The following is a 72089-nucleotide window of genomic DNA, read 5'->3' on the forward strand; positions in this document are numbered from 1 at the left end:
TAGAATTTGGTTAGGATTTGTCTAGAGTTTGATTAGGACTTATTTAGGATTTGTCTAGGATTTGAGTAGGATTTTATTAGAGTCTATTTAAAGTTTCATTAGAATTTGCCTAGAATTTGATTAAGATTTGTCTAGGATTTGATTAGGACTTATTAGGATTTGATTAAGGTTTCTTTAGGATTTGATTAGGATTTGATTAGGATTTAAGTAAGATTAGATTAGGATTTAACTAAGATTTGATTAGGACTTATTTAGGATTTGTCTTGGATTTGACTAGAAATTATTTAAGATTTGACTATGATTAGACCAAGATTTGACTAGGATTTGTTTAGGATTTGGTTAAGGCTTATTGAAAGATTGACTAGGATTTGACAAGGATTTTATTAAGGTTTGATTAAGATTTGATTAGATTTTGATTGAAGTTTAATTAATATTTTTATTTTAATATTTTATTAAGATTTCTATTTTAGTATATATTTTTTGAATTTTCATTTTATTTCTTTATGATTTCTTTAAAGGATTTTTAAAAATTCTTTATATTTCTTGTATAATTCCATTGAAATTTTAATTGAATTTGATTGATATTTGATTATATTTGTTAATCTTTAATTATAATTTATTTAAAAATCTATTAGAGTTGTTAGGACTTATTATTACAATTTTTCTTTCATCTTCTATAGCTAGGTGTCTTATGCATTTTGAAGCCAAACGCCACGTAATACGACATATAAAAGGCTTGAGGTAGAAGGTATTTGGTTATCTTGGATTATTTAAACTATAGAGAAGGAAGGTAAGAAAGTTGAAAGAGGAGCTATGGGTGGTGCATCAATTGGACCTACAAGTGGTGGAATCAATAGAAGAAAAGATATATATTTTGATCCTAACTCTACAAGCATGTTTGAGGCTTTTGCCTTATTTATGCAATAGCAATAGATTAAAGATCGCAAAGAGAAAATAGCAAACAAAGCATTACAAGTGGTTGTCGACAAGATCAATCAATTTGAAGGAAAGGATATTACAAAGTATCTAAGATATTATAAAAAGGAAATAGAATTGAATTGTGTTTCAGAAAGGGAGATGGTTTAATTATTTGAACTAGTTACTGTACCGAAAATAAGAAGTCATGGGAAGTCCATTACAGGACAATCTGGAGGTTCATGGAAAAATTTATCTCAAGCATTAAAAGATGAGCAGTTTTTAGAAGATAGTGACAAGGTTACAAAGAAGTTATTTTTTGAGTGGATTGGAAGATCTAAGAAGGATCTCCAAGCAACAAAATTATTGAAGGAGTTTGAAAAGCAATATTCTTATTTATCAAAAAATGAAAGATAATTATTAGATCCAAGCAAAGTGGAGTTATTTCTTCAAGCAATTGATGGAGAGTTACAAGAGAAGTTAGAAATTTTGCTTGAAGATAAAGAAGAAGAAGAAGGATTGATAATAAATTGGAAGAAAGTAGAAGAAGTAATAGGATTACTTGCAAAATGAGAAAGAAGAAAGGAGAAGGTGGATATTCAAAAACCATTGCAAGCATCAAAGGTAAAAATACCTTCTATTCATCTTGCATCTATGACTCAACCCTCAATGTCTATATCAAAGAAAGAAGAAATAAGCATAGATGAAATCATATGTAGAATGAGAGATTTACAAGTTAAATTTGTAAAACTTGAAGAGAAAGATCAAACATCAAGAATGTCAACAAGACAAAAATTGGGACCAATAGAAAGTGTTGTATATAGATGCATGTAATGTAATAGCATAGATCATTCAAAAAGGAAATAAGAGGATTTATAGAGGTGCTACATAAAGGAGTTTTTTTTTTTAGATAGTATGATACATTTAAAGGAAAGTGGAGAAAAATTAGAGATAAATTTTGGTAAAGGATGAATGAAGGTATTTATAGGAGATGCTTTTAAAGTGCATACAATTTTAAGCAATGAAGCATCTACATTTTAGGTAGGAACAAATCCAAGAAAATATTTAAGTATAAATCTTGAGTATCAAAGAAAATCTAATTCTTTGTGGTGGAATGTAATTAATTATGCTAAAAAGAGAAAATTTAATAGAAATAATTTAAAAAATATTGGCAATAATATTCGAAAAATTATTAAGTGGAATGATCTAGTAGATAGATTATTAGTTCATACTCATATTACAAGGAGTCAACATAAAGCATTAATAGAAGAAAAACAAAGAAGAGATGAAAATCACGAAGGGCCATCAAAAAAAATCACAAGATAGAGAAAACATGACAACAAAAGAATCCTATACATGAAGAGACAACAAAGAATATTTCTACAAAAGAAAAGGGGATTGTGAAAGAAAAAGCAAAGGTTCCCACTTATAAATTATAATCAGATATAAAAGCTGCTACATATTTGAAGAAGATATTGGAAGAACAGATTTTAAGTGAAAAGGTTGAAATCATAATTGGTGAAATTCTAAGAATTGCAAAATGAGATTTTTATGAAGTTATTATTGATACAATAAAAAGAAAATGGCAATCTATTGGTGATACTATGATATCAAATGCACAACGTACAAAGGCAATAAGAAGCAATAAAGATGAGGAAGTTGAAATACAAGTTGTTAGAGATGTTTCACGAGTCAAATTTACGAAGAAAGAAGATATGATTCAAGCTTCTAGTTGTTATTCTTGAAGTCATTAGACAAGGACTACTACAATTTTTTTAATAAAATTAGAAAAATTAGAAGAATCTATTGTAGCATTGATTGATCATGGTTCTAAAAATCAATTTAATGTAAAAAAAATTATATAAAAGAAGAAATTGATCTATTGATATTGATCATGGATAGATGATAAGAGCAACAAATAATTCAAAGGGAGATTTGTATAGAGCTTGTCCAAAAATCAAGGTAAAAATAAGAGATGTTATTCATGAATAAAATTTCTTTGTGCAAGATATATCTACATATCCTATTATATTGAAACAACCATATATTACTGCCACACAAATGGAAACAAAGGTTATGGATGATGGATCAGCTTATGCAAGGATAAGAAGTTAAGATGGAAAGAGGGCACTGCAATTTTTAACAATTTGTGCAAATCATGGAAGAAATCGGAACAGTTTGAGAAAGCATCCTTTGCCAAAGATATACAAAGAATTTAAAGATCTTGAAGATTTAAAGGATTTTTACTAGACACTATTGTAAAGTGGGATTGTGATGGTAAAAAGAGTGAAGGCTTCTATAATATCCTCATCTAGTAGAAAAGATGAGGATATTATAGGATTATCACGAAATAGATATATCTTATTTAAAAACATAAATAATTTTAGAATGATAGATAAGAAAAATGTCAAAAATATAAAACATGAGTTAAAAAAATATAGAGTAATTGATGAAGATGAATACATATTAGGAGTATTTGAAGAATTTTATTTTATTATACTATAGATGATTTGCAAAAAATATTGAATGAAGATTTTGAAGGAGATGATAAGGTAATAAATATAGATTTTAAGCAATTTTATGATGGAATAAAAGAATATATGAATGAATATGAAGTAAAAATAAATACAAAATACAAGACCATTGCAAAGAAGATTAAATTACTAGCATTGCCACTACTATCAAATTTTGAAGAAAAGATTAAAGGGGCTTCTATGCAATCAAACTTAAGAGATTCAAAGAAAATAGGTCATGAATTCAAGGATGATTTGAAATTAGATGGTTTAAAAATTGGATGTGATAAATTTTTGACAAAAAATGAAGAGAGATGTTTTAAAGAAATTCTTTCACAACATGGTAAGGCATTTGCATTTGAATTACATAAAATAAGGTGTATTAGTTCAAGTATTATAGCACCTATGGTTATTTTCACAATTCCACATGAACCATGGAATTTGAGGCCAATTCCAATTCTAAAGGCCTAAATGCCAAAGCTAGTTGAATTACTCAATGAAAAGATTAAGATAGGAATTTTAGAACCATCTATTGTACCATAATTTAATCGATGGTTCATGGTACCTAAGAAAAATGAGACATTGATGTTAATTTAAGATATGCAATTGATAAATAAGATAACTATTAGAAATATGGACTCAAGTTCAATTGTGGATGAGTTTGCAAAGGCATTTGTAGGGAGAAAAATTTATTCTATATGAGATCTTTATTTGGGGTACAATCAATTTCAATTAGAAATGCAAAGTAGAAATTTGATAACTATGAAGACACCATTAGGATTGATCAGAATGTGTACATTATCACAAGAAGCTACAAATTCTATAACACATATGATGAATAGAATGCATAAGATATTAAGAAATTTTATTCCAAGTATAGAAATACCTTTTTTTTAGATGATATACCAATTAAGGGATGTAAAGAAGAAAGAAAAGATAAGACTTTGGATTTGAAGGTGTGTAAAAAGTTTGTGGCAGATCATATTAATGATTGTAAAAAGATTTTGATAAGATTAGAAGGTATTTATTTAACCTTATCAGGGGCAAAATCAATGTTTGGAGTAAAGAAAGTTTTGGTGGTTGGACATATATGTAGATTATATAGACACAAGGCAAATATTGAAAGAATAGATGTTATAAAAAGGATGAAAGAATGTGTAAACACAATGGAAGTAAGAAGGTTTTTAGGAGTATGTATTTTCTATCATATATACATATAACATTTTGCACATGTAGCAAATCTATTATATGAGTTGTTAAGAAAGAATAAAAAATTTTAATTAATAAAAGAACAAAAAAAAACTATGGAAAAATTTAAAAAACCTTCTTTTTTCACCTCCAACTTTGAAGAAAATAAATTATGAGTGTAAAAGGCCAATGGTATCAATAGTGGATGCAAGTTCAATTGGAATAGGTTGGACAATTAGACGAGATGATGAACAAGGGAATAGATATGTTGTAAGATTTGGAGCAAAGGTTTTGAATGCTAGGCAAAGGGCATATTCACAAATCAAAAGAGAATTATGGGATGTAGTAATAGCTATGAAAAATGAAAGGGAGTATTTGATTGATACATTGGTAGTTATAGAAACAGATTATCTATCTTTATTGGATATAATTACAAGCTGTTCAATACTAAATATTACAATATTAAGGTGGATTGGATATATAAAATCTATGAATTATGAATTCAAGCACATTTTGAAAAAAAATAATATGATTGCAAATATGTTGTCGCAAGTATGATATAATGATGAAGATGATATGATTGATGATGAAAATATGGGCACCAACTTTTATTCAACTTTGTGTGCAAGAAGCAATAGATTGTGTTTGGCTATACCATTTAAATTATTCTCAGAAGAATTATATGATGGTAAATGGTTGTATATAAGAAAATACTTAAGTACATTTATATAGCAAGAAGGTTGGACGAACAAAGAATTTAAGAAGATTTGAAGGAAAGCATATGGATATTTTCTTCAAAATAGGTTTTTATAGAAGCATCTAAAGAAAAGGGGCGGAATACCATAATAAGTTGTAAGTAGTATTGAGATTCAACAAAAGATCTTAAAGAATTTCATGAGAGTCAATAAATTGGGCATCAGAATATTTGGACAATATTTACTAAGTTGAAAGAAAAATATTGGTAGAAGGGCATGCATAAAGATATAGCAAATTTTATAGGATCTTGTGAAATTTGTTAAGTATATTCAAACATTCGACATTGAGATGGATTACATCCAACATAACTTTTAGCTTTACATTATAAATGGATAGTGGATTTAGTAGCAATATCAATAGAACTTAGACAAATGAAGTATTTTGTACTTGCATGAGAAGATTTATCAAATATGGTTGAAGGATGAACATTAAGAACAAAGGGTACAAAAAGGTATATTTATTGCTGATTTTTATTGGAAGATGTTATTTGTTGCTACAATTATATTGGAAAAATTACAACACATAGAAGTGAATTGGATGTAAGAAAAGCATAAGAATTCTTTAGTAGAATAGGAATTAAACTTTCATTAACAACAACATACAATCAAGAAGATAATGGAAAGAATGAGCATAGGCATTCACCTATTGTTAAGGCATTAGTAAAGGCATGCAATGGCAAAATACATGAATGGCCTACACTATTACCATTTGTATTATGGACAGATTATACAACTCATAGTTCAATAACAAGTTACATGCCTTTTGAATTAATATATGGGCAAAAATCAATAATGCCAAGAGAAGACATTACAGATTCAAGAATTAGAAGCATCAATTTCTTGAGCTCCCTTTAATTGCGCCTTCATTATTATATGTAGCTCTGACAAATGATTTGTCAAATCTTCTATTGCAAGATTATCAACTTTTGAAAAGTCAAAAGTATCAAGTCATAGATGATAACCATAATTGGCAAAGAAATGTGTATGTTGAATAGAAGAATGTACTAAATTATTATATGCAAACTCTACCAATGGTAAAAGAATTGCTCAATCATCTTCATGATAATTAATGATACATCTCAAGTATTGCTCCAAAACTTGATTCATTTTTTCTGTTTGTCCATTAGTTTAAAGATGAAAAGCCAAAAAGAGCTTTATATCTACTTTTAAAATATTCAAAATGGTTCTCCAAAATCTTGATATAAATTGATTCTTCCTATCCTATATAATATCTTTAGGTAATTTGTGATAGCAATAGATGTTATTTAAAAACAAATATTGATTTCTTCACTTATGATAGATTTTGTATATGGTATTAAATATGCCATCTTAATAAAATAATCTACTACCAAAAATATAGAATCATATGAATCTGAGATTGAAAGATCCATGATAAAATCCATAGAAACAAAAGACAGTGGTTGTTTTGGAATAGGTAGTAGCTAAAGAAGTCTATAAGATTAATAGTAAGGAATTTTAGATCTTAAAAAAATATCATATGATTATACAAATTCTTTGACTACCTTCTATATTTGAAGCCACCAAAAATATCTCAATATTAGTTTCAAATTCTTGTTGTATCCAAAATATTTGGCTACAAGAAAGATATGACAAGCTTGAAGAATATATAATCGTGCCCCACATTTTGAGATATATTATTATTTTTTTTAAATAGAATAGGTTGTTTTTGAACTCAAACTTAGAAGTATCATGAGACTTAGAAGAATTATTCTTAATATCAGAGACAAAAAGATCAAAAGATATACTTGATTGAATTTGCTTGACAAATATTGAATCAACAGCTAATGTTGATTTTGTTGCTTAAAGGTGAAAATATTCCGACTTTGAGGAAATTATTCTTTATTGATCAAAAAATACATCTCTTTTTTTGTGCAAGATAACAACATCTAGAAAGGATGTCAAACAAATCTTATTTTTCAAATCAATAAGTAATCTTAAAATCAAATCTTGATAAAGACATTTTGTAATGAGCTTTGTGACAATTCAAAACACATGCTCACATAAAATACTTAAAGTTCTTATGATATGTATACATGGTGACTAGACTCAAGGCACCTTCTAAATAATGAAGCCATTCTTAAAATTAATCCATGATTGTAAAGAAATCTTTGTCATAGATGTCATAATTAATCTTGGTTGCTGAAATATTTTTGGAATAGAAAGCTACTGGATAGACTTTGTCATTTGCTCCCATTTTGAATAATATTTCATACAATTTATATTTTGATGCATCTACTTTCATAAAAAAAATACCTTAGAGAAGTCAATACAATCTAAGTTTTACAAATAAATTCCTTTTTTAAAAGATCAAATAATACTTTGGCTTCTTTATTCCACTCAAGTTTGTCTTTACAAGTCAAATGTATAAGTGGAGCTGCAACTTGAAAAAAATTCTTAATGAAGATTTGATAGTAATTAGCAAAGTCCAAAAAGCATTGCACGTTCTTTATTGTTTTTAGAATCTTCCAATTTATGATAGTTTGGACATTCTTTGGATCCATCATTAGCTCTTTATTAGAAATGATGTATTTTAAGAAGTCAACTTGAATAATGTAGAATACACACTTTTCTAATTTTTCATATAATCTTACATCTTTGTATTTTTATAATATACAATAAATATGAACTTCATACTCATCTATATTTTTAGAATAGATTAAAATGTCGTTCAAATAATAGATAATAAAATCATCAAGAAACTCACAAAAGACATCATTTATTAGATGTTGAAAAGTAGTTGGTGCATTTGTAAGTCTAAAAGGCATGACATTATATTCAAAATGCCCATACTTGATTCAAAATGCAGCTTTCCATTCATCTCTTTCTTCAATGCATACCAAATTATATACTCTTTGTAGATCTATTTTTGTATAAATCTTTGTTTGATTTAGTTGATAAAAAAGTCTTGAAATCAAAAGTAGAGGATACCTATTCTTGATGGCAATCTTCTTAAATCTTCAATAGTCCACATATATCCATAGATATCCATCTTTTTTTTTCACAAATAAAATAAGAGCTTTCACTGAAGATTTAGAATGATGTATGAAATTTTTAGTTAAGTTTTCATTAATATATTCCTTAAGTACAATCAACTTTTTTTTATAATAGGCTATATATTGGTCCAGATGGTGGTTGAATATTTTCTTGAAGATTGATGGAATAATCATAAGGATGATGCTTTTAAAGAATATTTATATTTTTTTCTTCAAAAAATCTAAAAAATCTTAATACTAGCTAAGAATACCGCTTAATGTCTTTTTGCCATCAAAAATGAGCATGGCATATAAAGCAAAAGATAATCCCTCTTTTTTGGCATGCATAAAAGCTCTTGCATTGATCAATAAAGGTTTGGATGTACTAGACTTATGTATTTTTACTTGATTAATCAGATTTTGGATTAAACTATTAAAAAAATTAAGATTATAAGAAATCCAATCTATTTAGAATTTATACTTTTTTAATCAAGATAATCCTAAAATAATCAAATTAAATGGAGATCTTATTACATTAAATATTACTATGCTATTGTGAACTTTAATTGCTACATCGAAAGGAACAATCTTATGGATAATATCTCCAAAAGATAGTAAGTGACCATCTATGACTTTTACATGTATAGATTTAGTTTTTTTGACTAATAATATCTCTTATTTTTTGACAATATCTTCATCTATAAAATATGTTGAGACTCTTGAATCTAACAAAGGTAAGACTTTGTGATTTTTTAGTCTTAAATAAACTTCTATTATAAAATAAGATGAGAGATTTAAAGAGAGAATAGAACCTTTTTTAGGAGTTACACAAGATTCCAGCCACATAGTCCGTATTGTAACTAGAGAAACTTATTTTTCAACATATCATCTTCTTTGGCAACCATGATTCTCATTTTGTGGTTGCATTGTTTCTTTGGACAATATTGGGCAGTGTATTTAGCTTCTCCACAATATAAGTATAAGCCGTCTTAACATCATTTAATCTTTTCTTACTCCGTGAAGGATTTAAAATGTATCATATTAATTTACATTAATTTAGGCCTTAATGAATATATTTTTGAAAACTTGAGCGCTGCTATTATTATCTGATTTGTTCCTTTGTATTCAAGTCTTTATTCTTGACATCTTTCAAATAATTGATTGTCACATGCAATAGCTTGAGTAATAAATTGTTCTAAAGATTCTGCCTTTGACATTCTCAATAATAAATCTTTGACATTATCCTTCAACCCATATTGAAATTGATTAATAAGGGCTTTATCATTCTAGTCTATATTCCAAGTTAGGTTTTGGAATTCAGCATCATATATGGTGGCTGATTGTAATCCTTGTTGCAAAGATAAGAACTTAGTCTCTGCTACTCTTTTTTAATTAATTTCTCCAAATGTAGCTATAAACATTTCTTTGAATGAATTCAAATCATAAAAGATCTATAAATCTTTTTCTATTAAAAATATAAATTAAAAAAAAGTACTTTCTAATAGAAATATACTTATGAATCCGACTTGAATAAATCCATTGGGGTATTAAAAGAGATGCAACTTTAGATAGAACTTGACTTATTGCAAAAGTCATCAAAATTTTGATCTTATTCCATCAAACTTCTCAAGCATACTAATTCTTGTTTCCATTATACTTGTAGAAGAAAAACTCCTTGGATTTGGTTTTGAAATGGAGCTAGTTACTTTCTTTAATTGCATGAGTTCTTGCCATAGACTCTGGACTTTTTCTATAGGCATAGGAATAGTACCTCCATGATTCATATTGAAAATACGTGAAATTTTTACTTTTAAAGTGTTTACAAGCTCACAAAGATCTACAATAATTATAAATCTATTCTCACTTTTACTAAGAATAGTATCCATAATCTTTACTTCTATAAATAATCCAAATAAATTTAAAAAATTCAATTAGAAAAGTATAATCTAGAACCTTTAACATCAAATGAAAATTTTTATAAAGAAAGATAATCCACTCTCTTTAAAAAAAAGATCAATATTAGAAAACAAGATTGTTTGTTTAAAGTTAGGTAGTCCGCAACCTTCAAAATATAACAATAGAAGTAGGATAATCTATTCACTTCTAAAAATAAGATAGAAATAGTAAATTAATATTCTTATCAAAATTATCAAAGATATGAATCTTAAAGAAAGAAAATCCTCAATAAACTCTTGCGTCACTGAAAAGAAGTAGAAAGTTACTTAAAGATGATATAATATTAAATTAGAATAGCTATTGCTAAAAATAAGAAGACTAAAAGTCTTGTAATAAGACCAAGGAATAGAAAGGCATTAATAAGAGTGAAAAAGACTTCACTCTTGCTTCCATATATACTCTTAATTAGGAGCTATATGGCATTATCATATAAAACATCTAAAACATATTGACTTTATAAGACACATATCTTAACATGTAAGGCAAGTTTCTTATATGTGCGCCAAATAGTTAGCTTGTTCCATAAGCTACCAATACATGGTTAACTTGTTGACCAAGTTTCTAATCTACAAATAAATTAAAAAATACATATAAAGTCAAAAAAACATCTATGAAGCTTTTAAGAAGCTTTTCTAAGAGGTATTACGAAAGTAATCTATTTTTATCTATTTTACCTATTTCTATCTAATCATATAGGTATTTACTAGTATATATTGTTATAATATAATTTTTTATAATATATAAAAATTAACTAAAATAGATAATATAATTATAAGTATTGATGTACTTTAGAGTGGTTAGTAGGTTAATTTAAAGAGAGTTGATATAAGAAAATTTATTTTGAGATTTATCTATGTTGATTATAATATTTAAAATATATAGGATTTAAATATTTAGTATAAAATTTGAGGAAAAGATTAGGATTCAAAGTTGAAGATCCAAATCTCTAAGAAGCTTATTTGGAGGAATGAAAGTATGGATGAAGGTTAAAAGTAAAGATCTTTATTCCTATTGATTGAAGGCCATGTCCAATACAAATTTAGAAAGCTATCTACGACCATAACAAGGATTTTGGCAACTTCACAAGAAAAATTTGAAAATTAAAAATAAGGATTATAAGGTTTAGGGTTTGGACTACAATTTGTATACAAATTTTAAAAGATTTAGAGTTAAGATGATGAAGTTATAGTCATTTAAAGTTAAGGTGTCTTTTAAAGATATATTGTTGCTATTTTGAAAATACGAAGATTTTTATGATAGATGTTGGAGATTACAAGAAGCAATTGCAAGGATGATTTCAAGATCTACATTTCTTATGAAAGAATTTTTGTATTTGGAATTTGTATAAAGAAGTTATAGAGCATTGACGATAACATATGTAATTCAAAGGCAATAAGTGAATCATTTTGTTGATAGTAATGGTTGGAGCCATATCTTGAGTTTTCGAGTAAATTTTTGGCTCAAAATTTCTAAAAGTGTATGTTACTAGGTTAAAAAGCTATATATTAAAATTTTATGGTGTTTGAATAATTATTTTGTGAGATATGAAGAAATTTTCTCATAGATGTATATAAGCAAGGATTTGAAGCTATTAAGGTTTTGGTGATATCTTGAGATCCATAATAAATTTGTAGTTGAAATTTGTTATGGTAGTTGTTAAAAGTACATCAGTACTTTTTGTAAAATTTTGATTTGTTTGGACAATCTAATCGTGAGATATGAACTGTTGAAGTTTGAAAAAAAATCACCTTAAGGATATACAAGGTTTTATAATATTTTTATGACATTTTTGGTGATCTTTGGTATTTAGAGCTTATATATTGATGTAATTGCCTCTATAGTGAAAATTTCATATATAAACTTGATATTTTCTTTTATCTTGAGGCTTGGTTGAGCAATTAGTGATAACTAAAAGCCCAGTGCTTTCTTAAGGCAAATTCTCCCTACCCCAACAATGTATATATATTTGTGATAGTACGCCATATAGTTAGCTTGTTCTATGAGCTACCAACATTTGGTTAACTTGTTGACCAAGTTTTTATCCTACCAATTAACTACAAATACATGTAAAGTCAAAAAAACATCTATGAAGCTTCTAAGATGCTTTTTAATAAAATATTATGAATTAAATATACTTTTATCTACTTCTACTTAATCATATAGATAAATATTAGAGTAAATATGTATGTCGATGATTAGTGCAAAGTTTGAGAAAAAAAATCTAAAAACATTTGCAATTCAATAGAAAAGAAAGGATAGAAAAGAATGAAGGAGATATTTGAATCAACTCAAAAACAAGACCTACTCCAATATTATGAAGAAATAAGAGGGTTAAGAAGTGACACTCAGAAGCTGTGACACTATATATGTAAACAAGTTACCAAAAATGTCAATGTATACACTACTTGATTTACTTATTGAAACAATACTATTTATATCCTTTTACAGCCACAGTTATGTTAACCTAATTTGGTGATTAGGTTTAGGTCTTTACTTAACCCTACAAAAATAGAGTTTGTAGTAGTTGTTCATCCAACATAGCATGTCTAATTGTTTCCGTAGTTGAATAAAGTCTATTTCATCCTCAAATTGTGTCCAAAACTGTTCGTTAAGTAGGCATGCTTTGCTACTGAGAGCCTCGTTTGAACATTTCTCTTCAGCATACTGGGCAATTGATCTGCAAACTCCCCCACACGAACTGAAGATGCCACATAATGTGCTAAGGCGGCTCACGAATTACATCCATCCAAGCACGACGTCCATCAGAGCTGTAAACTTTAATTGAACTCGCACTTCCCTGTAAAGTGGGGTTCTAGTTCAATTGGAACTCTCGACCTTAAGCCAGAATCACAAAATCTAGACCGGGGGCGGGGAGGGGTGGAGCGATCTCGGCCCCATTGGAGGCCCGTGGTCGCCTTATCCACATCCAATTGGCCGCGCGCCCGGTGATCCAAGCCTGCGAGCCCCGCGACGCACCTCTTCATGTGCCCCGGCTCTCCTGCAGCTCTCGCACATACACATACATCGCATTCGTCTCTCACACCCAGCTTGAGATTCCGCTTGAGCCCCAGATTTGGTAGCAATCTGGTGTGGTGCGATGGCAGCCATGGCAGCAGCGAAGGCTGAGTTCCTGGGCCAATCCGTGGTGGCCAGCAAGAGCGAGGTGGTGAGTGAGAGGAAGGGTGCTCTGCGCGTGGTGTCGCTGCTCGGGAAGGCGAAGAAGGCTGCCGCGCCGGCGAAGAAGGCCGCGGGGAAGGCCGCGGGCGCCGTGAAGAAAGCGAGCGTGAAGGTGAATGTCCCCAGCAATGAGGAGCTGGCCAAGTGGTACGGTAAGTAATTTCAGACGAAGAGGAGAGTGGCGGTGTTGAGACGTGAGGGAGTGTGCGGGGGAGGGGGGAGTCGGACAGCGGGAGTTTGGGTGTGAGGTGCATTTTGGGGTAATTGGTTGTGGCCCCAATCTGGACGATTTTTCGAGTGCAGCGCGTAATGAGTGATGGGTATGGTAGTGGGGCATGATGCAGAGGGTTAGGATACGGGATTGTTGGTGTGGCATTGCGGGATTGCTAGGTGATGCAAGTGGCAGTGTATGATACACCGGTGTTGGGGTAATGCAGGTCCGGATAGGAGGATCTACCTGCCCGAGGGCCTTTTGGCGAAGGACGAGATCCCCGAGTACCTGACCGGAGAGGTCCCCGGAGAGTAAGTGGCCCCGACTGTGAGCATCTGTGGTAGCATGGCGTTGTGGGTTGGAGGCGCATTGCGTGGAGGTGGAGGGGTGGTAGGAGGCGAGTGAGTGAGATTTGAGGACGAGACTGACAATGCGGCGATGATGTTGTTTTGCAGCTATGGGTACGACCCTTTCGGTTTGTCGAAGAAGCCCGAGGACTTCGACAGGTGAGGAGTGAGCGAAGTTGTTGGTGAGGATGAGAGTTGAAGCTTGCGTGGTGGTGGGGCGGCACGGATGTGTAGTGTTCTGATGGGGAGGTGGGTGCAGGTACCAAGCGTACGAGTTGATCCACGCGAGGTGGGCCATGTTGGGTGCCGCTGGGTTCGTTCTTCCCGAGGCATTCAACAAGTTCGGCGCTGTGTGCGGGCCCGAGGCAGTGTGGTGGAAGGTGAGGCAGGGGTCCGGAGGGCGTGGTTTAGCACGGAGAAGATTTTGTATGGTAGAGCGTAGTGATTCATTTTGGTATTCGGGAATGAATGCAGTCTTGATGCGGGTGCGGATGAGTGCATGTGGTGCGCCCGGTGGCGAACGAGAATGTCTGACGAGTTGGTGTGGTTGTCAGACCGGAGCTTTGCTGCTGGAGGGTGACTCCATCAAGTACTTCGGAGCCACCGTCCCCCTCAATCTGGCAGCGGCCGTGATCGCCGAGGTGATTCTGGTAGGAGGCGCCGAGTACTACAGGTCGACCAACAAGTCTCCTTTGGGATCGGTATGTGACGGAACATCGCATGTGTGGGTTGGTGCTGTGAAGGTGGGATAAATTGATGTGAGTGTGGAGCTGTGGCTGTATGGCACGAATTGCGGTGGAGACTAGCGGAGTAGAATGTGAGGATTGAAGAGAGGAGAGGTTGTACATGTGCAGGACTTGGACCGACTCCACCCAGGAGGCGCGTTCGACCCATTGGGACTGGCGAAGGACCCCGACCAGTTCGCGTTGTTGAAGGTGAAGGAGATCAAGAACGGAAGGCTGGCAATGTTCTCGATGCTGGGATTCTTCGTCCAGGCATACGTGACCGGAGAGGGACCAGTGGAGAACTTGTCCGCTCACTTGAGCGACCCATTCGGGAACAACTTGTTGACAGTTATCCAGGGAACCGCAGAGCGCGCTCCAAGCCTGTAACTAGATCAGCCGACATCATGTAGTTTGGGAGTTTCAACTATTGCAGTAAGAGTGACAGTCAGTCCCTTTGTATGAAGTTTAAGGTGTCTGCCTTGAGCACTGTAGGTATGCAAGTGTGTATTCTCTTTTGAATTAATGTAGTATTCCTTAATGATCTTCTTTCCAACGTTCATCTTTCGCCAAAGAGGCTGTTTTTTTTTTCAAATGGTTTAGAAAATTGATTATCGGATCTGTTGCGGGTATCAACATATTAATATCGGTGTGATAATTAAGTTTAGTAAGGGTCGAGTTCAACAACGAATTGCTTCTTTATGTGATCATCAAAGAAACTAATGAGGTCTGATACCTTCAACTAAATTCTGAAAATAAAAATTTCCCAATTTATCCCTTGAATTGGAGTGCTACTTCATCTCAACTGGTAAATTGTTCAATTATACTTAAATACCAAACTCAATTCTCACGTCTGCCTGTGCCTACAATATAAAGCAGCAAATATCTTACATTCAACTTGAAAACGAAAAAGTGTTATTTATTGCATCCTCATCACACCCAGAACCGAATATTATCGTCGATAATGAAAAATAGTTGTTTTACAACTACAGCAGCCTGGTGTGCACTGAAAAGTAGTTTCACAATTTTCTACATCTCCAGTTGCAACTTAAGAGAAGAAAATGCAACAGTATCACAAATATTGGCAGATTAATCATTCAAACCTTAAGCAATTTGTGGAGGTAACAATTTGTAGAGTATTTCGCAAAACGGAAAATTTGAATCGTATGGTTAAACGAAGAGCAAACCTTTGATTCTTTTTCTTGTCATATGGATTACATTTTATGAAAGATTGTGGATGCATCGATTTTTTTGATGCTGTTAGTAGAGAAAGCAACAAATTAAGTACACAAAAAGAAATACATTTTAACTGCTGATAAGTATTGAAGTAAACATGATCTTCTAATGAAGCTTTACAACCAATGAATATCATGAAGAAATAATTATTTATTTTTACTCGTAAATTTATTTGAATTAAAACATAATATTCGTATATTACATGTATGTTTTTATCTCCATCCATGTGAAAATTGCTTAAATTAGTTTAAATTTGTCTTAAACATTAATGTTGAAAAATAAATTATGCTTAAGTGTGTATATATATACATATATCTATATTTAGAATTTTCTATAAATTATTAATATGGTCATCAATTATTATGAAAATTAAAAATCTATAACAACTTGCAATTGATAACTAAAAGGATTTGTAATTTTGATTGAAATCATGCACATATGTTGTATTACAAAATAATTTAACATAGTAAAAGTAAACTTTGTCTTGGTTAGTTGAAAAAATTAAAGATTACTTATAAATTATGAGATTCAAAACTAAAAGAGAGTAGGTTACAATTGTTAATCTTTTTTTACTGAAAAATAATTTCTTATGAATATGTATATATATATATATATATATATATATATATCTTTGTTTAAGATTTTTTTAAATTTAGACTAAGCTATTAAATAGTCTTTAATGCAAATTGGTTTAGTATAGCCATGAAAATTTTATTTTTTATATTGATATTTTTATTATTTTCTAAAAAAAGTTTTAAAAAATCATAGTAGTCTTAAATGAAAATGAAGATTATTGTTTGGCTTGATAAATTTTCAAATATAAAATTAATTACCAATTTATTAAATTGTTCTTTTTTATTTCTTCAAAAAAGATTTTTTTTTGTTTTCTTAATATATTATTCTAGATATAATTATTTCTAAAGATTAAATAATCATTCCAGGGTATTCTATCCCAATATTGTTAAAAAATGTTTTAAAACATTCCTTTCCTATTCATGTTGAGGCTATGGCTTTTTTTTAATGATAGTATATTCGACACTTACTCTAGTTTCTACAAAATTTATAGTTTGGTGAATTCAGAATATATGTGTTTTGTGACATTAATTTAAACCATCTTAAACACAGTTTGTGAAACATTACCAATCTCTAAAAATCTTTAGAATTTTTTTTAAAAAAAGAAGTTATAACAAATCATCTTCATTGTTGCTTAATCATTGACAATCAACTTTGAGATACTTTTAGTATATAAAGACCTGTATCTTATTATAGAATTTTATAAAGATCTTGAGCTCTCTACCTTCAAAGTTTGTATTCTCAAATCATTCAAAAATCACAATAATGCCTTTTAATATTCACGTTAATATATAATTAAAAATAAATAAATGTATTCACTTAATTGGTATGTAGAATTCGGTTTAATTAAGTACAAGTATTGTTTACAAAGATTGATAAGTTATTCAAATCATTAATTGCTCTAAATATTTTTTTTTGTGATGCTAAATATTTGTTTTGTCTTATAGTACAATGTAGCAAATATTCATCTCAACTATAACTTGGAGCTCTACAAAATTTTAGTATAAATTTAACAAGATGTAGTTGGTAAATACACCACCCACATATAAGTCACAAGGCTCTAATGCTTAATGGTGGTATTTTTCTACGCATGCAATTGACATATGGTAATTTGCTTTAAAACAATTGTTCTATTTAGAATTATTAGGTATAGTATATTGTTCTTTACTTTCTTCTTTTTAATATTTTTTCTTTTATTTTAGTTTGCATATAATTAGTTTTTGAGGTGATTGTATCTTTTTAAATCTAAGGCTAAAAAATATTATATTATTTATATATTCCACCATGATAATAAAAAAAATTAGTTCTTTAATAAGAATAATGTTACATTGTAGTTTATACACCATATTGTTTCCACATGGTTGCACATAGTAAAATTGGGGTCTTTTGTATCATATAAAGAAGTAATTCATGAATTTTTCTTCTTTCTCCTCTCTTCTCTCCTCTCACTCTTTCTCTCTCTTCTTAAGTACTTCAGTAAGATTTAATATCTACAAAATTTATCTAAAGTAGCCAAACATTATTTTTTATTTTATTTTATTTTTTCTCTTGTTGCCAAAATGTTGCATTTAGACTGCTGAGTTTGACATTATTAGCTCAAACAATGGTTGAGCTATATATAACTTAGGATTACCCACAACTAGTATTTTGGTTTGTACTGAAATGAAGCTAAGAAATATCAAAGATTGCAAAATATAGTTTAAAACAATAAAATTTATCTATTTTGACCTACTTTGTGAATTGTGTCCACAAATTTGTTATCATTGTCTATTATAGAATAATATGTGATGCCTTTGTTGGATCTTATGATTTCTTTTCCTTTCCATGTATTCTTTTATTATTAGTTATTAAGAGAATGCATCTAATTTACATTCTATTTAGGATATAAATATCTCATTATTGTAATTTAGTAGAATGTTTAAATCATTATCACTATTGACTATTAAACTTTATTTATTTGCAATACTTGTTAATTCATGAAATATTGGTCTTTCCTCTTGTTGACAAATTAAAAACAACAAGCTATTAATGATAGTGAGCATGGAAGGATTCTACAAGCTGAATGTTTCCTATTTCTTATCTACCCATATATCCTTTAATAGCTTCTAGCTCTATCTATTAACCAATAAAAAAACCCTCCATTGCATCCGATAATTTTCCTTTCTTTTCTATATAGAATGTATTTTTATTAAGATAGTACTTATATCTATTCTCTAGAGTTGAGGTTTAAAAAAGAAACAAAACAGAAAAAAAAAAAAAAAAAAAAAAAAAAAAGCAATTGCACTTCTGGCATTTTAGGATTTTTTTCATTTCCTAAAAATCCTCTATTCTTTAGTTTATCATGAAGTAGGAGAAAAATTTAATAATGTACAATCAGTGCTTATTTCTTTGTGAGTAGATGAGTAACCAAGATCTGTATTTTATAGCCTTCACCAAATATCAAAATAGTGTTAAATCTCAATTTGTGAATTAGTTTGAATGTGAAGGAATTCATAAATATTTCTTTACTAAATGTAAGTAAGAGAACAAGTTTTGGATATAATCAATATACAAAGTTTTGTTGCGTCAGTTGCATCTTTTAACTTCAGATGTCGAACAACTTCAGGATTATAATGTCTTATTTTCATTTCGTGTACCAAATCTAACATTGTTGTATGTAAAGATCGTTCACAGATTGATGTTAGCCAGTTCTCGTCTACGAAGTTTTCGCATTCCGAACTATTTTCGACAGCGATATATGTTACTGCAGAAAGAGGAGAAATGGTGGTGTCACCAAAATAGGTGTATATAGAAGGGGACAATTCACAGAAAAGACCGGAAACTGTCTGTGACGTAGTTTTTTACGAGTATTTGGATAATGGGCTTCCCTAAAAGAAGATTATCGACAGCTTCTGGTATGGTATTATATTCGCACAGCTGTGCCTATTCCACGCCATTTCAGCATGTGCCAAAAATAGCATAAAAACATATACTCAGTGTCACCCAATTTAATTTCACGGGAATGTACGGACGACTGTAATTCTTGTATAGAATGCAGGAACCTTCATGTTACTTAAAGAAAAATGAAAGTATATGTAGCTAAGGAGCGTTTAAACTGAGAGCTCTACTATGCTCATTTGGTGAACTGAGGTACACATACGTTGCAAAAAGCCCTTCACGTAAATACAAGGACGAAAATTCGGGCACAGATATCAATATCCAATGGTTTCACCCATATATACCCATTGTTCGATAATCGAAACAGGGAAGTTGTCGGCTGATCTAGTTACAGGCTTGGAGCGCGCTCTGCGGTTCCCTGGATAACTGTCAACAAGTTGTTCCCGAATGGGTCGCTCAAGTGAGCGGACAAGTTCTCCACTGGTCCCTCTCCGGTCACGTATGCCTGGACGAAGAATCCCAGCATCGAGAACATTGCCAGCCTTCCGTTCTTGATCTCCTTCACCTTCAACAACGCGAACTGGTCGGGGTCCTTCGCCAGTCCCAATGGGTCGAACGCGCCTCCTGGGTGGAGTCGGTCCAAGTCCTGCACATGTACAACCTCTCCTCTCTTCAATCCTCACATTCTACTCCGCTAGTCTCCACCGCAATTCGTGCCATACAGCCACAGCTCCACACTCACATCAATTTATCCCACCTTCACAGCACCAACCCACACATGCGATGTTCCGTCACATACCGATCCCAAAGGAGACTTGTTGGTCGACCTGTAGTACTCGGCGCCTCCTACCAGAATCACCTCGGCGATCACGGCCGCTGCCAGATTGAGGGGGACGGTGGCTCCGAAGTACTTGATGGAGTCACCCTCCAGCAGCAAAGCTCCGGTCTGACAACCACACCAACTCGTCAGACATTCTCGTTCGCCACCGGGCGCACCACATGCACTCATCCGCACCCGCATCAAGACTGCATTCATTCCCGAATACCAAAATGAATCACTACGCTCTACCATACAAAATCTTCTCCGTGCTAAACCACGCCCTCCGGACCCCTGCCTCACCTTCCACCACACTGCCTCGGGCCCGCACACAGCGCCGAACTTGTTGAATGCCTCGGGAAGAACGAACCCAGCGGCACCCAACATGGCCCACCTCGCGTGGATCAACTCGTACGCTTGGTACCTGCACCCACCTCCCCATCAGAACACTACACATCCGTGCCGCCCCACCACCACGCAAGCTTCAACTCTCATCCTCACCAACAACTTCGCTCACTCCTCACCTGTCGAAGTCCTCGGGCTTCTTCGACAAACCGAAAGGGTCGTACCCATAGCTGCAAAACAACATCATCGCCGCATTGTCAGTCTCGTCCTCAAATCTCACTCACTCGCCTCCTACCACCCCTCCACCTCCACGCAATGCGCCTCCAACCCACAACGCCATGCTACCACAGATGCTCACAGTCGGGGCCACTTACTCTCCGGGGACCTCTCCGGTCAGGTACTCGGGGATCTCGTCCTTCGCCAAAAGGCCCTCGGGCAGGTAGATCCTCCTATCCGGACCTGCATTACCCCAACACCGGTGTATCATACACTGCCACTTGCATCACCTAGCAATCCCGCAATGCCACACCAACAATCCCGTATCCTAACCCTCTGCATCATGCCCCACTACCATACCCATCACTCATTACGCGCTGCACTCGAAAAATCGTCCAGATTGGGGCCACAACCAATTACCCCAAAATGCACCTCACACCCAAACTCCCGCTGTCCGACTCCCCCCTCCCCCGCACACTCCCTCACGTCTCAACACCGCCACTCTCCTCTTCGTCTGAAATTACTTACCGTACCACTTGGCCAGCTCCTCATTGCTGGGGACATTCACCTTCACGCTCGCTTTCTTCACGGCGCCCGCGGCCTTCCCCGCGGCCTTCTTCGCCGGCGCGGCAGCCTTCTTCGCCTTCCCGAGCAGCGACACCACGCGCAGAGCACCCTTCCTCTCACTCACCACCTCGCTCTTGCTGGCCACCACGGATTGGCCCAGGAACTCAGCCTTCGCTGCTGCCATGGCTGCCATCGCACCACACCAGATTGCTACCAAATCTGGGGCTCAAGCGGAATCTCAAGCTGGGTGTGAGAGACGAATGCGATGTATGTGTATGTGCGAGAGCTGCAGGAGAGCCGGGGCACATGAAGAGGTGCGTCGCGGGGCTCGCAGGCTTGGATCACCGGGCGCGCGGCCAATTGGATGTGGATAAGGCGACCACGGGCCTCCAATGGGGTCCAGATTCGGGGGACCCTATGACCACTCCTACCACACCTCCATTCTATCCTTTTGTCCGCTCATTATCACGCATTAATCTATCTGTCGAAGTCTTCAACTTCTTTGAAATTTATCAAATCTATGTTTTCTAAATACCCCTCTACGCATTCCAAAATTTATCAAATAATATTGCTATGTAATGTCAATAGTATGAAATTTTTAGGGTATTTGTGAAGTATTTAAATCTTGAAGTATTTATGGTATGTTTTTAAAAGCGTGCACCATGTAGTGTCCATATTTATGTTTTGAGTTTTATGAGGTATTTTTTTTTTTTTTTTTTTTTTTTTCTGTTTAGGGCTGTGAATGGTGTTACTTGGTAGTGAGTTTATTCTCAGCAGTTAAATGTTTATAGTTTTATGTTTACGTGTGAGTGGAGAAGTTTGTCCTTGTTATGTACTGTTGTTAAAGTTTTTTTTTTTTGTTTTTAGACAAGATGAATTTATTTAATTTTTTGTTTTCTCAGATGTTAAAATATTCTACGTTCACACAAATATATTGGCACATTTAATTGGGTTTTCTTGTGCAAGGTTGTGAATTGCATTGGATGTTGGAACAACCAAATGTTGTGCATTACATCAAATTAATATTTAAATAAGAAGATCTCATTTGTTTTGAAGGTATTAAGTCTACAATCGAACTTAAGTAATTTGCATAGATTAGTTATGTGAAAGTTTTTCAAGGTGACTTTAAATTTATTAGGTAGTATGTAAAAACATTAAATAAATTTATTCAAAACATATAAGGTAGTAAATAAAAATATCAAATTTTTAATATTTGAAAAAAATTATGGTTTTTAAAGAAATTATTTGAACTCACACATGTCATTTGGAATCAGAAACAAATTGGAAATTGCATGAAAAGTAATGTGTTTATTTATTTATTTATTGTTTGTGTGTATTTGTTTGCAAGAGTGGAGATTAATTGTTGACAAAATGTTCAATTTTGAAATACCTTTAAAATGAAGTTAATGTAATTGAAATAAACAAAATTTTATTATGAGTTGCAATGTAGTATAGTTATACTTTGAATTTAGTTAGGTACTGCACTAATTATATTTTTTATTCAATTATAAAAATTTATAATGTGTATAAATGTATGTATTAAATTACAATAAATTCACATGATAGGATTTTTGTTAATAATATTTATTTATACGATTAAATTTCAACTTAAGAATTATTTTAGAAATTTTTTTATCAAGAAACTTCAAAGAAATTGTTTTGATAATATATATATATATATATATATATATATATATATATACATATATATATATATTTCTTTAGAATCTCCATTTAGCTACAATAACTTCTCCTTTTAAGTTTTATTATATCTACAAAGTTACTATAGATTTTCCCTACAATTTAGATACCTAAATTAAAAGTTGTGTGGTTTGTAAAATAATTCTCTATTGTCTTTTTGTTAGCTAATAAGTATAGATGCAAAATAAATATTTTCATTAGTTTAATATAATAGATGTATTTTAGTCTTTTTATATTTAACATATCCATTCTATTACTTTATTTTCTAATAAGATTATCTCTTGATTTTATTTTATTTTATTTTAGATTGTTTCATTTGAATTGAATATATTATTATTATTATTATTATTTTTTAATTATCAAATTAAATCTGTACTAGTTAGAAAAATAAATAATGTATAAGATCAGTTTTTAATTTTTCTTTATAAATATAAATTACTTCTTTGTCTAAAAATTAATGAAATAATTAAAAATTTACATGTTATATTTCTAAATAGTAATATTTTTATTTCTTACTTTTTTAGTATACCATAGTTTTGATAAAGAAAAAATAGGTAAAAATAAGAATTCTATGATATAAATACAAAAATAAATAAGAGAATGTGTATATAAAATATGATAAGTTTATTTACTACCATAATTAATATCATGTGTAATTAATTAAAACCATAAAAATTAGTAAGAATTTATTTATTATGTTTATTAATTAAAATATTAAAAATTATGATAGAAATATAATCTTATATATTAAAAAATCAAAAAATATTTCTAAAATATATTTTTGTAGTATCTAATTTAAAATTTAAAATTAAATCAATTATTTATAAATTAATCTTAAATTCTAACTATAATTTTTTTAAAAATAAAATAGATAATTGTTGTTCTTGTTGTGTTCAAGCTTCAATATACCAAAGCAATTGAACTAATAGAGGTGGATTCGAACACAAGGAAAGACTGGTTATATGAATTGGACCTGTTAGTGTCACAATTGACTGTACTCTAGCTATCTGAAATCAATTATCAAACTATAAAACACCAAGGCTTACTACTTCTGTTTTAATTCAATCCATAATCCATTCTACGACTATCAATTCAACAATAATTCAATATTCTTATCTGTTCATCTCCAATTTACTTTCTTTGTAGTTTATATATATTCAAATATTAATCTCCAGCTTACCTATTGTATTCAGTTTCTCAATTCATCACACAGAATTCAATATCTCGGCTTACGACTATCACAGTCTCGCACTCCAGACTAACTTCTCAGTATTTAGAAACTATCCATTACTCGTCAACAACAAAGAAACAAAAAGAAGTAGCACCAAGCTTGCCTTGGCTTACGACTATCACAATCTAGCCCCGATCTCCCTTTCCTCAACCTCTTTATCCTACCAAAAGATAGATTGTCGGCTAGCAGATTCCAAAGGTTATGACCCTTTGAATTCTTAACCATTTATTCCACTAACAACCTACTATTACCAACTAAACTGCCTAACCATCACTCTAATTCTCAAGATTATCAATAATCAACCAGTAACTTGCCACAAAGTTTATTTACCTATTCTACATAGCCCCACTCTTAATTATGCAGCATCTTCGCAAATATTATTTAGCGTCAACTTATAAAGACGTTGCAGCATTGGCTTCTTCAGTCAATGGCATTGCCTTACCACCCTTTGAATTGGTGACCTTCTTCTCTTTACATCTTCATCATTTGCCTTAGTATTCGATGGTTCTCCATCCAAACGTGCTGTCAGATCTTCATTCAACAAACTCAATTCCCGTACTTGAGACTCAGGTCGGCAATTTGGTTGTCGCACTCCTCCAACATCTTTTGTCATTCTTCTGTCGGTTTCAAAAGTATCTCCGAAGGTGTTGTCACTGAAACAGACATATTGATTTGCACTAAATTATTGGACTCCTTTGCTAATGCGGCTAGTTTAGTCTGCAACATCGCAACCTCTAGTTGCAGTCGTTCTTACCATTCCTTCCAATCGGTCTCCATCCTTGCTTTCTTAACACTATGTTTGCCATCTTCTCCTTAACCACAAAAGAAAACATGATGCTTGTCAAGAGCCCCCCTCTTACTTCTTACTATGGTCCAATCAATTGGGTCGACTCTCCCTTTTGTAATAGAAAATCCGTCCTCGGTTTATGTATAGTAAAGTTTAAGTTGATTGCCATTGATCCGTGTTGTAAATTTAGAACCCATAAAATCTTCCAATTATATTGAATCATTTGAAAATCCATCAATAACTTGATATTGCCCATGCCATCGAACTTGAAATTTTCTTAGAAAATTTTTAAATTGACTATCATAAAGAAGTATCAAATCATTTGGCATAAAAGCCTTTGGTCTAAGCTTACTATCATAATAAGTCTTTCTTCATTTTTGTGTACTTTCCATTATCATTAATGCATTGGCTCTAGTTTCATCTAATTTTTCCAATTCTTCTAAACAATACTGTAATGAATCATAATCTCCCAATCTATTATCTATAGCAATTCGTAAACTTTGGACTTCCAATTCAATAGGTAATATTGCTTCTTGGCCATAAATCAATTGAAAAGAAGTAGCATTGGTAGTAACTTTATATGCAGTACAGTATATCCATGAAGCTGTGAACAACTTAGTATCCCAATCTGTTCCCGCTCCTGAAATTGTTTTTGTTAAGATTTTACATAAAATTCCATTAGTCTTTTTCGTTTGTCCATTGGCTCTAAGGTGAGACAGTGTAATCTTCCGATGTTTTATCTCGTATTTAGCCGTGAGTGCTTTGATTGTACTATTTATAAAATGAATTCTTCGATCACTAATCAATTCTCATGGACAACCAAATTGTGTAATAATATTTTCATATAAAAAGGTTGCTATTGTTCTTACACTATCGATTTTCGTAGCTACGGCTTCAGCCCATTTTGTTACGTAATCCGTTGCTACTAGTATATACCATTTTTGTCCATTTCTCGAGGCTGGTGCAATTGGTCCCACAAAATCAATTCCCTATTTTTCAAAAGGCGCTTCAGCCAGAATTGGTATCAATGGCATTGCTGAAGTTCCAATAGGTCAACCCATTCTCTGACATGGGATACAATGACGGATAAATTGGTGGGCATATGCAAACATTGTTGGCCACCAATAACTAACCTATAAAGCTTTATGAGCCATGATGTCCCCCGCAAAATGTCCACCACAACTGTCCAAGTGGCAACCTTCTAATATAGTACATCCTTCAGTCTGATAAATACAGCGTCGCAAAACTCCATCCTTGCCTTATTTATATAAAGCTTCACCAATCATCGTATAATATGCACATTTTAATATTAAGCGTCATTTAAGCTTTTTATTAAAATTAAGTAGGAATATTTGAAATGTCAAGTATTGAATTATTTCACTATACTCCGGAGTAATTACATCTACCGCAAACAGTTCCACATTGGGTAGTGCATCGTTAATAGGTTCATTACTCAATATATTGGATAACTGAGATAAATGGTCCGCATTGGAATGTGATTTTTTTGGTCTTATCTGAATAGTAAAGTCAAATTCCTGCAATAGTAAAATCCATCGTGCAATACGACCACTCAATTGAGGCTTATTAATCATATATTTTAAAGCATCATGGTCGGCATGGAAAACAAATTTATAACCAAGAAGATAATGTTAAAACTTTTGTACGGAATAAATCATCCGTAATGCTTCTCTTTCGGTTGTTGTATGATTTCTTTCAGTTGCTACTAATTGAAAACTTACATAATAAATAGGATGATCAAAACCTCGGTCATCTTTTTGGCTTAGCACAGAACCAATCGCGACATTACATGCATCCACATAAACTTAGAATGGTTTTGTCCAACAAGGTGCCACCAATATTGGTGCTGAAACCAATTTTTGTTTCAATGTTTCGAATGCAATTGTACATTCCTTTGTCCAAAATGGACTAGTTCCATTGGTTGGTGGTTTCTTCAAGAGATTTGTTAAGGGAAGGCATATAACTGCAAATAGATAGATAAATTGCCGATAATAACTGACATGGCTAACAAATGCTCAAATACCCATAACACTGTCTGGTTGCTTTAATTCTACTATAATCTTTATTTTATCCAGATCTGTAGCAATGCCTGCCATCGAAACTATATGACCCAATAGTTTACCAGAAGGCACACCAAATTGATATTTTTTTGAATTTAAAGAAATTCCATATTTGGCACATTGATACAAACATTGACCTAGACATTCTAAATACCTAGGTCTCATACTAAATGTACAGAAATCATCTAGAAATATTTCCATTGAAATTCGTAGATAATTTTTAAATGCTTGCATCATTATCCTCTGAAATATAGCTGGAGTATTACAAAGTCCAAATGGCATAACCTTATAGGCAAAGGTCCCCCAATCCGTAGTAAAAGTAGTTTTTAACTGATCTTCTTTTGTAATTTTAACTTGATTATTTCCAGAGAATCCATCAAAAAATGAATAACATTCATGTGCAGCAACAGCATCCAATATACTATCCGTGAATAGTAAAGGAAAATAATCCTTCTTGGTAGGCATATTTAATTTGTGGAAATCTCGAGAGATATAAACTTTTCCATTCTTTTTTGGTACCATAACAATTGGTGAAATCTATTCACTGAAAGGAACTGGATAGATAAATCCAACCTCCAAGAGTTTATCTAGTTCTTCTTTTACCATAAGTGAGTATTTTAGATTAAGTCGATGTTATCTTTGGCATACTAGTGTAGCGTTCTTCTCCAATATAATTTGATGCTCACAAACTTCAGTTGGAATTCCTTTCAAATCCGCATATGACCATGCAAAAGTAGTTTTATGCATTAAAAAATAATCCACTCAAATTTCTTTCTCGTTGCATTTTATACAGTCATAAATCTAAATGATTTGGGAAGCCTCATATGTACCTAAATTAATTGGTTGACATTGTGGAATTTCAAGTGTCTCTGAAATAATGTTCTGCTGAATTCCAGAATCTTTCATAAAATTTGACACATTAGAACTTTCCAACTTTAGTTCCATAGGAGTAACATGATTAATATCCTGTCTATTCATCCAGTATACAATCATATGATGAGAATCGTCAATAACATCTGGAAGAACTAAGTACTCTCCCGATCCCCTGCATTGGTATTTCATTCTAGTGTGCTTGACAATTTGCCTAGTATCAGCATAAATTGGGTCAAGTGTACCAATTTTTTCTTCTGTAGATTCATCTTCACAATCCGATGTGAATTCTAAACTGGTAACTTGAGTTTCTCCGTGATATTGGACAGGGTATATTTGAAGCACAATTTTATCATTATCTTTTCCAATTGTCAATGTACCATGGTTCCAGTCATTTCGAGCTTTAGCTTGATACAACCACGGTTGCCTCAATAAAATTGGGTATGACAATATAGAGCTTCGCAATCAGAAAATAATATAATCAATTTTGTAGGTAATCTCCGTAATTACTATATCAATACTTTGTAAAATATCCATAGGTTTAACTTGACTAAAGTCAACTATTCTCAAAACTACTGTAGTAGGCAATAGGTAATCCAAATCCTACTCTTCCATTGTAGCGACATTCGTAAGATTTACACTAGATCCTTCGTCTACTTGCACTCTCGATAGTAACACTCCACCATTTGAGACATCAATCATTGGTGGACCCGGATCGAAATTCAAACTTACTTCTTGGATTTCTTTATTTTGAGACCTGCAACGAATTAATGAAGAATTCAAGATAGTAGACACTTAGGTGTTACTGCCAATAGTTGCTTCATAGAGATTGTGGGCTGTATGATGCCCAAATCTTTTAGAATATCATATGGTTCTGTATTAATAATAATTTCCAATGTCAGTTTCTTCTTCCTAGTCCTAGACACTGACACAGATAAATTGGTTTTCTCTATATGGAAAATTGGTAAAGCTAGTGGAATTAAATTTGATAGAGCTTGTAAAATTGGTTCTTTCAACGGATAAGATTATTCTCCCAATTGGGCTGATATTGATTCCTTGGAATTCATGCCTTTAAGAGAATCTTTCAACGGAAAGGACGTATTCCGAAACTTAATAGAGAACAGAACAGCTCGACGCAAAACCGAAGCCTCCGTAATTGGTACCTCATTGGGGTGTACAACCGATTCAGGTCTTATACTGAATAAAGGGCCCATATCAGGACCTAGATTGGATGGCCTTGTAATTGGGTCCAATTGGCCCTTCACTTCAAAATCACTCAAATGTTGAATTGGTCCTTTCTTCTTTTGTTGACTTCTTGTAAGGATAGCTTGGACTACTTCTACCCGATAGACTGGTGATTCTTGTGTCCCGTTATTTTTTTCTTCTACAATTTGCATAGTCGATTGTATCTTTTAATCATGATTATTAGGGTTAAATGGAACATTGCATTAATAATGAACATGACCCGATTGCTTGTAATTTCCACATACTGGAGCATATTCATCTATAAACCTTGGATTAGGACATTCATTGGCATAATAATCAATTTATTGGCACCGATAGCAATGTAGTTGTTTTCGACCCATACCGTTAGATACACTTGGAGTCTCCAATGGAATATATCTACTAAACCAATTCTAGATAGTCATAGATAATGATCCTAGCTGACTAGTTACTACTGGTCGAGAATTGGACTGCTTAATTGGTATAGTTTGGAGATTATCCCATTGATTATTTCCATCGTTCTGCATCTTTGTTCCATAAACCAAATTATAATTAGTATTTTGAAAATTTCCAAAGCCATAATTAGGTTGATTTGAATGATTACTATTCTAACCATCCATATTTCCAGTCTGTACTTGATTAATATCCCATTGAGTTGGCTGTATCATCTGGTTATTGAACTGTTGTTGTCTTTGTAAATGTCAGCAGTTTTGGATAGGGTACTTTCCTCCAGAAAATGTACATTGAATACCCATTTGTTTGAATGATGGACGTTCCATATCAAAATGACCTTGTCCCTTACAATTATTACATCATATATTAGGTCTCATATTAGAAGGCTTATATCATTTTTCCTTGTCTTTAACCAAATTCACGGCCAATTCTTCCATCTTCTTTGTTAGATTTAATAACAAGGCTTCATTTGTATCTTTAACAGTTACATTTGTGAGCTACTCCGGTTGTTGATAGGTTGGAGATGTAAAATAAGGTGTCATTGTTATTGGCACTATTGCTTGGAGTGAGGTAGCATTAATTTGTTTTTGTAACATAACATTCTTTTCATTGGATGCAGCCATTTGTAGATAATTATCCATCGACACATTTCCGGTTGTATTTGTTGGCTTTCTGAACTTAGAATCATCATGGCCCCTACTGTTAATAATTGGTCATAATGACATTCTTCCCACACCTTTGCTCGTGCCAACGATGCCTCTACCGTAGCTAGTCAAGCCTCTTTTATAAACATTTTCAATTCTCCTGGATGCAAACCATTGATTAATATCGACAATATAAATGCCTTTGGCATTTGATTATTTGACCATTTACGAAGTATATCCAGGACTCGGCCATAATAAGACTCTACGGATTCTTTCGCAAATATCTTGCTATTTATAAAACTTTCTCTAAGCCAATCTTCAAATCCAATTGATCTAAAATGGGATAGGAAGGCATTCTTCAAGGCCTTCCAATTGGAAAATCTACCCATTGGTTGCCGATTATATCATTCAAAAGTTATATCTTTTAAAGTTGTTAGCAACCATCTCAACCAAATGTCTTCAGCTCTACCATTATTAGCCACACATGCTATGAAGAATTGAGATATATGGTGATTGAGATCAGAGCCTAACCAACCACCAAAAGTAGGTAATGGTGCCACACTTGTAGTTCGGTCTCCTACTACTCCCATTTGTACTCCAATTGGTACTTCTGGCACTCCCACGGCCATTGGTGTTATCACTAGTATCTTTGCTATTTGAATTTGAATTTTTCTTCTTTTGGTTTTACTTGGACGTACAATTTCTTTTTGTTGTTCCCGTAGGAGATTTCTTATGCGTAATCGCTCTTGACTTTCTTTTGCTTGTTGATTAATTCTTTGATAATCCTCCCCTTCATAATTATCATTCATAATCTTCCATTCTTCTTTACAAAATCAATACTACCTTGAATTGTAATTCACATATTTGTAATCCTAAAACTGGTTCTTCTCACGTTCTCATTCAACATATAATTCCATCTCTAATACAATCAATTTCTAACATTTCATGTTGTTATTATTTCCCTAGCAGCGGCGCCAAAATATTGTTCTCATTGTATTCAAGCTTCAATATACCAAAGCAATTGAACTAATAGAGGTGGATTCGAACACGGAAAAAAACTGGTCATATGAATTGGGTCTATTAGTATTACAATTGACTGTACTCTAGCTATCTGAAATCAATTATCAAACTACAAAACACCAACGCTTACTACTTCTATCTTAATTCAATCCATAATCCATTCTATGACTATCAATTCAATAATAATTCCATATTCTTATCCGTTCATCTCCCACTTACTCTCTTTGTGGTTTATATATATTCAATTACTGATCTCCAACTTACCTATTGTATTCAGTTTCTCAATTCATCACACAGAATTCAATATCTTGACTTACGACTATCACAGTGTGGCACTCCAAACTAACTTCTCAATATTCAGAAACTATCCATTACTTATCAACAACAAAGAAACAAAAAGAGGTAGCACCAAGCTTACCCCGGCTTACGACTATCACAGTCTAGCCCCGATCTCCCTTTCCTCAACCTCTTTATCCTACCAAAAGATAGACCGTCGGCCAGCGGATTCCAAAGGTTATGACCCTTTGAATTCTTAACCATTTATTCCACTAACAACCTACTGTTACCAACTAAACTGCCTAACCATCAGTCTAATTCTCAAGGTTATCAATAACCAACCAGTAACTTACTGCAAAGTTTATTTACCTATTCTACAGTAATATTTACCAAAATTCTGATATATAGATTATTATTAAAAAAATATATTATTTTTATAGCAATAAGATTCTAAAATAAGAAATTTTAATATATATCTAGAATTTTTAGATTGATATATAAAAAATATAATGTAATTTATAAAATAACTTAAATGATTTGAATCTTATAAAATATTTATTATTTTATATTGATATATGATTTTTAAATCAAAAAATTAAAAAATAAGGTAAAATGATTTAATTTTTATTAATTAAATATTTTTATAAAATTTATATCATAATATAAAAGAATTTCTTTCAAATTTTTCAAAAAATTATACATTATATATGTAAAAATAAGTTTTACTACCTTGAGAGCCATTATGAAAAATGGAGTAAGATTTGAAGGCCATACAAGCCTTATGGACTAATTGAGTGTTTTAAATCACTATAGAGAAGTCAAAAATATAAAAATATCAGTTTTACAAGTAAAAAATAGAACAACCATCAACTTATTTAATATTTATAGGAAAAGATGTTCACAAGTGTTATGGACATATATTTATTGTAAATATTACTTAGATAATATAAATAGATAGAAGTAGGTAAAAATAAATTAATTTCATAATATCTACTAGGGTAGCTTCCTAAAAGCTTCATAGATATTGCTTTGACTTTACATGTATTTGCGATTGATTGGTAGATTAGAAACTTGATGAACAAATTAACCATATGCCACACATTTTGATAGCTTGTGGAATAAGCTAATTATACAGCATCTATATAGAATACTTACTTTGTAAGTTAAAATATGTGTCACGGCAATATATATATATATAGCCGTGACACATAGATACATTATACAAAAGATCAAATAAGAAGTTGAACAAAAGAATTTTAATAAGAAAGCTAATAATAACTTGATTAAATAAAATGAATACATGATCAATATCAAAAGAGATAAGCTAGAGCTCCAACAGATATATTGTCAAGACTAAAGATCCTTTTAATATTGATTCCAATATGTACTTGGTCTTGAGAAGTTTCTATTTTGCTTGAAGACAAAGCAATTATAAAAACTTCTTGAGAAGTTTCTATGTTGCTTAGAATTGAAGCAATTCCAAAAAACTTCTTGAGAAGTTTCTATGTTGCTTAGAATTGAAGCAATTCCAAAAAACTTCTTAGATAACTTTCTTAATCCTCTTAGAACTTTTTAGAATCTATTGGAATATATTTAAAATCTTTTAAAATTTTATTAGGATTTTTTTAAAAATCTTCTAAAACCTCCTATTAGAATATTCTAAAAATCTTTTTAAATCTTCTAAAACTTAATCAAATATTCTAAAAATATTTTCATAATCTTCTTGTTGAATGTCTGTAATATATAACATACAATTATTGCTTCCTACCAAGTACATTATTCCAAAATTTTAGTCACTTACTCTATATAAATATGTATCATATAAGATATTGGTAGACTAGTTGATAAATATCTACCACATTCATGAAGTACAAAACATGGTACAACAAACTATCACAAATAACTAAATAAAAATGGTTGAATATTATTAGTCCAATAAACCATGATGCATGTATAAAAAATATGATTTACTTTTACGGTGGCTCCAAGATTCCAAAATTTAAACAAAAAAATTTGATCCAATATGACACTATCCATATTGTAATCATTTTTTGCTATCTAATAATATAATCGTCTTCATTAATCAAGATCATTATTATTTATATGTAATTAATATGAATATGGCTAAATTAAAATATTATTATTTTAAAAACTAGTTATTATTGCTATGCCACTAATATTATAATAAATATTTAAACATATAGATAATTAGCAAAGAATAGATAATCAAGACCATAATTTTTAAACTCAAGCCGCAGTCAATATCTGCTCTTCTTTGACAACATCTATCATCTTTTACTAAATTTGTATTGATATTACTATACACATACATATGTAAAAGTCACATTTATATGATTTACAATGACTCTATTTGCAATTTAATTTAGATATGTATCACGAACATACATATTTATTCTAATATTTACTTATACAATTAAGTAAAAATATATAAAAATAAATTAATTTCATACTGATTTTTAAAAAAACTTCTTAGAAGCTACATAGATGCTGCTTTGACTTTACAAGTATTTGTAGTTGATTGGAAGATTAGAAACTTGATTAATAAATTAATTATATATTAATAGCTTATATTATAATCTAATTATATGACACTTAGATAAAAAAAACTTGCTTTGTAAGTTAAGATATGTGTCTTGCAAAGTCAACACGTTTTGGAGGTCCTATATGATATTGTTACATAGTTCCTAGTTAAGAAATATATATATATATATATATATATATATATATATATATATATATTGAAGTAAGAGTGAAGCCTTCTTCACTCTTGTCTATACCTTTATTCTTATTTCAAGACTTTCTAATCTTCTTGTCTTCAAAAATAGCCATTCTAATATAATACTATATCATCTTTGAGTGATTTTTTAGTCTTTTTGAATAATGCAAGAGTATATTGACATTTTAGTTCTTTGAGATTTATATCTTTGATAGTTTGATAAGAATTCTAAGTCATTATTCTTATCTTATTTTAAAAATAAATAGATTAATCTACTTCTATTGTTGTATTTTGAAGAATGTGGATTATTCACCTTTAAATAATTTTTTTGATTTTCTAACTTTAATTTTTTTTTAAAGTGAGCGGATTATCTCTCTTTGTAGAAATTTTCATTTAACATTAGAAGTTGCAGATTACCTTCTTTTAATTTGACTTGTGGATTTGTCAAATTATTTGAAATGGAAGGAAACATCATAGATGTTATATTTGGTGGAAGTGAAAATAGATTTGAAACTATCGCAGATCTTTACAAACTTGTCAACACTCTTAGGATGGAAATTTTATGCATCACTAGTGCCAATTAAAGCAATACTAATCCTACGCCTATAAAAGAAGTTCAAAGTCTGCATCAAGAAGTTGTGTAGTTCAAAGAAGCAAGTAGATTAATCACACAATCAAATTCAAGAAGTTTTGCTTCCACAAGTACAATAGAGACAAAGATTAATATGATTAGGAAGTTTGATTGAACAAGATTAAAATTTTAAAATTTTTTGCAATAAGTCAAGCTTTTTCTAAAGTTGCATCTCTTCTAATACCTTCATGGATTTATTCAAGTTGGATTTATAGGCATACTCTATCTGGAAGTGCTCTTTCTTAGTTTATACCTTTGATGAAAAATTATTCACTATTCTTTTATAATTTGAATTCATTCTTAGAAGTGTTTATAGCTACATTTAGAGAAAGTGATTGAGAAAGAGTAGCAAAGACCAAGTTCTTATCTTTATAACAAGGATCATGATTAATTACCATATATGTTGTTGAATTCTAAAACCTTGCTTGCAATATGAAATGACAAAGATATTATCAATTAATTTTGATATAGGTTAAAAAACAACATCAAAGATTTATTATTGATAATGTTGAAAGTAAAATCTTTGGAATAATTTATTGATAAAGCCATCATATGCAACAATTGATTATTTGAATAATATCAAGAATAAATATTTGAATAGAAATGAATAAATCAAGTAATGATGGCAATTCCTAAGTTTTTAAAAACTTATTCATCAAGGCCAAAACCAATGCAAATTGATATGGTATATTTTAAATCTCTTATTAAGCAAAAAAAGACTCATTTTTGTCAAAAAGAGATTTGTGCCTATATTGTAGAAAATCCAAGCATATTATTCAACATTGTTCAAAAAATCAATTACAAAAAGAAGAATATGGTTGCCAAAAAGGATGGTGTATTGAAAAACAAGTCTCTTTAGCTACAATAGAAACCATGCATCTAAAATTTTATACAACTCTTAGTAAAGGTCTTATTCTCCTCTCAAATCCTACACCTTATTTTACAATAGATGTGTGTTTAAAAACTAAAAAATCACAGTGTCTTCACTTTATTGGATTCAAGAGCCTCAACCTATTTTATAAATGAAGACTTTATCAAAAAAACAAGATATATCCTTAATTAAGAAAATCAAACCTATGCATGTAGAAGTAATAGATAATCATTTATTGTCTTTTAAAGATGATATATGTAAAATCATTTGTATAAAGTAGCAAATAGTGGTTATAATAGTTTAGTAGTATTTAATGAGATTAGATCTCTTTCTAATTCAATTATTTTAGGATTATTGTGGTTAAAAAGATATAACCTTCAAATAGATTAGATTTCTTACAATCTTGATTTTTTTCATAATTTAGTCTAAGTTTTTTCTAAGTAAGTAGAAATCCATAAGATTGATACATCCAAACCATTATTAATAGGTGCGAGAACTTTCATACATGCTGCAACGGAAGTATCAACTTTTGTTATATACACTATATCTATTATTGATGAAAAAAGATTTCAATTAGCATTCTAAGCTATTACTAAGATTATTAAGAAGTTTTTGAAAAATATATTTATTCTTTTATAGCATTGTCCTTATGATTGTTCTATCAATCTTTAAGAAAATATGCAACTACTATTTGGACCAATCTATAGCCTATTACAGAATGAGTTGGTTGCACTTTAAGAATATATTAATGAGAATGTGGCTAAGAACTTCATATGCCATTTTAAATCTCCAATCAAGGCTCCTATCTAATTTATGAAGAAAAAAGATGGATCTTTATAAATGTGTGTTGACTATTCAAGACTTAACAAGATCACCATAAAAAATAAGTACTCTCTATTCTTAATTTTAAGATTTTTTGATTAACTAAATCAAGTAAAAATATATATATAAATAGATCTATAAAGAGCTTATAAATTGGTATACATTAAAAAAAAGAGACAAATAAAAAGTTACATTTTAAACTAGGTATGGATATTTTGAATATAATATCATATCTTTTATACTTACAAATATACTAATTATTTTTTAACATCTAATAAATGATATCTTTCATTAATTTCTTAATGGTTTTGTCATCTATTATTTAAATGACATTTTGATGTATTCTAAGAACATAAAAGAGTATGAACTTCATATTTGTCATGTATTACAAAAAGTAAAAAATACAAGATTATATGTCAAGATAAAAAAGTTTATATTTCATATTACTCAAGATGACTTTGTAGGATACATCATTTCAAACAATGGTCTTATGATAGATCCTAAGAAGGTCCAAAATATCATAAATTAGAAAATTTTAAAAATAGTCAAAGTTGTACAAAGTTTTTGAGATTTTCCAATTATTCTAAGATCTTTATTGAGAACTTCTCTTGGATTGTGGCTCTTCTTATATACATGACATATAAAAATAAACTTAAGTAGAGTAAAGAAGCTAAAGCATCTTTTGAAGCTTTCAAGATAATATTTATTTCTATACCAATCTTGTATTTTGTTGAATTTTTGAAGGTATTCTTCATAAAAATAGATGCATTAGACTTTCCTATGGATGTTGTTTTGTCACAAATAGAAGTATATGATAAGCTCCACTTGGTAACTTTTCATACTAAGAAATTTTTGGTAGTTGAAATTAACTATGAGATCCATGACAAAGAGCTTTTTATAATTGTAGATTCATTTCAAAAATGGCATGATTATCTAAAAGACACTTTTAAACCAATCATTATATATATATAGATTATAAGAACCTCAAGTACTTCATATTAGCATATGTTTTGAATCATTGTAAGGCTTGTTAAAACATGTCTTTATTAAGATTTGATTTCAAGATTACTTATTGACTTGAAAAACAAAAAGATTTATTAGATGTCTTTTTTAGAAGTTCTTATCTTGTACCAAAAAAAGGAGATGCATCTTTTGATCAATAAAGAATGATTCTTTTAAAGTTAAAATATTTTCATCTTTAAGCAATGTAATCAACATTGATTGTTGATTTGACCTTTGTCAAGCAAATTCAATCAAATATATCTTCTAATCTTCTTGTTTATGATATCGAGAATAATTCTTTTAAGTCTCATAATACTTTCAAGTTTTAGTTTAAGAATAATTTACTCTATTTTGAGGGACAATTATATATTCTCAAAGATAATTATGTATTTTTTGAACTCATCATGATTTTCCAACAGTTGGATATTTTGGATATACCAAGACTTTGGACCAAATATCAAGAGATTTTTGGTAGCCTCAAATGTAGAAGGCAATTAAAGACTTTGTACAATCATATAATATTTGTTCAATATTAAAAATTTCTCGTCATTGACCTTATGAACTTCTCTAGCTATTATCTATTTCAAAACAACCATAGTCTTTTATTTCTATAGATTTTATTATAGATCTTTTAATCTTTGATTTCAATGATTTTATATTTATGATAGTAGATTATTTTACTAAGTTGGCATATTTTATACCATGTACAAAATCTATTATATGTGAAGAAATGGCTAAATTTTTTTTTAATAATATCTATTACTAATATGAATTATTCAAAGATATTATATAGGATAGAGGAATTTAATTTATATCAAGATTTTGAAGAATCTTTTTTAAGATTTTTAAGATAGATATAAAGGTCTTTTTGGCTTTTCATCTTCAAACTGATGGAAAACAAAATGAATGAATCAAATTCTAAAGCAATATTTGAGGTGTACCATCAACTATCATCAAGATTATTGAACAACTTTTTTGCCATTGGCAGAGTTTACATACAATAATTTGATATATTCTTCTATTCAAAAAATACCCTTCTTTATCAATTATAGTTATCATCTATAATTTGATACTTTTGACTTTTCAAAAGTTGATAATCCTACGATAGAAGATTTGGAAAATAATTTGTTAGAGCTACATACAAAAATCAAGGTGCAGTTAAAGGAAGCTCAAGAACAAAAAAAGATTAATATGGATGCTTATTAGAAAGAATAACTACAATTCAGCATAGGTAATAAGATATAATTATGTTGTTGTAATATCAAAACTACTTGTCTTTATAATAAGTTGGAATATCGTAGACTTGAACCTTTTCTTATTTATAAATAAATCAATTCTATTGCTTATTGATTATATCTATTGGAGTCTATGAAGATCCATCTTATATTCTAAGTGTCCCTTCTTAAGGTATATAAGATAATAAATAACTTGGAAAGAAGACAAATATCATCTCCTCCTATAAAAGTGGATAATAATCAAGAATTTGAGGTTGAAGAAGTCTTAGATTTAAAGTAGTATAAAAAAATAGATTAAAATATCTTGTTCATTGATGCAAATATGATATTAGCCAATGCATATGGGAATTAGCAAAGAATCTTGGAAATGCAACAAAAAAAGTTGAGGTTTTTATCAATAAGATCTATTAAAAGTAAGATGAAAAATAATAAATCTTTGTTATAAAAAAAACAAGATCTAAGAAAGATAAAATTCTACCTTCAACTCTTATTTGTAACTTTTTTATATTTATGATGTTAACAAGATAGATAATCAACAACCAAGAGATTAAACTTAAGAGCTATTATTTTCTAACTTATTGGATGAAACATTATAATTGTTATAACCTTCAAGATAATGTAATAGAAATGAAGATTCCTAAGAATAATATGTTGTTTTTCAAATAGATGACAAGATACAACATGTTTGGTATTACAATCTTGGAAGAGATTCTTGATGTTTGGTGATTTTATTAGAGATAGGAGCAACTTTTGATGGTGTTCTAAATATTTTATTTGAAAAAAGTTACAAAGGCCTCAATAACAATCAAATAATAGGGTTGTCTTTCCACCCTAGTAAGAGACACTATCAATGGCTAAGAGGACCTATCAACTATCTTTGAAAATAACAAAGATCAAAGTATGTGGCAAATACAATTTGCTACATTTTAGATTTCATCAACATATGATGGATGTTCCTTATAGAATTTGTGTCTAGAAGAAGAAATAATGTCTTGAACATACATATTTATTCTAATATTTACCTATGTGATTAAGTAGAAGTATATAAAAATAAATTTATTAAATAATATTTTTTAAAGAAGCTTCTTAGAAACTATATAGATGTTGCTTTGACTTTATATGTATTTATAGTTGATTAATAGATTAAAAACTTTATCAATACGTCAGTTATGTATTCATAGCTTAAGAAATAAGCTAATTATATGGTTTACATATAAAAAACTTGCCTTACAAGTTAAGATATATGTCTTATAAAAACAACATGTTTTGGAGGTCCTATAGGACATTGCCACGTAGCTCCTAATTAAGAGTATATATGGAGGCAAGAGTAAAGCCATTTTTACTCTTATCAATGCTTTTCTAGTCCTTACTCTTATTTCAAGACTTTATAATCTTCTTATCTTTGGCAATATCCATTCTAATTTAATACTATATCATCTTTTAGTGATTTTCTAATCTTTTTGAGTGACAGAAGAGTATATTGATATTTTAGTTTTTTGAAGTTTATGTCCTTGAAAGAGTGTCCAAATTTATTTTTTTATACTTCTAATCTTAGTATTAAAATTATTGTGGAAAATGTTGCATCCATCTAGCCACAGTCTAAAAAATAGTTTTATTAATACTCCATATTATCTTTATAACCTAAACCTCTCAAAATCTACTCACAATTATTCTAGCTCTCTTTTTCTTATTGTCCACACAATTGATTTGTTCTATTTTTTTGATATTCAGTCCATCAATGATGCAATTTTTTTTTAAGTCTTCTTATTTTATTTTATTTATTACTTCTTCTATGACGAGTGATTTTACAAAAATGGCTCCATTGATATCTAAGATATAATTGTGATTTTATATCCATAAGATGTCAATTCAATAGAAGTATGACTTTAATATTACTTGGAAAAGAATGACAAATCTATTGAAGAATTAAAACCACCTTTGAAACAATATGTGCATCAATTAGTGCAATGACTTTATTCAATCAATGACCTTCAATGAAAAATATTCTATTGATATTATCAAAAGAATTGAGGTGAAATATATACCACAATACTTATATTTATAATTAGAAATTTAAATTTGTAGTTACATGAAAAAACAAAGTTGCATATAAGCATCTTTGCCTAGACATTAAATACTTTATAGAAAAAATTCAATAGAACAATTACAAGGATGATATCTAACAAATTGAAAAAAAGTATACAAAGTCAACATTGACATGACTCCATAACATGTTGAATACTATTTTCTTTTATAATAATTGAAATTATGTTAAAGATTTTTACTTATAATTAAATTAAATAATATATAGCAACAAAAATATCAATTAAGACATGATTATTGATGAACACCTTTGCATTAAATTTTGCCACATTTATTATAATTCAAATGCCAATAGCTCTTTTGATCCGTTTCTAAACTTATATATCTATTATTTCTTGACATACCATTAAAAATATAATATATCATTTTAATTATGTTTCATAAATAAGGTATGCAAAAAATTATGCCAGACTCTTAAACAATACAAGCAAGGTGCACAAACATCTTATTAATATAAAGAAAATAAACTAAAGATTGTATAAGTCTTTACAATCTATACCAAGCTATTGTCCAAACAATCACCAAAATAGCTTACCTTTTTTAAGAATATATTAATGAATATCTAACAAAGCTATTTGAAACAACAATCAATTTGATATTTTTTGTTGAGTATGACAAAGATTTCATAGGATGGCTACCAAAAGCAAATGAGGCCAAGGAATAATATTTACTAGGTATATTGGATTGTGCTTCAAAATTTCCTATGCTCCACACTTGGATCAAGGAGCAACAATGTACCATAAACAAGCACAAAGACACTACTTATGACCTTCAAAAATCTTTATTTAATATCAAAACTACAATTGAAATTATTGAAGCTACAATTTTTGTCCAAAAAGCTATCTTCTACATTACATACCAATAAGTTGTAATATTAGAAAAAAAACAACAAAATAGCTATGCAGTGCTATAAAAAATTTCTTGCCATGAATACCTAATTTAGATAAATATATATATATAGGGCCAAAGAATAATGAAGGATAGTTGCCACAAAATTAGAACAAAAAACTCAATAGATGAAATAAGAATATCTTGCTACAAAAGTGATTGAATAAAATTTTAAAAAAAATTACATTATTATTATTGTATTATGTAAAGTTTGCTTAAGAATGTATTGAATACTTGGTTGTAGAAGATAAAATGCAACTTGCAACAAGATGATCCAAATAATTCTAATAGAATTCTAATCAAACTTTAATTAAATATTAATAATATTAATAATTCTTTAATTAAATTCAAAAGAAATCCAAAAACTTATAAAAGAAACATAAAGAAATTATAAATTAATCTTAATAAAATATATATAATAAAAAAATCTTTAAAAATATTTTTAAATATAAACCTTAATTGAATCATAATAAAATCCTCATATAACCCTTAATAAATCTTAATAAAATCCTAAACCAATTCCAATCAAACCTTAATAAAATCCTAAATCATTAAAAATCAATTAGTAAATATTGTTAGTTCTTAGAATCACTCACTTATGCTAAATCTCAAATTTTTAAAACCATAATCTATAGAAACACTCATATATTTCAATCTAACTCCTCAATTGATTTCAAATTTTTTACACATTTATACTAAGCACAACAAAAAATTTATTAATTTTTATTTGTACACATGCTACAAAATCTAAATCTATCAAATACATTACTAACTTTGAATATTTTTTGAAATCTCAATATTAATCCAAATGACATGAAATCAATACTTAAAAATCTTTTTTTAAGTTTGCTCTCAAATTCTACTCTTTGATTTATAAAAAAACCTTAGAGTTGCCATAGGTGCATGTTTTTAAGTCTCAAGGTCTAATTTCAACCCTTGTTGGCAACCAATCCTCTCTAGGTATCAATTCTTGTTTTTTTGAGGTATTTTTTGCTAAAATCAATTGCCAATTCTTTCCAACATATGCTTATATTTTTATTTTTGTAATCTATCTTATTTTTTCTTATTTATGGCCATATAAAATAAATAGAATCCATTTTTATAAAAGACAATTCTAACACTATAAAATTTTACTACCTTCTTATCTTTAATATATATTTTTTTACTATATCTTTTAATTAGTCTCTTTTATAATAAAATCTTTTTTTTCTTTTTTCATCTAATAACCATGTTACTATACAATATTGTATTGTAATTGTACATAACATATAAAAATTAACTAAAGACTATAAAATACATTAGTTCTTAATTATGTTTTTTTAATTAAATAAAATATTTAGAAAAAAATAAATAATATAAATAATTAATTACTTAAATTATAGATTAAAATAAAGATTAATAGTAACATATTTAGAATATAAAAAAATAAATATGAAAATCCTATTAATAAAAAATATCATAGTTTGTTAAAAAAAACTTAATTTATGGAAGGAAAATAAAATTTATGATAACTAATTATCAACATGTCTATTTAATGTGAAATTTGGTGGACACATTTTTATTACGTCTATAAATAATTGTACAAATTTTTGTAGAAAGAAGAATATTAGTTTGTGAGAAATAGAGATTTAATAAATAAAAAGAGGTCATATAATAAGATTATTAGCAAAAGAATTGAGATATTAGATATCAAGTGGTGGCTTAGAGTTTATGAAGATGGATGGATGATAAGGTGCTAAGATAGTATAAATGAGGTCTTAAGTTTAAATCTCTATAGTAGCACATGAAAGAAAAAATAGAGTATATTTTTAAAAAATATTTAATTATTTTATTAAGAATATTCAAAAGATTGGCATTACAATACTTGTATTAGGAGATTATATTGAGTGATAAGAGCACTTATCATCCATAGGTGGAAGGAAAGAATTTTTTTTTAATAGTAGCATGATATATAATGTCCATGCCTTTTATATATTCATCTTTCTAATAGATTGGTATATAGCTTCTCCTAAAAAATTAGAAGACACAAGTTGGTCAGATAATGTGTGATAGTATCAATCTTCAATTCAATTTTTTTTTTAAAATAAACTTTTAATAAAATAAAATTCATGATTTAGAGTTTAGAAGTAAGATTTAGGATTTAGGATTTAGGATTTGAGCTAGAATTTAGGATTTAGGATTTAGAAATAGAATAAGATTTTGGAATTTAAAAAAGGATAGCAACCTTCTTTAGAGAGGAATATAAAGGCTCTTAAAAAAGATTTTTTTTTCTCTTCTGTTTGTTTTGCAAATGTTGAGTATATAGATTTATTGATAGCATGAAGAAAAAAGGATATTTATGAAGAATTTGAGTTTTATTAATTGTTTTGTATATTTTTGAAAGTTTTTATAAGAAAGTAGATCAATTAGTAGCATCCAAAAGTCTTGTAGTTTCTTAAAACAAATTTTCTTTTTATGACAATATTGGTTGGATTTAAAAGGCAATATGCATCATTATCCTTAATACAATCTAATAAATAAAAAAAAGTTTTAATATTCAATAAAAAAAGAAAAAAGCATTCATATAATAATATATTATAGATATAATAAATATGTTAAGATTACTAGATGAAGACAAATGATGAAAATCACACAACATAGGTATGGAAGAATAAAGCTTTGAGTGTACCATGGAATTAATCAAAGTACATGATACATCCATGCCAAAAATCATAGAACCTCTAAAGCACAACTTAGAATCCATGGTCTTAATCCACCAACTATAAATTCTAATATTGAAAACTCAAACAAATACATGTGATGTAAAATGGACATCATCTCTATAATCTTATCTCTTGATTTTAAGGTGCGTAGAGGCAACTATCACAAAAAAGAGCTGCAGATATTAAGCAACAAATTTTATGGACACAAAAATGAAAAAAAAAAAAAAAAAAAAAAAAAAAAATCAAATCAAATCAAATCAAATCAAAAAATAAAAAATTATGCAATATTAGCATAATTTCAAAAAAAATCAAACTACACTTATTTATATGAAGATCAAGATGCAAATAAAAAAATATCAAATATACAAGCAATTGTTGAAAGAAAAATAATTTTTGATATATAAAAATATGTATTAAAAATTACCACATACATCATGTTTTTGCTAAAGCCACTACTAATTTGTATAAAGGACGACCGTTCTTTCAATGCTTAGTAAAATTGAACATCTAGATTTTTACACCTTGAAGATCATAAGATATTCTATTTATGTTTTTATATAGGAATTATTCTTGTACTTGTCTCAAGTTCTTTGAGTTCTTTTTTTTGTTTAAATTGAAGTCAAATAATTTAATTTTAAACTATCAATATATTTGTCAATTTTATTTTATCTTCTTCAACATAATCTTCAAAGCTCTCATATTAAGAAATATCAATATCTTCATGAATTTCATCTTGTCTTTATCTTCTTCAACCTAGTCTTCAAAGCTCTTGTGTTGAAAAACATCTATATCTTCATGAACTTTAATTTGTCTTTGTCTTTTTCAACCTAGTTTACAAAGCTCTTGTATTGAGATTCATCTATATTGTCGTAAACTTCATCTTGCAACCCTTATAACTTAATAATAGATCAAAAGTATATGATGAAATGACATATAAGTATGTCAAATATAATATTTTTATTATGATTTTTTTGATAATTATAACACAATTTTATAGCTGTTTATAAATTTTATAGTAATTTTTTCTTAATACAATTTAAACATAACTATCAAAAGTGGCTTCAACCATCTTGCCTTTTAAATATATAGGCAACTAATTCCTTTGTCTTTTCACACTCTCTTAACTTGTTCTAACCTTCTTTATAATTACTTCTATAATTTATTTTTATACTAAGTCTTTTTATTTTTATTTTATAATAGTTTATTTTCTCTTTACTCTTTTTTAATCTAAAAACCTTCTATAATATATTTTTTTAATAAAATAGTATCTTTATTCTATTCATTAAATAATAAATATAATTTCTAAAATTATCAAAAATATTCTAATAAATTTTTAAAATTCTATTTTTAAAATTAAAAAATACATCTAAAAATAAAAATAAAAAAACAACGCATTAATGCATCTAAGGAAAGAATGAAAGCTTCCTATAAGAATAAAATATCAAGACCATACATGACATTACTAATTTAAAGCAAAAACCATGATATTAAAAGTTATCAATATAATAAGAAACTTGGATAAAGATACAATAGTAAAAACTACTAATAATTAATTATAGAACCATTACAAATTTAGGATAGAAGTGATGATTAAAAAACTTTTAAGCAATATAAACACCTTAAGAGGGTCACACACTCTCTCTCTCTCTCTCTTTCTCTCTTGAAATTTAAATATTGAGCAGTTAATATTGTAAATACAACATTGTTATGTTGCAACATGATTATATAGTGAAAAATAAAAGTATGGAAGTTATTATAGATGAACCTAATAAAAAGATTTAGTAGAAAAATAAGGATAAAAGGTAGAAAGGTAGTAAAAAAATTTAGTCTTAATGCTGCATTTTTATAGAAGAGACTTCTATTTACTTTGTAGAAGTAGAAATGAGCCAAATCAAATTAAATGACATAAGAAATTAATATAATCATATTTAGAATAGAATTAATAATAGAATAAATTAAAATTTACCTCAAATTACCAAAACTTGATATCTAAAGAGGACCAGTTGTCAACCTAGGTCAAAATCAAACCCTAAGGCATAAAACTACATCTATATGGCGACTTTGGAGTTCTTTGATAGATCAAAGAATAAATTTTGAGAGCAAACTTGAAGAAAAACTTTTGGGCATTGGTTTTACATCAATAGAATCAATATTGAGTTTTTGAGGGATTTTCAAAGTTACTAATGTTCTCAATTGGTTTAGATTTTGAGAAATAAAAATATATTTATAAATTTGAAGATTTCTTGAGTTTTATGATAGGTATATTACTAAATTTTAAATAGAGTGTTGGTATACTATTTATAAACGTGTGTGCAAATTTCGAGATCAATCAAATAATTAGATCAAAGTGTGTAAAGATTTTTGTACATTAAAAACTCAAAAATTAGACTTTGAAGGTTAGTGAGTATTTCTAAGATCTTTAGCTATTTATCAATTGGATTGAAGTAAAAAACTTTTATGTGGATACTAGACTTGATTTTCAACCTTTAGATGAAATTTGAAAGCAACTCAATGATTCAAAAAAGAAGTATTGGTACTGGAAGTTTAGAATTTAGACTGGAGTAGGAGGCTACTTAATACTTAATTGGATTATCTTGCATTTCTCTCAATTAGTAAGTGCGATCAATTTCATCTTTCTTATGCTTTTTTCTAAGTAAGATGTTAAGAAGTGTGTAAATTTTGAGCTGATATCAATGATATAATTTTTAATTGTTGAGGTTCTATTTTGCTATAGGATTTGATTTAGGATTGTCTACGATTTGGTTAGGACTTAGGATTTGGTCTAAGATTTTTTTAGGATTAGAGTTTGCTTAAGATTTGGTTTAAAACTTGACTAGAAATTAATTAGGGTTTATCAAGGATTTATCTAAGATTTAGGATTTTATTAGGATTTCATTAGAATTCGACTTAAAATTTGATTAAGGTTCAATAAAGATTTTAATTAGGATTTGATCTAAAAGTTGATTAAGATTCAATCAAGATCTTTATTTTTAGTATTTTTTAGGATTCTTTATTTTTTTAAAAGCTTATATTTTTATTATTTCTTTAATATAATTTTTATTTCTTTAAAAGTTTATTTTTATAATTTTTTAAGATTTCTTATTATTTTCTTTTTATGATTAGGTTAGGAATTCTTTGTGTCTTTTTTATAACTTCTTTTAAATTTATTTTGGATTGATCAAAGTTTAATTAGGTTTGTTAAGATTTATTTAAATTTTATTTAAGATTCTATAAGACTTAATAGGATTGTTGTTGCATTTCTACTTACTTTCCACACCTAGGTGCATAATGCATTCTCAAGCAAAAACATACATAATACAACAATGAGTTCGTTTGTTAAGTTTTGCAAGCATTTTAACTATGTAGAACTATATATTGTTTTGTACTTGAATAAATAAAAGAGATACCAATGGTTCAATGATTCTAGAGTACTCATAAACTTGGTAGTGTTTGAATCTTCAGCACATCAATATATCATTATTATTGTTCTATATTGTATATTTAACTATCACAAGCCACGGACAAACAATTAACTAAATTAAAATATTAATATGCTAAAACTATTAGAATAATATTTTTATTCAAATTTTATGTATTTATTGTTAAAGCAAATCTTTAATTTTACCAAGCCAAGGCTTTGTTGAATTAAAGATTCCATTATCAAGAATTAGAACAAGATTGGAAGGTTTTTAGATTATTTAATTTATTATATATTTAAATATATTTAAATAAAGTTTTAAAATCATCAAAAACTGTGATTTTTTATTTTAAAATATTTTGACAAGATTTAGGGTTTAGATTAAAGAGTTTATAAATCCTAAAACTTAAGACCTGAAAATTATTTAGAAATATGTTTAAATTATATAAACATATATTTATTTTAAAAATAAATAATTAAATAAATAAACTCAAAAAACTCAAAATTCAATTATTTTATATTTTTAGATGTGAAATTTCAAGGACATGAATCTAGACATAATTCAATAGACAATGTACTCATATATTAATAAAGAGAGAAGAAAGTAAAGAAAAAATAAATAGATAAAAAAAATTTAAAATTGAAAAATTAAAAAAAAAAAAAAAAAAAAAAAAAAAAAACTACAATAGCTATTGCCAAATACAAAGAAAATGAAGAATCTAAAAAGTAATGCTCAAGTACGAAAAAAAAGTATTGATAAGATTGAGAATGGCCACATACTTGCCTCTTTAAATATTAGCTACTAAGAAGGCCTTGTAGAAGTTTTTTAAAAACTATTATTATTAGGATTTTATATTTAATTTAAATAAATTTTATAAAATAATAAATATTAATTTTACAAATAAAGTCTAATAATTATTTATATACTATGCTTTAAAGTTAAAAGATATACCTTTAAATAGAAGAAAATTTAAAGATTAAGGTTTGATTTAAAAGAAAAAAATAATAATTTAAAGTTCAATATACAATACATTTATATTTAAATTTTGTGAAAAGACCAAAAACTTTTGAAAGAAAGAATGCACAAAAGCAATAAAATAAAAACATACTTAAACTTGAAATTATTATGTTTTTTATATTTTTATTTGTTAAAATAATTATTAAATATTTAATACAAGAATATATTGCAAATTTTGAAAAGACTAGACCAAACTATATAAATAATTTTGGATATGTATTAAAAAATACAACCTTTACAAAAAAAAAAAGCCATAATTTGGCACAAATTTCAGAAAACATGTACATGATTATATTAAAAGCTGATTATGCTAAAATATTTTAAAATATCACATTAGTGTTTTTTCCCCTAAAGATTAGACAATTGCCAATAGAACCAATTTGATAATTTTTTATATAAAATTACTTTAGAACTAATTGCAATAAATATTTTGTTTATCTTTTAGTTTTTAACTTTTTATAATATATGTAATTTTCTTCTAAGGTTTTACTATGTGGCTATATATATAGATATAACCAAAAATCCATATTATAAAATTAAAATTTAATTTTAATTTCAATTAGCATGAAGATATACATAAAGTCATATTTTTTAAAAAAACATGTTTTTTTTACAACCTATATATATCTTACATACTAGATAATAAAAAACTCGTGTTGATGATTTTTGAAGACCATAAATGGTTGAATAAGTTTTGAAGTTGCCAAATGTATTTATGATAGTATTTTTAAGTCTAGTAAAATGTCATAAGATACTTGTAAATCCAACTTATATTTTTTTAAAAAAAATTGTTTCTTAACAATAATGTTATTTATCTTACATATTCCTTTTAGCTTTTATCTACTTTTAATTACTTTTATTTACTTTATTAGTGTAAATGTCTACAACAATTAGACCAAACATTACTTGAAAAGAAGATGTCTTTCTTAATCAATCTATACAAAACCATCATTATCAAATTTTATACTAGACCGTAAGATATACTTGATATCTTTGTTTTTTTATCCTATTATAAAAAATTAGTGTAACTTTAGACCTAATATTAACTAATTAAATTCACTAAGTATTTATTATAGTAAAAACATTTATCTCTATTGATCTACTTAATACCTTTGAAAGTAAAACAAATTAGAGATTTTTAAAATAAACTTAACACATTCTTTAATTAATATCCTAATTATAAAAACATTATTATTATATTTTAAAATTTTAAAATTTTGGCATACTTGTGCCTCTTATGTACAACAAAGTGATCATTGTTAATTATCTAGTTTTATAATTTTTTATCTTTATACTTGTGGATTAGATAAAAGTATTAGGTATTTATTTTATGATTAATTTATGCCAATCTTTACATTGGGGATTTTTAATCAATTCTAATAAAAAAAAGTTATGTCTTGAAAATTCTACAATCAATCTCTTTGCAACAATCTTTATCAAACTTGATTGTAACTTCTAAAACAACTAAATTTGTCATAAATTTTTAAATACAAAAATATAAAAATTTCTCAAAAAACTCAAAAGAACAAGATTAAAATATGTTTCATTGCAACACATTTAAAACTTAAAGTTTAAAGAAATAATAAATCTCTTTAAAATTATTTTTTAAAATATGAAGAATGTACATAAAATCCCATCTTTTAATCCTAAATTTTAATACTTGTAAATGGTCAGTGATTTTTTTTATTCTTTTATTTTTAATCAGCAATAATTTTAAAACAAGATATTATTTTTTAAAGAACTAGCATCACTTTTATTTTTATAAAACAAATTATTGCTATCAATTTATAGAAAAAAATGAATTTGAATTAGCATTGTAATTTTTTACAAATTGTCTTGCTTAAATTAAAGAATTTTATTTCAAAAATTCTAAGATTGTCCTATTCTACCAAGAGCTTAGAATTGGTGATCAATTTTCTTGAACAATTCTTATTTAAACCAATCTACAAAAAGCTTTTAGTAAGTTTTGGACTTTTAATAAACAATTATAAACTAGTTAAGGAATAATGGCCTCTTTTTATAAATATTAAATTTTGGACCTTTTTAATTTATTACAACAATATGGTTTGTCGAGAAAATGTAGAGTTGCATAAAAAAGACAATGAACATAATATGATTTTTAAAAGCTAAATATAATAGATTGTATTGTTCTAGAATACTATCCAGTATTTTAATTACAAAATTTTCATCTCATTTTGTTTCAACTAATAAATCAAAGCGAAAAAAAAAGAAAAAGAGGTTTAGAGGTCAGGAACCACACCTACCCATAGTTTAAGGATTTATCATTCTGACCTAACTTGGCACAGAACCACGCAATCGATCCACAGGATTGAAGTGGGCGCATGGTGCTCATTAACCCACCTGCGAGTTTTCTTTTCACACACATCAGAATTACGTTGCCGCTCGCGCCGCTTGGAAACCCAACGTCCAATAACCGCACAAGCTATTAGATGGATTTCCACAAGATGGGCCTTTTCTCTGGCAGTTTCACAGTCCCCTTGCAGTGAACCATCGTGATTCTTGGTATCGGTAATTAATTTCGCCAATTAATTGTGGCACCAGTTGATGATGTCGAACAACTGCAGATGCGGCGTGTGGTAGTTAGGCTGCTGTCAGGTTTCTTCCGCCCACTCAAGTGCTATATAATGAGAATGAGGAGCAGAGGAAAGTCTTGCATCACGTTTTTGACGTAGAGAAATGCTTCCTAAGACTGAAAAATCGCGACGCAGTGATTCAAGAATGTAGGGACAAGCGCGCGTGGGGTGCGTCGCGATGTTGGAGATAGAGGTGGAATTGCCTCAAGGAACCAAGACCATCGAGTGGAACAAGGCGCATCCCACATTTCAAGAGCTCAAGCAAAGATTGCGCCAGTGTGGAATCGGACTCTGTGGCGATGTTTGTGTAGAGGTTGAGCGGGGAGGTGGGTTCTTAATCCCTGATAACAATGGCCTACTGGACGGGCCCAAAATCCGTGCTCGAGCGTCCCAGATTGTGTGCACGACAACGACGAAGATAATGCCCAACCAACCTCCAAGAAAAGGTGATGGTCCCAAAACCATTACTAGTTCAATGTTAATTTCTGGTACATACAAAAAGTGAACCATTCAAAGGCTTGTGGAATAAGGAGGATCGATTGAACACTTAACCGCAAGAATTGATTGCACAGACTGTTCGACTGGCACTGAGAAGGTATCAAGAGCATACCATAACAGGTACGAGGAGCTGTTCGTAGAGGGAGTGATCCCCTTCGTGGGACGAGTGTTTGTACTATCGAAGAAGCACAAGAACATTAATCTTGAAGACTGTACGGGCACGGTCGCGCTGGTGGGGCCAAAGGGCGAGTCGATTGGAGCATTCCATTCCGTGAGAAAAGCATGGAAGCATCCAAGACACTATGATGTGTACATTCAGTACATGAACCACAACAAATATCCATGCTTCCCTGCCAAAGTCGTGGTCTACGACGACCAGTTCGACATTTTCATTGCATCGCCCCTTCCTCCGTTTCAGCTCCACTTCCCTAAATTCCTCCAACCAGCCAGCGGCATTGCAATGGGCGACACAGTACACTGCATAGGATTTCCAAAGCTCATGGTTGCACAGATGCGGGAACATACAAAGTCTAACATCACCGCTGCTCCGAAAGACAAGGAGTTTCCAGCAGTTTTCACGGGCAATGTCTGCTTCTCAGGGTGGAAGCAGGTGCTCGCGGACTACAGGTCATTACCGAACAACTCCGGAGCAGTGGTTGTGGACGACTGCGGCCATTTGAAAGGTATTCACGTATCCTCCTTAAATGCATCAAAATACGTTCCGGAACACACAGAGTTTCAAGATGACAAGGCCATGGCGGATCCAACAAAAACATTTTTCGATCAAGTGAACAGGTCCTTGCCACAACTTCTGTCAAGAGTGCAGCAAAGCACAGAGGCCGCAATATTCATCCCAGTAAATATCTTGATGAAGACGCTGGTTCCAGCAATACACCAAACCACAAGTCCTATTCTTTACAAAAGCACTCCAACGGTACTCACAGCAACGCATCCAGAGTAACTGTTTATGCATACCAAGTTCAGGAACCAAAAGCGTGTGATTACTTTACAGGCACGCCAAACAAACCTTTGCAAGCGTCCACTGGGGAGGGAGGAAAAAAAAAGAAAAAAAAAAGTCTAAAACGCTCTGCAATGTCTCTAATCACAAATGTACCATGAGTAAAACTTGTGCACCACTAGACAAAACGCTGTCAACAAACATAAACCGCTGGCATCCCTACCACATCAGTCAGCACAGTAGCTGTGCTGAGAAAAGGCCTAAAATCCACAGCACAGAACTGACATTCGCCGAAAATCCATAAGCAACCATCCGATACAAGGGACCGGCAAACAGTTATGATGCAAAATGGCTCAATTCTTAAGGTAAGATCTGTCAATCCCTATTTACACGGCAAAATCGTTCGGGCACGAGTGCATACTCTGCCGAGTGCGTCAAAAATGAAGGCTGCCTGAGCACACGAAAGAATTTACAATAAGGTCAAAAGCTTCATCAACAGGCACGTAAAAGCCTCAGAAAATGCTATAACCAATCATAAAATGCACCAGTAAAACTATGAAAACCACACACCGAAAATGAGAACCAGAAAAAACTGCAAACTCAGTACGCAAGATAAACGAGGGAGGCGCATTATCCCAGACCTGTTGACCTCCGTCAGAAAGAATTCACGTCCACCAAAGAAGCACCAAGAGAGTCGGGGCAGCTGTTATTTCAGGGTTTAAGGGCAATGAATCTAACGAACTCGGGCCTACACAAAGCAACTCTACCATCATGCGAAAAGCGCACTCGTCTCCTCTCTGCAGTTCCGTTCCCCCCGAACGGAATGCTCAACGCCCTCCCAACCATTCCACGGCCAAATCATTGGCCTTTCCTTCCTTCCTTCCACAGGACAGGTGTGAATGCCGACCTACCAGACCTAACTGTCCACCTAACAAATTCTCCTCCTCTCACTCCGCTGCACTGCCCTGCAGTGCATTCCAGTCAGACCACCCGACGGGACAAGAATCGGTGTCCTGCGCCATACAACTCCGTAACTTCTCTGCGCCTCACAACACTGCTGCGCGAACACCACCACCACCTGCCCATCTGCTCCGTCCAACCCCTTCCACCCACTTCCACGTTGACCCAGCCTCTGGCCTCAACCCCACCACAGCCCCATCCACGCTTCATGGCCCCGCTCCTCGCCTTATTCACACCCACTCCACCGCCCCCTGCACGTACTTGACCAAACTCAATCACCTCTCGGTAGCTTGCCACGGTCCCGGACGCTCAAAGAGCAAGGCAATCCTTCGCTTCCTACATGCTCCTCTAGCTTTTGCTCACACTCTCCGCCTGAGTTGGACCACTCCCGCTTCCCGCCCCTCCCACTCCTCCGTTCACACCCGATCCCGAGCTCACCCCGCCTCCCTCTGAATTGCTCCGCGATGTCACATCGTGACCAATCCCGTCTTCCGCGTACCCACCCGCCTCACCTGAACCCTGCTGCTCCAGAAGACCTTCTGAATACGCAGACGGTGCTAGGTTCATCGGCGATGACCCAATTGGATAAGTTGCCACTGGACCGTCAGCGAGCGACCCCGCCGACATACTGTAAGGAAAGCTTCCAACTAGTGGGTGGTCGAACTTGCACGTGGGCCCGAATTTGCATATGCCGTAGCGTGTGTAGAACGAGCAAGGCAGATTCCCCTGTTACCATCGCCAGACACCACACGATACCAGTCAATCTATCAATAACACTGCAAAAGACTCCTGCCAACCCACACACCCATTCCCCAATAAGCTCCCTACCCCGAATATCCAAACACTCCCCTCACTCATATGCTGGTACTTACAGGGCGAAGAGGAAGACCAATGGGGCTCAAATGGCACGTTGGTGAAGGAGTCGTACGATCCTTCGGATGATGATATCTACAAGTCGTCCCAAACTTGCAGTCCCCAGTTTTCATATAGTACTGGCACTCCGGTTGCCCAGGCCTCTCAGGAAACAGGCTTTCCTTCTGTGGACCCACGCTCTGCGTAGCCTGATGAGCGAGAAGACCCACCGCCGACGAACCTTGCACATACGGACCATACCCCGACACGTGCTCTCCCTGAGGGGCACCGCCGAAGACATAACCCTGCTGATGACTATCTGGTGGCCCGACAGGTCCCTGCAACATGCAACACCATGCCCAACAGATTCAGGACTCACACCCTCAAACAGTCAGAACGCACTCTGCTCCCCGTCCACCAGTACCCAAAGCCACTCGTGCGAGCGTCATTCTCCCTCATTCAAGCCGATTCAATCTTTATACACTCAACCTCTTCAGTCCACCAAGACATACAAACATAGACCGCCTAAACCTCCAATATAGGTATCTTCATATCTCCCAAAATGGTTATTCGACCTCATCATCCATCCCATTCAAGTAGATCAAAAACAAAGAAAAACCCGACCGATCACCCAACCAACCAAATCTCGACAAGTACTACCGACAACATTCAACCCCACTCACGGTCCGTTAACCGCCGACTGTCATCCCCGTAACCAAACCGCTACCAACTGGCCAGGTAACGAAACTCTCCATCCAAGTGCATGCTCCCCTCTTCCCACTCCACTTACTTGGTAGCTCCACCCTGGCATCGACATGATCCCTTGCTGCAGTGGCAGCATTGGACCGTAACTCGAATGTGTCTGCAGCCTTGGTAGCGGATACGGAGATCTTGCCAGTGGCCACGAAGGCAGCGCTCCCGCCGCATATCCCTGCGGAGCCGGAGACGATGGGCCCCCGCCACTCCCGAACGGCACTGGCACCATTCCCCCCACCGTCGCTGGCTGTGGATGATGGAATTTGCATGTCACTCCGTACTTGCAAGACCCCGTCCGCATGTAATACGCGCACTCCTTCTCCCCCTGCGCACCACCACCCCCACCAACCTCAATCACGCCACCACCCCCGTTTCCACTCCCTCCGCCCACAGTAACCCGCACAACCACTCACTCCCAAACCATCCAACACCACCCACCAGTCTCAGCGGAAGCCCCAGCACGTTCAAAAGCACTCGCCCTGTTGACCCCGCCTTCTCCCGAGGATGATGGTACTTGCACGTCGCTCCAAATTTACAAGTTCCCGTCTTCAGATAATACTGCACTCCCCCACCCCCGACACAACCCCAACTGTCAATCCTCCCGCCCGAAACTCCATCCTCTCTCCACCTCCCGCACCACATTCCCATCCTCCCCCTCTTCCGAACCCCAACCATCCCCTCCCCTTCCCCACTCCGCTCCCCAACCTACCCCATCCTATCATCCGCCCTTCTAACTCCCCCTCACCCTCATCCACACCTCCTCCCTCGCACAACCGCTTCTCCACAAACCATCCACTCGTCCTACACGCCTTACCACACCTCCTTCGCCTCCCCCTTCCCCTACCTGGCATTCCGGTTGCCCCACCCTCTCCGGATACTCGCCCTTGCCCCGAGCCACCACTGCACCCTGCAGCACCACACACATCGTCAGCTTTGACCGCTTCCACGCATCAATTCTCATCCACCTCCTCACGCCCCACATCAATTAGGTTTCCGCACCCCCCCCCACCCCAACCAATGCCGCCACCACCCACTCCTCCCTCCACCACACCACACACATCCCCCTCCCCCCCCCCATCCCAACCGTACACTCCCCATTCAACATCACCAAGAATGCGCACCAGTTTCCGGTTCGCTGGATGATTGAACCGGCATGTCACTCCGAACCCGCACAATCCTGTCCGCATGTAGTACACGCAATCCGGCTCCCCCGCCCGCTCCGGGTACAACCCCTCACCTCCGTCCACGCCCTCCTGCCCCTGCATCGTCATCGCCCACCCTGCTTCTGCAAACCCCGCACCCACACATCTCCGCTCAGATTCCCCCACACAATCTCATCCCTCACCTCGCATTGCTACTCCCCACTCCTCACACCATCGCACCCACCCCGACGCATCCCCTCCGCTTCCCCTCGTCTCCGCTCGCCCATCCACCGCCGCCTGCAAACCGCTCACCAATTCAACTAATTGCGCCCCGCCCCTGCCCATGCCCATGCCCAACTCCGGACAGCCTGCCCCCCCCCCGCCTTACCAACCCCGCACCCACACAATCTACCCCGCATTGCCTACCAGGATCTACCCACCCAGCACCCCACGCGCCTCTCCATGCCATCGGCCCCGTCCGGACCGCCTCCCGGGGAGTGACTCTCGATCCAATTTCCGCCCCACCACCATCATCCTCCCACAACCCGACCCCCACCGCCCACCTCCACCTCCACCTCCAACACCCCCGCTCGCACGCTCACCAGATCCAATCCCTGCACCCTCCCTCACTCCCCACTCTTCCCTATCGCCCAATTCCCCAAATCGCCCCGACCCACACTCTCCCCAATCCCAATCCGCAGCTCCTCAACCCCCATCACCACCCCCTCTGCGCAATCGTTACCCTCCCCGACGCCAATTTCCCCACGCTGATCCAACGCCACTCCACACACACATACACGCACGCAAGCACACCAACCGCCACCACCCGGATCGAACAACGCCATCCCAATTCCCCCCACCACCCACTCCCTCACCACACCCTCCCCCCTCACGCGCTCGCTCAAACCGCACCCCCACACCCTCTCGCCCCAAATCCCACCCACAAATCACACATCGTCACTACCTTCCGACGAGGGCGACGCGCCGACTGCGTCCACCACCCCCATGTTGCTGCCGCCCCCACCTGGCGACCGCTGCGCACCTCCGGCATGCTTCGAGTGCGCGCGCCAGTCGTCGTAGAACGCCAGACTCGACCCTCCGCCCGCGATGTCAGACGCCGGCGATGCCTCAAGACCTGTTGCAAAGGAGGAAGGCGCCCCTTTGGCTGGCGCGTAGAATTCCATCTACCATGCCCCGCACAGGGATGGCCTCGATGCCAACCCCACACCCTCGCCCTCCGTCTCCCTCAAAAACCACCCCAATCACCCAACTCCTTTCCACCACACCACAGAACACCTGCCCCGACCAAAGCACGCCGCTTCACGCACCGGACAGCACAGAATGGCCACGACACGAAAGCGAAGCCGGGAAGGAAATAAGGGATGTAGGAGGGGTTGCTGGAGATGGAGACTCCGAGGCGCAGAGAAGAAGCTGCGGAGAGGATTGAGCCGAAGAGCACAAGACGCAGCAATCGGCGGAAGAAGAGAATAGAAGAGGAGAGGAGACGAGAGGCAATGCTGCGCGAGTGAGCACAGCACAGCACAGCACAGCAAGGCAGTGCAGCAGGCAGGCAGGGAGTGAGGGCCAGTGAGGGGAGTGAGGGGAGTGAGTCGTGAGGACTGTGTGCGTGTGTCTGTGTTTCTGGCTCTCGCGGTGAGGGGAGTGAGTGAGGGAGGGGAGTGAGAGTGAGTAGAGTGGAGTAGTGGGCCTGGGGAGAGCATAAGACTCGTTGGAGTGTAGTGAGTGTGTGGATATGTGTGGGGGTGTGTGTGCCAGCAGACTGTCTACGCAGCTGGGCCATTGGCTGCTCTGTCTTACTTTGTGCGTCAATTGGTGGAAGGCTGTTGTCCTCGGGCCCCCACTGCAACATCCATCTATTCATCCATTCATCTTTTCATTCATCTCCTTTCCACCTTTCCCTTTACCTCCTTCTTTCCTCACTTTTCCGCGTTGTGTGTGTCTCTCTGTTCAACTCGCTGCAGCCCCCTTTGCCCTGGCTCCTCACCCGCATCTGCGAGGTATCTATTGGCCTTGGCTGGGTCCAATCAGGGGATGGTTTGCATCGCCTTTGCACTTAATCTTATAACATAATTTTTGAAAGTAGGTTTAGACATTGAAGCATTAGTATATTTTATTAAAAAATGTCTTCACAAGCAGCAAAGTTTACTACTTGTAAAAAAGATCTTTTCATAATACTTAGAAATTATTAATGAATGATTACTTTAACCAAGAAATATTTTTACATATTTAAACTTGAAACAAAATTGCAATAAATATAGAATTATGTATTATGTTTAGCATTGCATAATTTCCTTCAAATTGTATAATTCTTAGATCTCTAAAATATGAGATACTCAATTTGTAAAAAAATCAATAAAAAATAAATAATTATTTATTTTCATCTTAAGTTATTAAAAACTAAAAAAGAAAAAAATAAAGTATATTTTTGAATTTTTACAAGCCATCAAAATTGAACTAATATACGTTTTAGAATTTTATGGAAGTTTTATTTATTTTTAGAACTTTTTCTATACATACTCTTGGAACTTCAATGGCTTGAGTTTATTCTTATATATTACAATTTTCTTGCTACAAGATTATTTAGTTTCTTTACATTATTCAAATTGATATTCTATAATTTTTAGATGATATAAATGTTAATTTATATAAATAAATTTAATTTTACTACTAATAATTGCATAACATCAAGGTTCTAAGGCATCAACATGATAACCTTTTATTTGAAAGTTTTTACAATGACTCTTTTGATTCTGAATAATAAAGACTCAAATTTGGTGATTTTAGGATACTTTATTGATATGATTCAATATACTTGGTGCAATTAAAAAAAAATGATAAAAAAAATCTTTTAGATGAAGTAAGACCATTTAAATGTGAAAAACCAATTTTTTTATAACAATGTTTTGGCATAAAGAACTTTAAAAATTCCCAATTTTTTTTTTATTTATTTTTTTACTTATTTATATTGTATCACCAAAAATTAGTTGTTTTTAACATAAAAATGAAAATAATAATTTTTACAAATTCTTTTAAGACCTAAACTCTAATTTATACATTGAATTTAATTTATTAATATCTAATATTAAGAATTAATTTTTTAAATAAACAATAAATATTTCCATTAAATAAATTATTAAAAAAATAAATACTAATATTTTTTTAATTAAAAATTAATATTTTTTTTAGAAAAAAAATATATGTTTTAGTCATATATTATAAACTAAAGCTTGAACTATCTATGTAACTTTTTACAATATCTTTGGATATTTTGAAATATTTCAAAAATTGATAAAACTTTAGAACCTTGTAAAATCTTTAAAAAAAATTATAACCTTTTTAAAAAATTAATCTTTTATGCATTTTTTAAGCTTTTGAAATCTTTTATAATTTATTTAAATTACTTAAAATTTTCTAATTTTATTGAAGATTTTTTTTGATATTTTATAGATCTCAAAGCTTTTAAGATCTTTGTTGGAAACTTCTTCATAATGTTGGTATGTTAAAATAAAATAAAAAAAATGCAAATAAGAATTTTTTTGAATAATTTTCTAGTATTTTTGAGTGATGCTAGAGTGTATTGATCATTTAAAAATTTGAGATTTACATCCTTTACAATTTGATAATAATACTAAGTTATTGTTCATGTTTTGTTTTAAAAGCCAGTGAGTTATTGTACTTCTATTGTTAAGTTTTAAAGGTTATAGACTAGAGATCTTTAAACTAAGTCCTAGTTTTTTAAATGTTAATTATTTTTTTACAAGAGAGTAGACTACCTCTCTTTATAGAAAATTTTATTTGGTATTAGAAGTTATACACTAGCCTTTTCTAATTTGACTTATAAGTTTATTTGAATTGTTTATGGAATGAAAAATTATAGATGCTACTATCATGGATATATACAATGATTCAAAAAATTGTTTCAATGTTGATATATTTTGGAAAGAATGATGTATTATAAATTAATTGTAGTGAATAATGATATGTGGTTTGTATAACAAATAAAGTATTCTTTTACAGCTATCAAGTAATTATAGAGCTATGATCAATTCAATTTGGAACAATATTGAAACATTTTTTTGAGTAAGGTATCTAATTACATATCAATATTTTGTAGGACCTCCTTTGGCCTTGATAACTGCGTCCAATCTCCTAGGCATACTTTTTATTAATTTTTGGCACAAAACTACTTCAATATTATTCTATTGTGCAACTATTCTTTTTCATAATTCTCAAAGTTCATTTATTTTATCTTATAGGTGTTGAAGTAGCATTTGAGGTACTCCCAAGGATGTTCAATGGATTTAAGATTAGAAAACTAAATACGCCAATCTATTACTTTAATTCCATGATAATCAAATCACTTTTATGCTAATTTTGAATGATGCTTAGAATGATTATTTTGCTGAAAAATCACTTCTTTCTCAGAAATGTCAGATTCTTCAATACTAGGAAGTAGGTTTTTTTCAAGAACTTCTACAAATTACTTGGCATCCATCCTCCCTTCAACATGTGCCATCTTCCCAATTCCATATAATTCCATACCATTATATTTCCACCTCTATGTTTAACTGTTTCTTAGAACTTCTTGTCAAGCAAAGAGTGACCTTTTTGTTTTCACATCCACTTTCTGCCATCTCATCCAAATTTGTTGATTTTTATCTCATCTAACCAAATAATCCTCTTCCAATCCTCCATAGTTCATTCTTTGTACTTTAGAGCAAAATCCAAGAATTTTTTCTAATATAAGGTGGATAGTAATGGCTTTCTTTTCTTCACCATAGCTTTCATGTTCTATTTCTTGAAAATATTTGAAATAGTTTGGATTGACACATCATTACTGAAAATATTGTTAAGTTTTTTAGCAATCTCAACAACATTTTAAGCCTTTTTAATGTTAATTTAGTAAATTATTGTCCTTTCATCTACTATAGTGAGCTTCTTTGGTTTGCGTAATTAAAGTTCTTTTTCTTAAAAGTAATCTTTTTGCTAGCCTAGAGATAGTAGCTTTATTGTAGCCAAGTTTAGAAGTAATTTGGCAATAAGATTTTTGAAAATGAAGAAGAATAGAGGTGATGTTGTCTTAGAGAGAGCAAAGAATGGGTCTCATAGTTGTTTAAAGAATTATTAAAGTGTCAGGGACAAGAACTCGATGAAAGCTAAAGAGTAAGTGAGACTTTTCTCAAAAAGAAATAGGACAAAATAGAAATATGTATATTAAGAAAGAAACTGGAATGGCTATTGCCAAAATACAAGAAAACTAGAGACCCTTGAAACTAGACTAGAAGCAAGAAAGGAGTTGACAAGAGTGAAGAGGGCTTCACTCTTGCCTCTATATATACTATCTAACTAGAAGCCACGTGGCGATGTTCTATAAGACCTCCAATATATGTTGACTTTCTAGGCCACATGCCTTTGCTTGCAAGGCAAGTTTTCTATGGATGGACCACGTAGTTAGCTTGTTCTTTAAGCTTCCAACATGCGTGGCACATGGCTAACTTGTTGACCAAGTTTCTAACCTAAAAGTCAACTATAGACTCCTATAAAGTCAAAGCAGCGTCTATGAAGCTTCTAAGAAGCTTCTCTAGAAGATATTACACAATTAACCTACTATTACATACTTTTATCTATTCATATAGGTAATTATATGTATGTCCGTGACATTACCCCCCCTTCTAGAGACGAGTTCCACGAGGAGCGGTGATTATATATTGAGAAAATCTAATATGCGGCGAATTGTATTTGCTACATACTCTGATCTTTGTTCTCTTCGAAGATAGTTGATGGGTCCTCTTAGCCATCGATAGTGTCCCATTCCAGGGCGAGAAGACCACCCTGTTATTTGATCACTATTGAGGCCTTCATAACTTCCATCTATTCGAGGAAGAACATGTCGTTCTTGAGGGTCTTCATTTCGGTTGCGTCGTCTTGAAGGTTGTGACAATCGCAATGTCTCATCCGGTAAGTCAGCAAATGAAGGTTCTTGAGTTGAATCCGCTGGTTGTTGGCTCTCCATCTAATTAGCATCACAAAATGCAAAGAAGTTACAAACAAGGATAAGAAATTGAATGTTATCTTGCCTCAATCTTGTCTCTTTTATAAGAGAGGTTTTCATCTTAGTTTTGATGGATGTCGTTGATGAAAAACTTTGACTTTAGCTGATGCATTTGCTAGATTCCTGGATGGCTCCCATGTGCGCTCACTAATATCATATCCGCACCAATGAACAAGATATTCCAGCTTATTTCGGCGCCGCCTTGAGTCTAATATCTCTTCCACTTCAAATTCTTCATTATTATCTACTTCTATAGGAGGCGGTCGCATTTGTCTTCTTCCTTGTATATCCACTGTCTTATATGGTTCAAGAAGAGACACGTGGAATACAGGATGGATCTTCATTGACTCCGGTAGATGTAACCGATATGCAACTGGGTTGATCTGTTCAGAAACAGAAAAGGGGCCAAGCCTACGATAGTCCAATTTGTCACAAGGTCGAGTGGTCTTGATATTGCGACGAAGTAGCCATACCTTATCACCCACGTTGAGTTGTGGTTGCTCTTTACGATATACATCTGCATTTATCTTTTGTCGTTCTTGAGCTTTCTTCAACTGCGCCTTCATTATTGCATGTAACTTTGACAACCGATTTGCCATATCTTCTGCTGCAGGATTATCAACTTTTGAAAAATCAAAAGTATCAAGTCGTGGATGATAGCCATAATTGGCAAAGAAAGGTGTTTGTTGCGTGGAGGAATGTACCGTATTATTATAAGCAAACTCTGCCAATGGCAGAAGGTTTGTCCAATCATCTTGTTGGTAGTTGATGGTACACCTTAAATACTGTTCCAAGACTTGGTTTACGCGCTCTGTTTGTCCATCAGTTTGAGGATGGAAAGCTGAAGATAGCTTTATGTCCACTTTTAAAATCTTGAAAAGAGTCCTCTAGAATCTCGACACAAATTGAGTTCCCCTATCCAATATGATATCTTTAGGTAATCCATGATAGCGATAGATATTATCAATGAAAAGCTTAGCTGTTTCTTCACCTGTGATAGATTTTGTACATGGCACAAAATGTGCCATCTTGGTGAAACGATCTACTATCACAAATATAGAATCATAAGATCTTGAGCTTGGAAGATCTGTGATGAAATCCATAGAAACAGAAGACCATGGTTGTTCTGGTATAGGTAATGGCTGAAGAAGTCCGTAAGGTCGATGTCGAGGAATTTTTGATCTTGAACAAATATCACATGATTGTACAAAGTCTTTGACTGACTTCCACATTTGTGGCCACCAAAAATCTCTTGATATGAGTTCCAGAGTCTTATTATATCCAAAGTGCCCTACTGCTGGAAAGTCATGACGTGCTTGAAGAACACGTAAACGTGCTTCTCCTTCTGGAACATATAGGCGTCCTTCAAAATATAATAGATTATTCTTGAACTCAAACTTAGAAGAATCATGAGACTTGGAAGAATTATTCTCGATATCATGAACAAGAGGGTCTGAGGACATACTGGACTGGATTTGCTTGAGAAAAGTTGAATCAACAGTCAATGTTGATTTCACTGCTCGGAGATGAAATTGCTCCGGTTTCAAGAGGACCGTTCTTTGTTGCTCAAAAGCTGCATCTCCTTCTTTTGGTGCAAAATAAGAACGTCTAGACAGGGCATCGGACAAACCTTGTTGTTTTCCTAGCCGATAAGTGATAATGAAGTCGAATCTTGACAAAGACATACTCCAACGAGCTTGACGACGATTCAACACGCGTGCTGACATGAAATACTCGAGGTTCTTGTGATCTGTATACACAGTGACTAGACTAGAAGCACCTTCTAGATAATGACGCCATTCTTGAAAGGAATCCACGATTGCAAGAAGTTCTTTATCGTGGATCTCATAATTGATCTCGGCTGCTGAGAATTTTCTTGAATGAAAAGCTATCGGATGAAGTTTGTCATCTGTTCCCATTTGTGATAAAACTGCACCCAAGGCAAAATCTGATGCATCTATTTCCATAAAAAATGCCTTGGAAAAATCAACACGATATAAGACTGGTGCAGAGACAAACGATGTCTTCAAGGCTTCAAATGCTGCTTCCGCTTCTTGATTCCATTGGAATTTATCTTTATTAGTCAAGCGTGTAAGTGGAGCTGCAACTCGTGAGAAGTCTTTGATGAAGATCCGATAGTAATTGGCAAATCCCAAGAAACATTGGACATCTCTCACAGTCTTTGGAATCTTCCAATCCATGATTGTTTGGACTTTCTTAGAATCCATCATAAGACCATCATTTGAAATGATGTATCCTAAAAAGTCAACTTGAGTAGTGTGAAATACACACTTTTCCATCTTGGCGTACAATCCTGCATCTCTGAGTTTTTGTAATACTTGACGAACATGTATTTCATGTTCTTCAACATTCTTAGAATAAATCAGGATATCGTCTAGGTAGCAGACGACAAAATTGTCTAAGAATTCACGAAATACATCATTCATGAGATGTTGAAAAGCAGCTGGTGCATTCGTGAGTCCAAAAGGCATGACATTATATTCAAAATGCCCGTACTTGGTTCGAAACGCAGTCTTCCATTCATCTCCTTCTTTGATCCGTACTAGATTATATGCTCCTCTTAGATCTATTTTTGTATAGATCTTAGCTTGATTTAACTGGTCAAGGAGTCCTGATATCAAAGGTAATAGATACCTGTTCTTGATTGTGATCTTGTTGAGTCCTCGATAGTCAACACACATTCGTAAAGATCCATCTTTTTTCTTTACGAATAAAATTGGAGCTCCTGCTGGAGATTTTGAATGGCGTATGAAATTCTTCGCTAAATTCTCGTCAATATATGTCTTGAGTTCAGCCAACTCATCTTGCGATAAACTGTAAATTGGTCCAAATGGTGGCTGAGTTCCTTCCTTGAGATCGATTGAACAATCGTATGGGCGATGCTCAGGAAGAATATCTGCATTCTTTTTCTCAAAAACGTCTTGATAATCCTGATATTGACTTGGAATGCCACTTGAAGTCTTTACGCTTTCAGAAATAGGTGCAGCATAAATAGCAAAAGTTGATCCTTCTTTTGCTGCGTGTATAAATGCTTTTGCACCTATAGGTGTGAGTTTTACTATACTAGACTCATGGTTTTTTACTTGGTTAATAGAACTGTTACTAATGCTCTGAGGAAAATCAAGTTTACGAGAAATCCAATCTATTCGAGGATTATACTTTTCTAACCATGATAAGCCTAAAATTACTGGATTAGAGGGAGATCTAATTATATTAAAAATTACGCAACTACTATGACCATTTATTACTACATCTACAGGAAGTGTTTCGTGAGTTACATCTCCAGAAGACAACGGACGACCATCTATGACTTCTACGTGTACAGGTTTAGTTTTTTGTATTAATGATATTCTATGACATCTAGCAAATTCTTCATCTAAAAAACAAGCTGAGGCTCCTGAATCTATCAAGGCAGAGGCTTTGTAATTATTAGGTCCTAAACGCACATCTATTATAAAACAAGGAGATGGTTTTGAGGAGAGGATAGGACCTTTATTAGAAGTTGTACAAGATTCCAGCCGCACGGTCCCTATTGTAGCTGGACGTACTCGTTTTCCGACATACTGTCTTCTTTGACAGCCGTACTCCTCATTTTGTAGTTACGTCGCTTCTTTGGACAATGTTGAGCAGTGTGCTTAGGTTCTCCACAATATAAGCACAATCCTTCTTGTCGACGACGAGACTTTTCTTGCTCAGTAAGAGGTTTGAAACGTACCGCATCAATTTGCATATCCTCTACTTCCGAAGGTATGTGTTGAGGAGACGTCGGTGTTGCCATTGAATTGTAGTAACGTTGAGGCCCACTTGTGCGACTCTCGGATCGAAATTCAAAAAGTCGATTGTCGCACTTCACAGCAAAGTCAATTGCTTGACTCAATGTTTGAGGATCAGGTAAATTAAGCATCAATTTCTTTACCTCATATTGTAATCCGTAGAGAAATTGACTCACAAGTGCGGCATCATCCCACTTGATATCAGTTGCAAGTTGTCGAAATTACGAAGCATATAATGTTACTGATCGATTGCCTTGTCGCAAAATACGGATCTTGTTGGTTGCAACACGAATTGCATCATGTTCTCCAAACATGGATCGAAACTCCGCCAAAAAAGCCTCCAGATTATCCAATATTGGATCTCGTCGTTCAAGAAAAGATGAAAACCATGACAATGCTGAACTTGAAAGAAGTGTACCAATGAATCTTACTTGTGACCCTGGAGTTGGATAGCTCTGGGGTTGAAGTTCAATCACTAGTTGGACCTGATTGATGAATCCTCGAAACTTGGATCTGGTACCATCAAACTTCTCGGGCAAGGCAACTCTCGGTTCTCTAACACTCGAAGGGTGTTCCATTCTGGGAGAAGGGACATGGTTTGGTGCAGATGTTGAAGCAGCCCCAATCATCTCTATATCTTCACTTCCTACCATTCTTGTTGCTCCTTGTGGTGGTAAATTGAGTTGATGCATCGCAAGCATTAACTCCCTCAATTGTTCTTGCATCTGTGCCATTGCACTCTTCATTTCAACAAGCTCTGCCATAGTAGCACTTAGAAAAGAGAAGATGTCTAACAACGCTCAAAACAAATAGAAGAGAGGAATTGATAACAAAGAAAATACTAAGAACAATATCAGTTTAAAAGAGGGTAATCCGCAACTTCTAATGCGCTTATGTCTTATCAAGAAAAAGGGGTAATCCACTCTTAATCAAGAAAAGACAAAGCTCTGATATTGTAAGTGTACTCTTGTCAATCTGTCAGGGACAAGAACTCGATGAAAGCTAAAGAGTAAGTGAGACTTTTCTCAAAAAGAAATAGGACAAAATAGAAATATGTATATTAAGAAAGAAACTGGAATGGCTATTGCCAAAATACAAGAAAACTAGAGACCCTTGAAACTAGACTAGAAGCAAGAAAGGAGTTGACAAGAGTGAAGAGGGCTTCACTCTTGCCTCTATATATACTATCTAACTAGAAGCCACGTGGCGATGTTCTATAAGACCTCCAATATATGTTGACTTTCTAAGCCACATGCCTTTGCTTGCAAGGCAAGTTTTCTATGGATGGACCACGTAGTTAGCTTGTTCTTTAAGCTTCCAACATGCGTGGCACATGGCTAACTTGTTGACCAAGTTTCTAACCTAAAAGTCAACTATAGACTCCTATAAAGTCAAAGCAGCGTCTATGAAGCTTCTAAGAAGCTTCTCTAGAAGATATTACACAATTAACCTACTTTTACATACTTTTATCTATTCATATAGGTAATTATATGTATGTCCGTGACATAAAGGCACAAGAGTTTGATAAAGAAATATGTCAAGATTAAAGACAAAGACTAATATTGATAGCAAAAGTGGTTCCAAATATTCCTATTTATACTATAATGAAGATTACAGAAGTCTATGGTACTTTCTATGAAAGTTAAAGAAGTCTAAAGAGGCTTTTAGAAGCCTATGGAACTTCTTAAAAGATTGTGGAAGATTATATAAGTATCTAAAAGGTTTTAAAAATTTGCAAAAGATTCTAAAAAGTCCTAAAATGTGGTAATTTGGAATATATCTATACCAAGAATTGTAATAAAGAATGGTGCTTTAATAGCTGCTAGTAAACATTAATGATGTCATTAGATTAGTAATAATATTTTCAATATAAATTTGATGATGATAGAATGTTGTAATGTTGAGTAATTGATAGAATCCAAAAATTAGACACCACACTTAAAAAACGGTTTTACTGTCACGGACACAGAAATACAGACTCGAGATCTAACAAGAAGTTCAAGAAGAACTGGCAAGAACTAGATTAACCAGATGAATACAAGAACAACACCAGAGAGGTTAGCTAGAGCTCCAAGAGATGTGTTGTCGAGACTAAAGAACTCTTCAACCTCGATTCCAATATATACTCCTATTTAAGAAGCTTATCAAGCAACTTCTACTAACTAGGAAGCTTTTAGAAGGTTCTAGAGACTTGTTTCTAGAAGGTTCTAGAAACTTATCTCTAGAAGGTTCTAAGAACTATGTCCCTAATATCATCCCCTCTTTAAGCTTCGAGGTCTCTGAGAAGCAATGTTGTTGTTAATCAATATCGACGCAAGAAAATGAAGATCTATCGCATAACGTCTGCTATGAACTCCAATTGTTGTTCACGAGGCAAGTGGTTCATCAGCCCTTGAAGCCAACGGTAGTGGCTCACTCCTTCAACTTCTGACCAAGCACGAACTTCAGTGTCTTCATTGTAAAATTGTCCTGCAAACACGCCTTTTGGCTGACCATCATAAGCAAGTTTGAACTCAAATACAATCACCAGTCATCGGTTACTCGGTATCCTCCCTCATCGTCATGGTGAAGGCGGTTCTTCATCTCGGGGTCTCCTTCGTGAGCTAGTCGGTTGAGATAATCTGACTAGTATAGTATCTATCTCTTGGCTATCCATATCAGAAGATCAAACTATGGCTACTCAAAAAATTCTATTTTAAATTGGAGAAAATAACTACATCAACTACGAATTTTGGTGGTGCTCTCCCCCTTTCTTATATTCTTGGGTGAACAAGCTTCAAAAGGAAGCTATCGTCGAACCGGCTTAGAATTATGAGGATATTGTTGATGAAACTCCTGTACCTTTTGCAACGCATTGGCGAGATTTTCAGTTAGCTCCCACATTCGCTCATTAATGTCGTAGCCGCACCAATGAATAAGATACTCCAACTTGCCCCACCTTTGCCGTGAATCCAATACCTTTTCAACCTCGTATTCTTCGTGGTTCTCGATCTCAATACTAGGTGGCGGACATTGCACTCTTTCAGGAAAAGACGACTTTCGATAAGGCTCCAACAGAGAAACATGAAAGTCTGGATGTACCTTCATAGAAGCCGATAATTCCAGACGGTACGCCACTGGATTGATTTACTTTTGGATGATAAATGGTCCCAATCTTCCATAGTCCAACTTATCACATGGTTGCTTGGTCTTGATATTCCGTCGAAGAAGCCATGCTTTATCTCCAAATTTGAAAGTAGGTGCTTGATTTCAAAATCTATATGCAGACGCCTTGTAGGATTCTTGAGCGGATTGTAATTAAAGCTTCAATGTATTCTGAAGCTCTAATAGTTGTTTCGCAAATCCTTCAGCTATTGGATTGTTATTTGTTGACGGACTCAATAAATTAAGCTTCGGATGATACCCACAGTTGGAAAAGAATGGTGTGTATTAAGTCGATGCATGGAGGGTGTTGTTGTATGCAAACTCGACTAGCGAGAGATTTGTGGTCCAATCGTCTTGCTGATAATTGATGCTGCATCATAAGTATTGTTCCAAGACATGGTTCACCCATTCCATTTGGCCGTCAGTTTGAGGATGAAAAGCCAAAGAAAGCTTGATATCCACCTTCAGTATCTCAAAGAGAGATCTCCAAAACTTTGATACAAATTGGGTTCCTCGATCTGATACGATATCATCTGGTAGTCCATGATATCCATACACATTATCAAGAAAGAGCCTTGTTGTGACTTCACTAGACGATATCTTCTTGCAAGGGACAAAATGTGCCATCTTTGTAAGCCGATCTACCACGACAAAGATGTTGTCAAATGAGTTTGATGATGGTAGGTCCATAATGAAGTCCATGGAAATTCAAGACTATGGTCGACGTGGAATCGGCAATGGCTGTAGGAGTCCATAAGGGCGATGCCAAGGATTCTTGGATCTTGAACAGATGTCGCAGGAGAAGACAAAATCTTTCACATCCTTCCACATTTGGAGCCACTAAAAATCTCGAGAAATAAGCTCCAAGGTCTTCTTGAATCCAAAATGTCCCGCAGCTGAAAAATCATGGCGAGATTGAAGAACTCAGAGTCGTGCTGGTCCTTTTGGAATATACAACCGCTCCTCAATGTATAAAAGATCTCCCTCCACCTTGAACTTGTCGTCATTGGCATGCTGCTTAATATCAATGGCTATTAAATCTTCAATAGTCACGACACGTACCTGATTCAAGAAGTCAGCATCAATTGGCACAATAGTAGCGCAAAGCTGAAATTGCTCTGGCTTCAACAATATCGTACATTGTTGATCAAACGCTGCTCCTCCATCCTTTGGTACAAGATACGATCTCCTCGATAAGGCATCAGAAAGTCCTTATTGCTTTCCAAGTCGATAAGTGATAACAAAATCGAACCTAGATAGCAACAGACTACATCGAGCTTGATATCGATTAAGAACTCGGGCCGACATGAAATACTCCAAATTCTTGTGATCTGTGTATACGGTCACTAGGTGTGCAGCTCCTTCAAGAAAGTGACGCCATTCTTGGAAAGAATCCACTATAGCAAGAAGTTCCTTATCGTGGATCCCATAATTGATTTCAGCATCAAAGAACTTTCGAGAATAGAATGCAGCAGATGGAGCTTCTTGTCTTCTCCCATTTGTGAAAGTACAGCTTCCAAAGCAAAATCCGAAGCATCAGCTTCTAAATAAAAGGCCTTTGTAAAGTTTGGATGTACCAAGATTGGAGCCGTAGTAAATGCAGTCTTCAGGTCTTGAAATGCCTTCTCCGCTAGAGGTCCCCATTCCATCTTATCCTTGCATGTCAACCGAGTGAGAAGAGCAGCAACTTGAGAGTAATTTTTGATGAAGATCCGATAGAAGTTGGCAAAATCAAGAAAGCATTGTACGTCTCTAACCGTCTTCGGAACCTCCCAAGACACGATTACTTCCACCTTCTTGGGGTCCATCTTCAAGCCTTTCGTAGTCGCAACGAACCCCAAAAACTCCATCTTTATTTGGTGAAATAAATACTTCTCTAACTTGGCATATAGTCCTCACTCGCACAGTTTTTCTAAGACCAAACAAACATGCTTTTCATGCTCTTCGTCATTTTTGGAGAATATCAAAATATCATCCAAATAGATGACAACAAAATCGTCAAGGTGCTCTCGGAAAATATCATTCATCATATGTTGAAAGACCGCTGAAGCATTGGTAAGACCAAAGGGCATGACATTATACTCAAAATGGCCATACCTTGTACGGAACGCTGTCTTCCACTCATCTCTTTCCTTGATTCGTACGAGGTTGTAAGCTCTCCTTAGATCAATTTTTGTAAAAATCCTTGCACGTCTAAGT

At 32.9% G+C, this 72089-nt stretch overlaps 4 protein-coding genes and 1 long non-coding RNA gene across 5 annotated transcripts; 2 read left to right on the forward strand and 3 right to left on the reverse strand.

The window, feature by feature from the left end:
• The first annotated feature begins 13345 nt into the window (after positions 1-13345).
• On the forward strand, positions 13346-15337 carry LOC112277955 (chlorophyll a-b binding protein CP26, chloroplastic). Its single transcript, XM_024510855.3, has 6 exons — positions 13346-13649; positions 13935-14019; positions 14164-14214; positions 14315-14435; positions 14610-14756; positions 14910-15337. Exons 1-6 carry the CDS (start codon positions 13418-13420, stop codon positions 15165-15167), a joined length of 894 nt encoding a protein of 297 aa, XP_024366623.1. The 5' UTR covers positions 13346-13417; the 3' UTR covers positions 15168-15337.
• A 4268-nt stretch (positions 15338-19605) lies between these two features.
• On the reverse strand, positions 19606-21674 carry LOC112278009 (chlorophyll a-b binding protein CP26, chloroplastic). The gene is made up of 6 exons (XM_024510965.2): positions 21370-21674; positions 21000-21084; positions 20805-20855; positions 20584-20704; positions 20263-20409; positions 19606-20109 (listed from the first exon to the last, which is right to left on the reverse strand). The coding sequence occupies exons 1-6, from the start codon at positions 21599-21601 to the stop codon at positions 19852-19854; spliced, it is 894 nt and encodes a 297-aa protein (XP_024366733.1). The 5' UTR covers positions 21602-21674; the 3' UTR covers positions 19606-19851.
• A 30079-nt stretch (positions 21675-51753) lies between these two features.
• On the forward strand, positions 51754-53357 carry LOC112277910 (uncharacterized). The gene is made up of 2 exons (XM_024510755.3): positions 51754-52159; positions 52286-53357. The coding sequence occupies exons 1-2, from the start codon at positions 51892-51894 to the stop codon at positions 53170-53172; spliced, it is 1155 nt and encodes a 384-aa protein (XP_024366523.1). The 5' UTR covers positions 51754-51891; the 3' UTR covers positions 53173-53357.
• Positions 53191-58596, reverse strand: LOC112278079 (zinc finger CCCH domain-containing protein ZFN-like). The gene is made up of 8 exons (XM_073531686.2): positions 57844-58596; positions 56859-57022; positions 56582-56644; positions 56176-56295; positions 55772-56062; positions 55002-55319; positions 53811-54855; positions 53191-53620 (listed from the first exon to the last, which is right to left on the reverse strand). The coding sequence occupies exons 1-7, from the start codon at positions 58061-58063 to the stop codon at positions 54478-54480; spliced, it is 1554 nt and encodes a 517-aa protein (XP_073387787.1). The 5' UTR covers positions 58064-58596; the 3' UTR covers positions 53191-53620; positions 53811-54477.
• A 3496-nt stretch (positions 58597-62092) lies between these two features.
• Positions 62093-63953, reverse strand: LOC149986231 (uncharacterized). Its single transcript, XR_016501228.1, has 2 exons — positions 63426-63953; positions 62093-62913 (listed from the first exon to the last, which is right to left on the reverse strand). It is a non-coding gene; the product is annotated as an uncharacterized LOC149986231 (long non-coding RNA).
• Positions 63954-72089: the final 8136 nt, after the last annotated feature.

The sequence above is a fragment of the Physcomitrium patens genome, chromosome 26 (genome assembly GCF_059467195.1).
Source record: "Physcomitrium patens ecotype Gransden chromosome 26, ASM5946719v1, whole genome shotgun sequence".
Classification (NCBI taxonomy): Eukaryota; Viridiplantae; Streptophyta; class Bryopsida; order Funariales; family Funariaceae; genus Physcomitrium; species Physcomitrium patens.

Excerpts from the sequence above, each read along its gene's own strand:
- LOC112277955 (XM_024510855.3), top strand. The coding sequence starts at position 13,418 with ATGGCAGCCATGGCAGCAGCGAAGGCTGAGTTCCTGGGCCAATCCGTG. Across the intron at positions 14,020-14,163 it reads ACCGGAGAGGTCCCCGGAGA|CTATGGGTACGACCCTTTCG; the intron begins GTAAGTGGCCCC and ends GTTGTTTTGCAG. Across the intron at positions 14,757-14,909 it reads ACAAGTCTCCTTTGGGATCG|GACTTGGACCGACTCCACCC; the intron begins GTATGTGACGGA and ends GTACATGTGCAG.
- LOC112278009 (XM_024510965.2), bottom strand. The coding sequence starts at position 21,601 with ATGGCAGCCATGGCAGCAGCGAAGGCTGAGTTCCTGGGCCAATCCGTG. Across the intron at positions 20,410-20,583 it reads CCGAGGCAGTGTGGTGGAAG|ACCGGAGCTTTGCTGCTGGA; the intron begins GTGAGGCAGGGG and ends TGTGGTTGTCAG. Across the intron at positions 20,110-20,262 it reads ACAAGTCTCCTTTGGGATCG|GACTTGGACCGACTCCACCC; the intron begins GTATGTGACGGA and ends GTACATGTGCAG.
- LOC112277910 (XM_024510755.3), top strand. The coding sequence starts at position 51,892 with ATGTTGGAGATAGAGGTGGAATTGCCTCAAGGAACCAAGACCATCGAG. Across the intron at positions 52,160-52,285 it reads CAACCAACCTCCAAGAAAAG|ACTGTTCGACTGGCACTGAG; the intron begins GTGATGGTCCCA and ends TTGATTGCACAG.
- LOC112278079 (XM_073531686.2), bottom strand. The coding sequence starts at position 58,063 with ATGGAATTCTACGCGCCAGCCAAAGGGGCGCCTTCCTCCTTTGCAACA. Across the intron at positions 57,023-57,843 it reads CGCGTCGCCCTCGTCGGAAG|AAGCAGGGTGGGCGATGACG; the intron begins GTAGTGACGATG and ends CGGGGTTTGCAG. Across the intron at positions 54,856-55,001 it reads TTGGTCTTCCTCTTCGCCCT|GGGAATCTGCCTTGCTCGTT; the intron begins GTAAGTACCAGC and ends CGATGGTAACAG.